This window comes from Acipenser ruthenus, chromosome 6, assembly GCF_902713425.1.
Source record: "Acipenser ruthenus chromosome 6, fAciRut3.2 maternal haplotype, whole genome shotgun sequence".
Taxonomy (NCBI): Eukaryota; Metazoa; Chordata; class Actinopteri; order Acipenseriformes; family Acipenseridae; genus Acipenser; species Acipenser ruthenus.
Genome location: NC_081194.1, coordinates 50,337,045 through 50,409,133, shown reverse-complemented (window position 1 = coordinate 50,409,133; position 72,089 = coordinate 50,337,045).

Here is a 72,089-nt window from a genome sequence, read left to right as displayed (position 1 = left end):
ATGTATGCCACAGCATACTCTCGATGCGGAAGTAACATCCTGTCCATCAATCTTTGGAAAGATGCAGGGGCACCATGAAGACCAAATGGCATAGTACAGAATTGGAAAAGACCTTCAGGGGTGATGAATGCCGTTTTTTTCCTTAGATTCCTAAGTCAGCGGGATCTGCCAGTATCCTTTCGTCAGGTCCAGGGTTGCGATGAAGCGAACCTGCCCCAGACGGTCCAAGAGTTCATCCACCTGGGGCATGGGGGGGTACGCATCAAACTTGGAGACAGCGTTTTCCCTCCTAAGTCAATTCACAGCCTCAAAGTGTCGTCAGGTTTCTTAACAGGCACAATTGGGCTGCACCATTCACTTCTAGAGGGCTCTATAACTCAAAGCCTGAGCATACTCTCCACCTCTGCCTGGACGGCTTCCCTCTGGCTTTCCAGGATCCGGTAGGCTTGGACTCTGACCCTGGTACCAGGTGGAGTGACAACAGCATGTTTAATCACGTGAGTTCTACCAGGCACATAAAACACAATATTCTCAATATTCTCGGAGGAAATAAAATGGACTTCCCGTTCTATCCAGGGTTTGAGTAAATTGATATGATAAATTTGGTTTTCTTTGTGGCGCCCAGGCTGCCGTATTTCATAATTAACTATCCCAATTGTACGAATTATCTCAAATGGGCCCTGCCATTTAGCAAACAGCTTTGATTCTGATGTGGTGAGCAATAACAACACCTTGTCTCCTGGCCGAAAGATCAGAATTCTTTCCTTTTTGTTATAGTGTTGCTCTTGCTTTTGCTGCGCCATTTTGAGCTTTTCTTGAGCCAATTGACCGATCAATTCTAGACGGTCTCGTAGTTGTAATACAAACTTTACTACATTTTTGGATGATTCTGAAGATTCTTCCCAACCTTCTCTTATTAAGTCGTGGATTCCCCACGGTCGACGGCCATACAGTAACTCAAACAGGGAAAACCCTGTTGAAGATTGGGGAACCTCTCGAACTGCAAAAAGGAGATCAGGAAGATGTTTAGCCCAATTATTTTTCTCCTGATCTACAAAGCGGCGCAGCATCTGCTTGAGGGTCTGATTAAATCGCTCTACTAGCCCATCCGTCTGTGGATGATAAATTGAGGTTCTAATGGAGCAAATTTTAAGCAATTTGCAGAGCTGCTGAACGCAGTCAAACATAAAACTGGTGCCCTGATCAGTGAGAATTTCTTTTGGGATTCCCACCCTCGAAAACATTTTTGCCAGTTCTTCCACTATTGTTCTAGAGTGCATCGTGCGTAAAGGACCACAAAGGGTGAAGCGAACAAAAACATTTGGAATAAAAAATAAAGGCATGCAAAAAATAATACATAAATAAAATGACAATAGAACATAACATTTTTATCAAGAAATAAAAACTGTGTCACATGATAAATCATCTTGGTAGGGTGGATCAAGAAAATGTACTTGAGGCCATGCGAAGTGTTAACATTTAGAATGTGGAAACCTAAAGTGTACCTATTCTTCAGTGACTACAAAGTAGCTTATCATGGTGAATTTACTGTATATATCTATCTGTACAAAACTCTGCGCACAGAATTAGGAATATTTTTTGGTGGTTGCTGCTGGAACATCTTTAGATGAATGGCTTTGAAGCAGATAATGTTTATGCTAAATGGAAACAGAACAAAAAACAAAGATGAGAAATCAAAGATGATTTTTAATATGGTGCTCTATATTACATTCAGTGCTGAATGAAAGAATTATTAATATGGGGCAGATTCCCCGATTACAGTGGTGCTTGATTGCGCTTTGTAGTACGAAAGTGGAACTGCTTCCTATCTATCTTGACATGTCTTTTTCAAGTATAACTTAACGGTAATTGGGAAAAACAAATTCAGTCTTCTTGGATGTCTAACGGTTTAAAGATGTATATTATAGTGCAATGTTGTTGAAGATTCAAAGCAATCTTATTACGCAGCTATGCATGTACGTACAAATATGTGTACTCCCGATGGTGCTGCAGTGTATTCTAATCCTGCACGGACATCTCATGACTACCACAGACCAATCATTAACACAAATACAAGTTGAAGAATGCTTAGTGGTTTGAGAAACACTGCAGTTTTTCAAAATTTTTGGCAAGGTTAGCTTTTGGAAAATGGCCACCAGAACAGCGTCCCAAATGGTTTAGATTAGTGAGAGTCTACAGTACATAAACAAACACAAAATGCACTGCCTGTTCTTGAATTATTAAAGAGTAAGTAGCAGGGTTCCAAAAATACAGCGTTACACGTCCCCACATGTTGCTACAACTGTTTAACTAACATACCTGTAAATTTTCTTTTCATTGTTAACATCCTCACAACTTTTTACACTTATAGCTTTACAGTCTGTTTCAAAGCTCTTTTCAAAATGGCCGTTCTAGTGCACTGGGGTTTGGGGTTTGCACTGGAGATCTGTCCTCTAAATCAGTGTTTCTCAAACTGGGGGTCGCAAGGCAATCATAGGGGGCTCGTGTGATCACAAAAAATGCTAACATAAGATCCTTAGCATTACATTACATCTTGAAACATTTCTAAAGGGGGGCCCAGCAAAAAAAGTTTGAGGACCCCTGCTCTAGATCACTGCTCTGGTTCTGGCTTTTCTGTTCCGTACCACGTCATGGATTGTTATTGCTGTGTTACCTGTTTACAATGTGGGCAATAATCCGGATGTTAACAATGAAAAGAAAAATTACAGGTACGTTATATAAACAGTTGTAGCAACACGTGGGGACGCGTAACGTTATATTTTTCAGAACCCCGCTACTTACTCTTCAAGGCTGAAAGGTTTAATACTGTATGAATACATGAGGACTGTGTCTTGAATACATGTTTGCTACAGTATGTGTGAATTCAGTAAGAACTGTTAAATTGAAAGGGACAGCATACAGGTTTTGATATTATATTAGATTAAAAAAACCATGACATCTCTAAAAATATCAGTTCCAAAGTTCTGGTTTAATACTGAAGCAGGGAGGCATGTCATTGTTGTCAGGAAGAAGTATAACTACAGACTTTGCAAAATATTTGGCTAAAAATCAAGGTGTCCAGGTGTGTTAAGTTGTTTCTTTTTAGTTGTCTGTTGGCTTGTTTTTATACCACAATGTAGCCACGTTTAGTTTATATTTGAAGTAAAAAATAAATAATGAAACTACCAACAATTAGTTGAAAACCCCTACAGAATATTGTACTTTATTGAAGGGGAATAAAACATGACAACAGCATCTCTCTTCTTGACTGTTTGTTTACATATAAGGTCTCTGCAGAGGTAGCATGGGAAGTATGACTGTAGGAAGCATCTGGTCACAAGAGTACTTCCTTTATCATCTGACAATGTATTTCCTTTGATGCCCACCGCCCAATTACAGTCAAAACCTTTAATTTAAAAATGGCATGTACCCTGAGTTCCTGAAGTATGAATATTTATTTTAGTACACTGGGGTAATTCTGAACATGCCCCAGGCAGTGGGGATTGTGTTAGTTAATTAAATAGCTTAGAGATATCTTGTCCGCCTCCAAATAGAAGAAAAAACAACAGGGATTTAGCATCCACAGTAATGTATTTAACAAAACTTGAAAAAAATACACCACCATTTATAGTGTAGTAAATTGTGAAAGAAAAATAGTCCCTAATCCATAACGGGCCTTATTCACAAAACTCTAATGAAATCAAGTGTGCAGGTGATGAAACCATTTTTAACCATTTTAGAAAAAGTTATAAGTTTATCCTGAGTTTACAAAGTGTTTAAACTAAAAAAAAAAGTTTATAAAAAAAAACTCACCCCAAAAAAACACTCCTTAAAAAAGCAGTCTTTAAAACTGTCCTTAAATAATGGTCCTATTCTAACTTATTCTAGGCTGTAGAAATGTTGGCTTCCGTATTCTGGCACACTATAAAGGCATATGTTTTGCTTGACTTGTGAATCTCCAAATTGATGTCTCCAAATTCTCCTACATCAAGGAGCCACACAAGTGATTTAGTGCAAGTTCCGGACAGTACTCAAGGGGTCAAATACTGTGAACCTAGCACACATTGTATAACGTTCACTATGTGCCTGTACAGGTCTTGCTGTACACGATCTTCAACACTGATAAAGCTGCCACAGAATACGTTTACTCACTGATACTGTCTACTGTTTTGCAGATGTGGTTGTCCATCTGAAAACCCACAAACTGATTTAACTTGTGACTTAATATGAAACAAAGCCTCTAGATTTGAAAGGCACTGCTACACTAGCTTCAAATTTTTGTTGTTGTTGTTTATTTTCTAAGTTTCTAAATGAATTAGTCAATGATCCCATCTTTCAAATTATCCTCTATATGTAGAGGGTTCTTGACATTCCTTTATTCACCCCCCCCCCCCCCTCCCATATATTTGACCTTTTTATGATGTTTGCAATAATTGTTGAGTTGTTTTGGCAAGAAGTTCACAGTAGACAGTAAGCGCCAGTGCCATCTAGTTCACAGCAGTAAAGGCTTTGCCCTCGGGGTGCGTTCCGTCATTTATCATCCGTCACCCGAAAATCCATTGCACACTAGATGCGTTAATATCATACTTCAGTGTGCTGATGTGCAGTGGAGGCTGTGTAGTAAATATACCTAGTTTCAGTCAATATAATTATATTGTTAATTCTCACATAACTTTGAACACAAAATGTTTTTAAATGTAGTATAAACGGAATGATCAGCAAACGCTGATCATAAACCACTGTATTCTTTAGTGCACTAAGATGGAAGTTAAAACTTTTCCTAATTGTTTCTAGTAATGTTTCTACTAGATCTGTAATAATGTTGTTACATAATACATAATATAAAAAAAAAAAAACATGTGATATTACACAACTGCACACAATTGTCATAGCATCAGAAACCATATGACCCATATTTTATCACTCGCACCTGTAATAAATATATCTAAAAGTTGGGAAGCTAGCAACGAGCTACTGAAAATACTTTACCATAATGACCTACTCTCTTTTGTGACTGTTAAGCCCTGACCGCTCTTGGTTGCTCCGTCACGCTTCTTTCTCTGATATGCGTCTCACGCCATTGTTTCTTTACTTCCTCAACACAATTTAAATAAAAAGTATATGCTTGTTATAACCTATACTGCACAAAATCCACGTTTATATATGCTATTAGTTCATAATTTCATGTTTTATAATACATATCATTCATTCCCAAGTCCACGGCAATGTCTTGCCATACGCTTTCTTTGTAATCTTTGTTGGATTTATCATAAAGTAATTTTTGTTTGGCGGCACACGCGATTCGTTTTTCCATTTTGTTCAGGGAACTGCAAGAATCTTCCCAGTTGTTTTCCATTGGTCAATGTAATTAACGCATGTCAAGTTGGATCAAACTTGACGCATCAGTGTTGTACGACAATTACTCTGTGTGCAAGGTGCATTAAGGAATGCACATGATAGTTTTTTTCTTCTTAGATGCACGTTAAAATCGGACGCATGATTGGATTCGGTGTGCAATGGCCTTAAGCCAGCAAAACTAAAGGAAACATTCTACTGGTTGATCATCAGATGGCGCTGACTCTTACTTTGTTTGATCTAGTCATGGTTACATATATCTATGGCAGGCAAGCAAAGAAAATGAAATTTGAAGCTACTTAAAAGTATGAAAACGTAGTTACGGAAAAGCCAGCTAGAAACTGTACCAGAGATCACAAATAATAACACTTCCATTACAAGAAACTATGGGCCAGATATTCAAAAGAGATGCAAGTTTCGCAAGGATTTGTTGCCCTCAATTCTGCCTAGAGAAAAAATTGTAACTGCAAGTGCAATGGGGTTGCAGGAGGAAAATATCTTCGCTAATTTTTTTAATTGCAAGTGTTTTTTCTGCGCAAAATCTTTGGATATCTGGCCCTTTAAGCTAGTTGTTTATTATTATAAACTGGGTAATCCATATTTTTCTTTGTAAACCATGCCTCCCTTGGTTTTCATTACAAAGTTTGGTTCACAGTACATTACGAATAGCTATATGGTTTAATTGCTAACAGTTTTTTTTTTCTTTAAAACACAGAACCCAGATACCTAATAGCAATGAGGTGATGCTTACTGCAACTTTTTGAAATGCGACACATTTGTGAAATATCTAATCACCTTATAATTTGAGTAAATGTCAAGAAGAGGTCAACAATCCTTGACCCTTACATGGCATGGAACACGGGCCATTAGTCAGGATGCATAACCAGAATGTTTCACAGGCCTAATTACAGCTTATTTTGAAAGGCTATAATTTGATTGGTGGAAAATGAAGGCAGCTTCTCAAGGGTCATTTTATCCTGCTTTAACAATAATTCTTAGCTTGATTAAAAATTGATCCAGAGTCTTAATGTGAATATATTATTGCTGCTATCTGTCACAGTTGACAGATAATTGGGGATACACAACTACATTTGCTTTGAAATATTCTATCGCTTGTTATTTGGACCGGGATGTTTCCATGATTTAAATTGATGATCTGCTAATGTGCTGTTTGTAGTCATGGCTTCCTTATCTGCTGAGCACTACCTGCCCGTCCCCTCCGCTCCTCCACCTCTGGCAGACTAGCTGTGCTCCCCCCGCCTCCAGAGCCCATTCCTTCTCCTTCCTTGCCCCTCAGTGGTGGAATGACCTACCCATGGATATCAGGGCTGCTCAGTCTCTGACCACCTTCAGGCGCCTCCTCAAGACACACCTGTTCAGACAGCATCTGTAAACATCACAACTCTCAACCATATTGGACTATATGGCACCCAATTGTACCAGTACTTGCATCAGTTTGTACTTGCACTGAACTGCTCCATACCTTGCCGCATTCAACTACTGCTCCTAACTATAACTACTTACCATATCTTGTATCTGATTTTACTCTTATAGGTAACCGTACTTCACATTTTTTGTAATTGCTCTTATCTGAAATCATTCTCATCCATGTATCATACTTTACTCATATAAGCAAATATTTACTATAAGTTTTAACTGCTCTTAGTCGAACTCACTCTTACTTATAATTTACTGTATTCTTTATTTTGTTTTTACTTGAATTTGATCTTATTGTACTTTCATAACTGGTCTTACCTGTATTATGATATTCTGTAATACTTTATAATGTGATAATTTTAGCTGCAACTCTACGCTCACTCCACTGGCTCCCGATCACAGCTCGCATCCAGTTCAAGACTCTTGTACTCGCCTACAGATGCCTTGACCAGACTGCACCCAGCTACCTCCAGACCCTCATCTCTCCTACACCCCCACTCGACCTCTCCACTCCTCCTGCACTAGAAGACTGGCTGTACCTCCTCTACGCTCCCCTGCCTCCGGAGCTCTTGCTCTTATCTACTCCCTATTTTACTGCATTTAATCCTGTACTTTAGAGTACTGTAATCTGTCACAAGTGTTATTTAATCTGTAGTATTTTGTGTTTAATTCTGATGTAACTATCACTGACACTGTTATCTGCTCCGTTATTGAATCGTATTTTGTCATATACTTGTACTTGCTAGAACCAAAGTCATTGTATTTTATCTTGCTGTTAATTGTATTAATACTTGTACTGTGATTCTTGAAATGTATTTTTGTTTACAACTGTAAGTCACCCTGGATAAGGGTGTCTGCTAAGAAAGAAATAATAATAATAATAATAATAATAATAATAATAATAATAATAATAATAATAATTTGCAATGTGATATTTTATAATGCGATACTTTGTACTGTGATACATTGTAACAATTGTAAGTCACCCTGTATAAGGGCATCTGCTAAGAAATAAATAAATAAATAAATAAATAAATAATAATAATAATAATAATAATAATAATAATAATAATAATAATAAGGTGAGGTTCCTTTAACATACACACCACCACAAACACACAGAAAGACTCTCATGCAGTGCTGTAATGTTAATAAGCCACCAGGCACTGTATGTGCTTTGTATCTTGCAATTATGTTACTTTAGGGAAATGTTATAAAAGAGAAAAAAAGGAAATGTGTGAAATAAGCAGTTTATTAATTATTTAAAATAAACACATGCAGGGCTTATAAATTTCAAGCAAATGCCCAGTGCTGCTATAATGAACATCCCGGTTATTAGTTTACACAATGCATCTGAAATCCTGTTTCACAAATATGTAAATTCTCCTTTTATAACATTAAGGAGAATGAAAATAGGAATATTTTAAGTCCCAATGATAGAAGCAGCAGCTGTATAAACATATTGGCCTTGGAGTATAGCATAGTGTCCACCAAGCAATAAAACAGCTCCTTTCACGGCAGGCTTATAATATTGCCATTTTCACGGCTTCTTGAAGTTATAAACCCCATAAAGAGATACAAAACATATAAAACATGATTTGACGTTCACTCTGTAAGCTCATGACAGGGATTTTTTTTTTTTTTTTTTTTTTATAGCAGCACTGGACATTAGCACTGGTATTTGTAAATTTTAGGGGGATAACACCTGTCTTCTCTGTTGGCGACCTTAATTTAAATGTGACTACTCCACATTTTCTTTTTCTGCTCAGACAGAACAGCTGGAGTGCATTGCACAACACTGACTGTTACACTCTTACCACCTTAAATGTGTTGATCTATGAGGATCCCAGTCACGAAGGTCACAGGCAACATGCACATCCCAAGCAAGCTTCTCAAAAAGCCAGGCTCATTGACTTCAGCAGTTTAAGATCTGTAACGGTGGTGCATCACACAACACTGCCTGTTACACGTGCACCGTCACTGATGTCTTCTATGCATTGAAGTCACATCTCCACCTCCTAGGACCTAGATAGAACTGTGCTTGAACTCACAATCATTTAAGCAGAGAGATCAACTCTCATATACAAGGTTATTCAGAAGAACCACGGAGCAATTGAAAGCCAACACATGCAATGAATTATTTTCCAATACCATGGACACTCTGCAATGTGTCCATGACAATTGGAATCAAATAATAAAAGACTGTTGGACTTAGGACATCTGTGCTAACACCAGGTTTTATTTGCCCCACTTTTGAATAAGCCTGTATTTTATTTGTAATAGTCAGCTTTAACACCAAAATGATGATCCCAGACCCCAAAAACAATCATTTGCAGATTAATATGTTTTAAGAAATTAAATATTTATTAAAGATCCCATTGCTAGCAATTAGGATGGCATATAATCTTTCAAGCACAGACGCAATCTGATTGCCTGGTTCTCTCATGTCTTTGAGTTGTGACAAAAGAGGCTGGAGACTGAAGGCGGTCCCATCTTAATTACAGCTATTCTGTGAGGGTAAGGAGTTGCAGTTGAACATAATTATGTCAGCCAGGATTGCAGGCTTATTGATTCATGTTTGACTATGAATTAAATCAGATGTACAGCAGTAATAATTATACTCGCACCAGTTTGATGCACAAGTTCATATTTAGTTGTATTAGTCAAGGGACCAGACAACTACCTGTTATCTCGGTCTGTACAGCACTGAAGGTTTGTGAAAATCCTATGTGGTACTTCCTTACTAAAGACATACTGTCTGACTTGTTAAACTTTTGTAACCCAAGGGCTGAAGAACCTTTCTCCCTCTGTATGGAGACCCTGCAGTCTGACTAGGAAAAATAGATAACAGTAATGTATGTAGCAGTTCTTAACAGCAATAGCAGTGTGGAGTAGTGGTTAGGGCTCTGGACTCTTGACCGGAGGGTTGTGGGTTCAATCCCAGGTGGGGGACGCTGCTGTACCCTTGAGCAAGGTAATTTACCTAGATTGCTCCAGTAAAAACCCAACTGAATAAAATAATGTGATATCTTGTAACAATTTGTAAGTCGCCTTGGATAAGGATGTCTGCTAAAAAATAAATAAATAAAAAATACAGAATCACACGACATTGTGTTTTTAAAATTTGATCCACTGTTTGGTTTTTCCATTAATGTGTATCTGTGTACTGTGTGTGTGTGTGTGTTAACTTAAACAGGTGCTACAATAGACAGCTCAGGGGGGGTTGAGGACCAGAGGTCAAACAATCAAAAGTGGCCATTTATTGCATAGCTCATCAAACAGAAAACCCATCAATGGACTCAGCAGAGCATGTGGGAAATTAATCAGCTCAAGACTCAGTGTTTAGCCATGCTGATTATACCCTAGAAAACTGAGCACAAGATGACAAGTCAGAGACAAATAATGTAATAGCAGTTCACTCCTGACAAAGGCGAGGGAGACAGATCAATTTGCAATATTCTGTTCGGCACCCATGCAACAAAGCAGAAACATGAAAGCACAACATTAAGGGACGCTCCCTATGAACTCGACAAATCAATAAACATCAGTGGTAGAGAAAAAAGTTTCTCATTCTGTTGAGTACCCCAGGGCCTTTAACGTTGCTCTGAAGTGGTGATGAGCAGCGCTGGCCTTTGTCACATTTCGTTTTCACCTGTTTGGTGTCATCCATCAAGACTGGCTGATCAAGGTGGGCTGTCTTCCGCGCTGCCAGCAAAAGAGAAATGTGCTTTTAAGGTGTTCTTATTACCTCTTGTTCTTTCTTTTATGGGTGAGCTATCATCATTGTGTGTTTTTTTGCTAGTTTTCATACAAGTTTTCTAATAGGTCCTGGATGTCTTAGGTTAACACATTGACTTGATTTACAAGTACATCCACTGTTCTTTACATGAAATAATGGTAAGCAAGTTGTCTTAAAATCAAGAGATTCTGAATATCAACTTTTTCCACTTTATTCTGATTGAACTGGCTTAAAGGTTCCAAATGAAAATTGTCAAAGTCATAACAAGGCTGGTATTTAGTTGTCCTTTCTTAAAGTAATATATTTATAAACTTCCAAACAAAAGACACAAAGTAGTACTAAAAGAAACAGAAATATAATTATATATTTATTTTTGTAATGGGATATTTATATCAATGGGCCAGATTCTCATAGCTATTTACTCCAAAATGTCATGAGCAATTTTTTTTGTTGAAGAAAAAACAAAACCCAAAGACTAATGGGGTATTTGGTTTGGCAACTTTATTGGGTGTTTTTTTTCTTTTTGTGCAAAAGACACAAAATACCTAGCACAAAATAAATTGACAAAGACTACATTAGTTTAATACTCTATTTATGACAGCCTGACCCTTAGGGTACTGTATATAAGCAGGTAATAACAAGCATTTTTTAGGTGTCACTGAAGTCTGATGTGATATTAAAGTATTAAAGTGTTAAATTGTTAAGATATGCATTGCCATTTTGCTTTACAGGATTTTGAAAACAGTTATGGGTGAATACATTATGTAACGTTACATATCACACCAAATTGATAAATATATACACAGAGAGGAAAGTGAGGAGAAGTTAAAAAAAAAGATGAAAAGTGGCAGGAATCTGGGATCCATTGCCGTGTTGGATTTTTTGTTCAGGAACCTAAATTGAATGAAGTTAAGATTCAGATTACACCTGAAATTAGAATGTATCCCAAATAATAAGTGAACTTTAACTGCTGGTTTCACAAAACCAGAGATGCCAATACTTGAGAGTGAACAAAACAGCACCTGCCAAGCAAACTTAGGTAAATGTTGTTTTTTTTTGTCAGGACGGTAAAATAGAGTCTGTGAAACTTGATGCAAGTATCCAGTCAAATAAAGTTGAGGTAAAATATATCGTTTCAAGTGAAATCTATTTTTTCTTACCTGTGCACAAGGGCTGAAATAAAAAAAAGCATATATTTTCTTTTAATGTTCTTGTTCCTTTGGATATCAAATGCAACTTGCATCAGAAATTAAATTGTTAAAAGTCAAAAAAGAACTATGTACACTTTCAATTGTTCTTGTTAATTTTTGTGGCACCTTTTTCCACCCTGTTTTTGAGCTTTAATAATAATAATAATAATAATAATAATAATAATAATAATAATAATAATAATAATCCTAAACATTGAACCTACAAAAGCCTCACAGAATACTTTCAGTGCTGGCATACACACTGCAAGAGCTCTTGAACTTGAGCTAATCAGCCACTCTTTTGGGCCTATTTCCAATACTAAGCATTTCATATTGTAAATGTTTATTTTAAGCAAAATGTTGACATTGTTTTATTCATTTTAAGTTACCATGGAAAAAAATGTACAAAAATATAGTGATAATAAAACACAATTGCTTATGTCATGTGAGTTTAATAATAATAATAAAAAATGTTTAAACTTAAAAAGGGTCTGTGTACAACTTTAGAAAAATCTTAACGTTCTGTTAAAGTTTAAAATTACCTCTTGATTTTTCACTCTGTCTTCTATGGGAATCAAATGTCTGGCAACTTCTTGTTTTTCAAAAGATGCTTGTTGAAACATGGGGCGTATTTTATAATTCACTGGATCACCATGTTTGTCTCCATTAACATCAGGTCACAAAGAAAATGCAGACGACAGGCTGTAGTTAGTGTGACGAGTATTTATTATGTCTACATGTTTCCTGCAGAGAATATAGCTTTCCAATGCTTGTACCCCTCTTGATCCATAATCAGGGGTTCACATAAGTGGTATGCAGGCGGACCAATGAAAAAATGCAGACTTAATTATTGTTGTATAAGACGCAAGTGTACCGTCAGTATATTTTTTAACAGGAAAGCATTTATAATAAAGGCAGAGACGGTGCTCACGGTTTGAAGGTGAGCTATACGTGCCTAATTTATGGATTGTCCCAGGAGAGTGGGGGTCTACAGGCTTTGTCAACAATGTCCGCTTTCAGCCCCCACCCCCGCTGGGTCACTAGCTCACTCACTCGCTCCACAAGTCAAACAGAAAATAAATATATATGTATCTTAATTTTTTGCCAGCACCTTCCTTCCATTCCATTATTTGTGCCATTTTCTGCAATGTGAACTGCAGAAGTGCACCATAACTGTTTAATTCACAGCGCAGGCCGTCCTCACACTTATGACACAATTGGTTCCTGAAAGTCATGTTGTAAGTCGAAGCACATTTTCCCATAGGAACAATATTATAAGGGGTTACGTTCCTGACTCTTGTAAAAAATGACCCGTAATATTGTACTCATGCAAATATTTATTTAATATAACTTATTGAAGATACATAACAAATCATTTCATTCCAATTAGAACACTGAAGGTTATTCAATTCTGAAAGAATGAAAAACTTACAAAAACATTGCAAATTAAAAAAATTGGCATCTTAGATGGACGGATCAGGGGTACCAGCTTCTCTCATGGAACTTGGATGCAGTTTTTTCAGCTCTCTTGAAGAAAATGTCCAAGGAAGTTTGAACGGCTGCTTTTTTCTTTTTTTTGTAAATTTCTCTGTAGCAACTGTGCACGTTCGATATCCCACGATTTACTGAAGCACTGCGCTCAAGGTTTGGATCATTCTCCTCAAACAGGGTCATGGCAATTTCCAAATGTTTGAATGCCTCCCACAGCACTTTGGTTGTCAAGACTTTACGTGGAGGAGCCTCTTCAACACAGTGCACCTTAGATTCATCATTACCTTTTTGCTGTTCCAATATGAGAAGGTCTTCATTGGACAATTCCTCAGAATGTGATGCCAGCAACTCATCAACATCCTCTGGTTCCACCTTTAAGTGGATTTTTCTACCCATATCTTCAACATTTTCAGTCACCTCCGAAACAGTTATGTAGAGCCTTGGAAGTCAGAAACAAAATCAGAGCACAGTTTTCTCCACACACCATTCAAATTTGATTGATTCACTTCATTCCAAGAGTCACCAATGTTTTTCACTGCATGGTAGATGTTGAAGCCTTTTCAGAATTCTTTAAGAGTTGGCCCACCTTCAACATCAGTTGCCCTGATGGCCTTGTTAGCAGGATTTCAAGCTGTATTACAGTTAAGATACAGAGGATTTAAAATAAAATCGACAAAAATCCCAGAAGAATGTGCCCGTGACCATGGGGATTTCATTGTGGAAGACAGCAAAGGAAAGAAGGTACAACTTAAGTGTGTAAGTACTGTCGAGATACTACTATACATATTTTGACAGAAAAAAAAATGCTCAAGCATTTTGAAAAGTAACCGAAAACACTAATTTCATACAGTATATCAAAAACGAAAGCCCCGAAAAAAACGATTTACATAAAACTCAAAAATAGCTAAAAATAAGCACAGAAAAATAGACGCCCTAAATGGGCAGCAGTGTGGAGTAGTGGTTAGGGCTCTGGACACTTGACCGGAGGATCGTGGGTTCAATCCCAGGTGGGGGACACTGCTGCTGTACCCTTGAGAAATGTACTTTACCTAGATTGCTCCAGTAAAAACCCAACTGTATAAATGGGTAATTGTATGTAAAAATAATGTGATATCTTGTAACAATTGTAAGTCGCCCTGGATAAGCGCGTCTGCTAAGAAATAAATAATAAAATAATAATAATAAATAACAGAACAGTTTATTTCGAATGTTGTATTCTTAGCACAAAATGGTATTGTAATAGAGCAAAAGGCTTTATTAATTTCCTGTTTCATTTTACATTCTCACAGGTTTTATATCTCTACTTATTTATTTGTGTTTCCTAAAATATGTTTTACCATGTATTATTTTTATGACACGCTATTTGAGGAATAAAACAAATGCTACATGTATTGTGAGGAATCCATTTTCACCATGTCCAACTGTGACAGAGATTGAATGATTCTTGGTGTTAGATCTCTCTCCCGACCCGTGAGGGCACTGTGTATAGGGAACAGAGTACCCTGGACTAAATGGCATGACAATTTATTCCTTGGGTTAGGTGGAAGTCGGCCATCTAGAAAAGGGGTGGAGCTATGGTACCCGAACTCAATGACCCGGACGGGAAACGTAGTGGCATCCGCTTGTTAACCTAGGAGTCATGGGAGAGGGTATAAAGGAGTAGTAGTGTAAGTAATCTGTTCCTTTGTAAATGGTTTGATAGACATAAAAGGAGACCCCTGTGATTCCAGAAACCGTGAGTGTTTTGTTTGTGTTTGTCTGTGTTAGTAATTTGTTTGTCTGTTGTTGTAGACTACAACTAACACCCTCCGGAGCTGTAGTGCAAGCCAGCATGAACCCGGACATCAGCACATTCACCCTTCGTTCACGGAGGACTGTCTTGCACCACTAGCACTAATTTCACTCACTAAAAACTGTGTTTGTGTTTTGTGTTTAGTGTGGGTGTTTTAAAAGACTGGACTTTTGGTTGCGGGTCAAACCCAGGGATTTAGAAATACAAAGTGATACACACCGCTGTATCACTTCATCATTCATTATTTACAGGTGTTCGTCATAAGGCTCTGGACTTGTAATCACCAATAAACACCCTTGCACCTGGATATCATTGACTGTCTGTTCCGCACTGTATTGCATTCACCTGTGTTCACTCACCACTCTGTCACACAAACCCATAGACTATTCACTGTTATTATAAGTTTGTAAAAATCAAAAAATAATGTGTGTGTGTGTGTGTGTGTATATATATATATATATATATAAATTGTAAATCTCATTTTGAATAAAACCTCAAGTTGGAAAAAAAGTTATGACCAAGAGGTTTCATATACTTTTTTTTATCCCTATTGTGGTAATATGCATGCATATTTATTTGGGGGTTATAATCAATTAAAAGATGAATCGAATAATTGCACGTCAGCATAATTAATTAAATACAATTAAGCAAACAACTAAATACAAAGATGAAGGTCAGCTAAACACTGCAAACCATTTAAAAGCTTATGATTGCATTCCCTGAAAAGCTATGTTTGCATTATAATGAAAAATACATGGTACCACTGTATAACTTATTAAACACAAAAAAAACTACGTTTTACATGACAGTAAGAGCTGACAATTCCAAAAAAGCGCAAAATTGTCAGGTAAGGCCACCACTGCGCCCTTACCTGACCCATGTTCTGACAAGGCTTTCCAGCACACACTGCTTAACTGGTACAGTAGGTGGGTTCACTTCAGGCAACATGTGTAGTCACCAGTGGGCAGATGAGGTGAGGTCTAAAACCAGAGAAGCCATGGTTGTTTCCATGTTGTCATAGAATTGTATGTGAATAGGAAAAGCTAATTAGAATAGTAAGAATATTAACACATCTGGAGTGAGACAAATTATATATTGTGTACTTTTCCAATTATACAAATATTTGCAACAGTCAAAACCATTTCAGCTTTTTTTGTTCTTTTTTTTATTTTGTTTTTGTTTATGAAGGACACATGTGTTTGATATTCTGGAAAATAAATGTGATGTATGTGTGGCATAGTAATGTTCGGAACCCCTAAAGGTACATGGTGTAAAAATTAAAATGGGAGGCTACTATGTCGTTCACAACTTAATATCTTGTGCGCAGGACTTACTACAATATGTGTGCACTTCCCCATTGGAGATTGCGCTGTCAATCATGGTCCTGCACCCAGGGTTTAGACTCTGCTACCTCCACCCTCTTCTACTCCCTCACCTCCTCCCTCGACTCCCTCTGTCCCCTCACCTCCTGACCTGCTCGCCCCTCCCCTCCCCAACCCTGGCTCTCCTCTGCGCTCCGCTCAGCAAGAATCACACTACGATCTGCTGAAAAGAAATGGAAGAGAACCAAACTCCCTGCTGCCCTAGACCTTTGCCGCACTCTCCTCTCCTCTCCTCTCTCCTATGCTAAATGTACTTATTTTACAATCTGTAATCCAAGCCTCCACTAACAACCCACGTAAACTATTCTCTACCTTCTCCTCCCTCCTAAACCCTCCCCCCTCCTCCTCCCTCCTGTATCTCCCCTGATGACTTTGCCTCCTTCTTCTCTTCTAAAATCTCAGATATCCGCAAATTCTTTAACACCTCTACCTCCCCCGCACCCCCTCCTGCTCCAACCCCTACACCCACTGCATCCCCTACTAACTCATCCTCCTTCTCCACCTTCTCGCCCCTCTCAGACTGTGACCTCTCCTCCCTACTCCAGGGTCACAAACCCACCACGTGTGCCCTGGACCACCTCCCCACTCACCTCTTTCAAGTTGCTGCTCCTGCTCTACTTCCCTTCATCTCCTCCCTTCTCAACACCTCTTTCCTTTCTGGTCTATTTCCCTCTGCCTTCAAAACAGCCTCTATCACTCCCCTCCTCAAAAAACCTACCCTGGACCCCACCTCCCTCCAGAGCTACCGTCCTGTCTCCCTCCTACCCTTCCTCTCTAAAACCCTCGAGCGGACTGTACACCGCCAGCTCTCTGCTTTCCTGTCCAACCACTCTCTGCTCGACCCTCTCCAATCTGGCTTCCGCTCTGCTCACTCCACTGAAACCGCCCTCCTGTCTGTCACCAACTCACTTAAGTCTGCCCGAGCTGCCTCTCTCTCCTCTGTCCTAATTCTCCTCGACCTCTCTGCTGCCTTTGACACTGTTGATCACTCTATTCTACTATCATCTCTCGCTGAACTGGGGATCTCTGGCACTGCTCTGGCCTGGTTCCCCTCCTACCTCTCCAACTGCACTTACCAGGTAACCTGGCGTGGAGCAACCTCCACACCTCACCCTCTCTCAACAGGAGTCCCCCAAGGGTCAGTCTTGGGTCCTCTCCTGTTCTCTCTCTACACCCGCTCATCGCATCCTATGGTTTCTCATACCATTTCTATGCAGATGATGCTCAGATTTTCCTCTCCTTCCCCACCTCTGACTCCACCATCTCCTCCCGTATCTCTACCTGTCTGTCTGCTATTTCCTCCTGGATGCACTCGCATCACCTCAAACTCAACCTCTCTAAATCTGACCTCCTTTTCTTTCCCTCCCCCTCCTCTGATCTCTCTATCTCTGTTCCTCTGAAATCTACCACACTCTCTCCCTCTTCCTCCGCTAAGAACCTTGGAGTCACCCTGAACCCCTGCCTCTCTTATTCCCAGCATATCTCCACTCTGGCACGCACTTGCCGATTCTTCCTGAGCAACATCCGAAGAATCCGACCCTTCCTCACCAACTACACCACCCAGCTCCTGGTCCAGCCTTGGTACTCTCCCGCCTAGACTACTGCAACTCCCTCCTGGCTGGCCTCCCTGCGTCCGCCACCCGTCCGCTCCAGCTCATCCAGAACTCCGCTGCCCGCCTGGTGTTCTCTCTGCCTCACTTCTCCCACGCAACTCCACTACTCCGCTCACTCCACTGGCTCCCGATCACAGCTCGCATCCAGTTCAAGACTCTTGTACTAGCCTACAGATGCCTTGACCAGACTGCACCCAGCTACCTCCAGACCCTCATCTCTCCCTACACCCCGACTCGACCTCTCCGCTCCGCCTGCACTAGAAGACTGGCTCTACCTCCTTTACGCTCCCCTGCCTCCAGAGCCCGCTCCTTCTCCACCCTCGCTCCGCAGTGGTGGAATGACCTTCCTACAGATGTCAGGACTGCCCAGTCCCTGACCACATTCCGGCACCTCCTTAAGACTCACCTCTTCAGACAGCACCTGTAGAACTCCTCTGTTTTTCCCCTGGGACACTTATCACCCTTGCTTAAATGTGCTTTATTTGCTCTTATCTGCCCCCTATTTTACTGCATTTAATCCTGTACTTCAGAGTACTGTAATCTGCCAAGTGTTTAATCTGTAGTATTTTGTATTTAATCATATCCTGATGTAACTATCACTGACACTGTTATCTGCTGTATTATTGAATTGTATTTTGTCACACTTGTACTTGCTTGAACCAAAGTCATTGTATTTATCTTGCTTTTATTATTATTATTATTATTATTATTATTTATTTCTTAGCAGACGCCCTTATCCAGGGCGACTTACAATTGCTACAAGATATTACATTATTTTTACATACAATTACCCATTTATACAGTTGGGTTTTTACTGGAGCAATCTAGGTAAAGTACCTTGCTCAAGGGCACAGCAGCAGTGTCCCCTACCTGGGATTGAACCCACGACCCTCCGGTCAAGAGTCCAGAGCCCTACCCACTACTCCACACTGCTGCCCATTGTAATTTAATTGTATTATTACTTGTACTGTAATACTTGAAATGTATTTGCTTACGATTGTAAGTCGCCCTGGTAAGGGTGTCTGCTAAGAAATAAATAATAATAATAATAATGTAAAAAATGAAATGGATAAAGTCAGAATCCACAAGAACCACAAGACATAAGTGACCTAAAGAACTCAAATTAAGTTACCCACAGAGGATTATAAAACTGACGAACACCCGCTAACTTACTCTTGGTGGTGGAGCCCGACTGCGCATGCATAAGTTATGAGTTAGCAAAAATAAACCATGTATGCGAGAAGAAAAATTAAAATAACTTGCTAAATACTAGCCAATGAGTGCTAGCTGCCTGCCCGATATGTTTAAATGCGCAGCAGTTTTTGAGTTATTTTAGTGCAATTTTTGTTTTCACAATTCTGATATATATATATATATATATATATATATATATATATATATATATATATATATATATATATATATATATATCCCATTTGTTATAAACTATTTTTTATTTGTGACATAATAAATCTCCTTTCTAAATAATCACTGCTATATATTTCCAGGTTGTTTTTACTGAGCCTATGGCATGGAGCTCATGAAGGAGCCAGATTAAGAATTGTGCTCTGGGAGAAAAAAAGGCCCACAGTCAGACATTTAACAGTCCTTAGTAATTATGGGAATCTCATTCCTTCCCTGGCAGGCAGTTTTTCATGCTGCGTCCTCTGAAATCTGATAGAAGTCCTTTTATCCCCTGAAGTTACAGTACAAATCATCATTGGTTTTATCTCAGCTGGGGTTGTCTATTTTCTAAATGAGCTTACTCTCTTCAGCTGCCCATCAGGCAGATTTTCCCTCTTTTCTCCACTCCGGAGCTATTGCTGGGTTTAGGGCTTTTCTTCTGTCCTTTGTTCACTCAGGGGAGCGGAGTAAACAGCGGGATTGATCTTACATTGCTCTTTGGTATTGTTCCAGCCCCTTGTCAATAGACCTGGGCTGGGAATGCACTGACTGGAAAAGAAGGGCAAGATTGAAATTCACATTTTGTTCTCTGTGCCTTTTAGTGTGCAGTGGAATGTTCCTAATCTGAAAGCTTCTACACTGGCTGCCCACTATCGACATGCAAATTAATCACCAAGACCCATATTAGTGTTAAGTAAAAGTCTTTTTAAGGTATCATAGAAGTGAAATAGAGGTCGCCCTTACAATAGACATATATTTTGTGCTTGCAGTTCATTTGTATATAGTTTATTTTGTTTAGTAAGACCGTGTGTTTAGCAGGTTGTTATTGCTTTTCATGGTCTAATGTACTTGGATAGTAAAAAAGATGTAACACAAAGGAAATGTTATGTTCCTTTATCTTGCAGTTAACAACAGTTGTTCTAGTTTAAACAGTTTGCTACATTTTTACTGACATTATAGAAATATTATATCTTTATTTTTCTGTTCAATGATATGTCAAACTGATGAAAAAAAGTGATATAATTACTGCCGCTACAATGAAAAGATAATCATTATTTATGATCTACTGGATGAACTTCCATAGTAATAATATACATGCTCTATTCTATAGTAATGTTGTCTGCAATATCAGGGGTGCAAATTTGAACAGTGGGGGGAGGGGGTCTTGATGAGGCAGGGATTGATAATTTAGCATCAGTTGGCTCTCTGGTGCTAAACTTTCAAAACAGTTTAACAGCAATTTTCAAAATGATTTGCACCCCTGAATATGCAATCTCTTACCTATTATGTGTATACTGTTCTTATCCAATTTGGTATTAACACTATATCATGATTTTTCTTTTCTAAAGCAGTAATAAAAATAAAACGATTCCAGTGTGCAAGATAACCACAACTTTGTAGGATAAAATGCATTGCATCTTATTGCTAAGTAACAGAAAAGTCAAATCTAAAAGCAATGGCTCTCCGATCACCAAACATGAAATTAACAAAAGTGTAATTTTTGTTTATGCTTTGCAAAGAGCGTCATTATTTATTTACTTATTTATTGCAAATTGATGCTTTTCTTTGTAGTCTCTTAAGTATTGTTTTTTTATAACCTTGCTTATAAAACAACTAAACTATGAAACACTATTATTTCAGTCACCTGCAATTGGCAATCATTTGAAACGTTGAATAAATGGTGTCACATACAAAAAAAACTGAATGAAGAGGTCTCTAAACCTTAGTACTGTATGCTTATGTTTTCTATTTGATCAAAGAAGATTGCCAGGATTGCTTTCAGCAGATCTCAGTTGCTAATAAAGACTAGCTTTAATAGTAGAAAGCTGCACAAGATTACCGGTACGTCACAAATGGGATCTTCACGCTAAAATCTTGCAAACATATGGTAAGGCTTTTGAACTTGTTTTCATGCAAAAAAAAAAAAAAAAAAAAACCTTTTTTGGTCAATCAGCTCTGCTTTTTAGCATGAGAAGGCGGCTGTGCATTTCCTAGAGAGTGAGGAATGTGCTTGATACGTCACATTCTCACGACATTGGAGAGAACATTTTGAGTTTTGAAACTGCATGTAATTATGTTTCACTCTTAGCAAATCATTTACTATGGCTATAAGCTTTGTTGTACTCTCATATCTTTGTTCTACATTTAAAAATACATGTTAAAAAATGTAACGCTTTGAAGTAAAAAAAAATATATTCACTGTCTTCATAACTGTAAATTAGTAACGTGAAAATAATAGTTTGAAGCATGTTTTATTTTCTACTTTTTATTTCATTGCAATGCGTTTTGAAAAGAAAATGAAACTGAATTAATAAAATGTTCAATACATCAAATATTACAAATTATCTATTCAGTCTCAAACTGCCCTTACTTCTAAAACGAGCTCAATTAATTCCAAGAAATGCATAAACAATAATCCTGCTTTGTATTATTTTTCACATTGCATCGTGATTTTCTATATTTTAATTGAAACACATTTTTACTAAATAAAAGAAAAATAATTAAGCCAACGGAATTAGGTAGTATTAGCAGTGTGGAGTAGTGGTTAGGCCTCTGGACTCTTGACCGGAGGGTCGTGGGTTCAATCCCAGGTGGGGGACACTGCTGCTGTACCCTTGAGCAAGGTACTTTACCTAGATTGCTCCAGTAAAAACCCAACTGTATAAATGGATAATTGTATGTAAAAATAATGTGATATCTTGTAACAACTGTAAGTTGCCCTGAGTAAGGGCGTCTGCTAAGAAATAAATAATAATAATAAATAATAGGTAGCACACGGAATGGTGATACGTGAGGGTCAGGTTTGGGGTTGGGATTTATCTAAAGACCATATTTCACATTTTCAGAACATGTGTTTAGGGAGTTTACAATAAACATTAATAATTACAGTGTTGCTCGAATCACCATTACATTGAATGGTGATACAAGCAGAACGGTAAGATGTCTCATGGAAACAAAATGTCAAAACCTATTTTTTTTTTTTTTGTTTGTTTAGTAACGCCTCCGTCTGTACTTTTATAAATCTAATTTCTAAGGTTCCAAGTATTTTAAAAAGGGTAAATGGAGACTGAACCAGTACTGGCTAGCTTTTAATTTAGCATCATTTTTACTTATGTTACCTTAAAACATGGTATTACCAAGGGACACAAATCGTTTAAAAAATTGACGCTAAACTGTTTTGAAAGATAAGCACCAGAGAGCCGGCTGGTGCTAAATTATCAAATCCAGCCTTAAACTGTTTGTCAGGTTGAGGTCCTCCTGTCAAAGTCCCGCCCTCCTTAATGTGGGTCAAAGCATATTGCTAGCATTCTATTGGTGTATAGCACATGAATGGCATCACCCATTTGAAGTTCTTGACCTATTAAATTCCAGGATACATCGCTAGCCTATTATATTCCAGTACTGGATCCACCTATGATAACATTGACAGGCTGGGCATTGTAATTGTCTCAGATTATAATCTAATTTTCACACACTGTAAATGATTGTCCTGGGCAGGAGAGTTTTCTTTTTGAGAGGGAGAGCTGGAGATTAGTTCAGAATGTGATATTCTCCCGCTGAATGCACACACTCCCTCAGGCACTCGCCCACACTTTTATTTAAAAAAGTACACTATGCCTAATAAATCTTCTCAGGCATAGTATGCCCAGTAAATCTTCATAAAGAAAAGCAAAATAAAACTGGACATCCTATTAATATTAAAAATACATGGGGATTTTTTTTTTTTTTTTTTTTAATTTTCAATTATCTTCACACTATAATGTCAATCTCATTACACAGCCCCACCTTCGTGCCATTAACTATTGTGATCACAGCAGGCAAGATACGTGAATGTCTCATACTAGCGGTGCAGCAATATCCATTAGAAAATGATTCAGTATCAGCAGCCAATCAGGTTCCAGCTATAACAGGCATTAGTGCACAGTAGATGCCTGTTGGAATGTCACTGTATCACCCCTGAATCAAATTTAAAATCAATCCAAGACACGGACAGTTCAGTAATATTGCTTCATTCAGATATCTGGAACTGTTCAGATAAACTATAAGCAGCTCTAACAAGTAAAAAAGTTATTTGTTTAATAAAGTAAAAAAAATAAAAAAAGGGAGTATTTTCCTTAAACTTCTAAGCGAAAGGGTACCCGATGAATCATTACAAGTTGAAGGTAAATGTAGGTTTCAAAGCGTTTTGTTTTGACGAATTGAATAATGTACAGTTATATAAAAGCTAAAAAAATAGCCACCACTATATATGGAGATATTCAATAGAAAACATGTATTTTTATAAGGGACTGTCATAATCAGTAATTTATACAATATGTTACATTCCTGTTTAAACGAAACCATGAGACACACCAATAAGGAAATAAGTTTCATGGTTTATAATTTCCAAGAATAATTACCTTGGTATTGGTAATTCACACATCACAAATCTCCAGGAGCTGTATGAGTAGCATGAGTGGATATAAATCCTAACTGACATTGATACAAACTGCTACACTTATAATGTAACCACATAGCTGGTGGTATGGTCTTAAAACCAAAATAAACGGCGAACCAACGGGACAATCAAAAACCTGAACAAAACCGTTGAACCGTGAGCTTACACTCCATCAAGAGCACTCTGAACGGTCTGGCTACTCAAATTTACAAAATCGAGGGCGCTGTCTCTGAGCAAGAGAATCGTATCTCCCACTTAGTAGCAAAGCATTATGAATGAGTATATTCAGCTGAAGAAAAAATTTGATGATTTGGAGAACAGATCCAGAAGAAATAATATAAGAGTGACTGGAATTCCCGAGGGTGAGGAGAGAGGCCGTCTAGTGGAGTTTGTGGAAAAACGTTTATGTGATATACTAGGCCCTGATCTTACAGAGTCGGTTATGATTGACCAGGCTCACAGATCACCGGCAGCTCGGCCTGCACCGGGAGCTAAGCCTCAACCTCTCATAGTACGTCTACACTACTACAGAGCGAAGGAACAAATTCAACAGCTGGCCAGGCAAAAGTCGCCTCTGAAATACAATGGACGCTCGATGCATACATATTTCCAGATCTGAGCACCGAAGTGATAAAACAGCAGCAGTGCTTTAACTCAATCAAGGAGAAGCTTTGTGGAGCAAATGTGAGTTACACAATGCTGTTTCTAGCCCGCCTGAGGATTACTTACAACTCAGAAACACGCATTTTTGACTCTCCTTTACTAACTGAAGAATTCTGTAAGAACAAACTTACCATTGATCACAGGGGAGACGGCGATTGAAGTCTGTGTGTCAGTTAGTACTTGGGAGCAGAACTGGACTTTCCTCTTTTTTCTTTTTTTTCTTGCTGTTTCTTCTCCTCGGGGATTAACACAAGGTGCCTGCTATTGTCCAGATATGGCTCTGACAAACGGAATGCAGATATATATATATTATATCACTGTTATTGTTACTATTATTAATTCAATTTTTCTTGCAAGTCTACTGTTGTCTTTACCATTACTGTTACGCTATCGTATATTGTGGTCTTCTTTTAATATAATATTTTATTATTATTATTTTCTTGGGGAATGTTTAGTGGCAATTTGTAGACATTTAGACAGGAGTTGCTTGGCTTAAGCAACAGTTAAGTAAGGATTTCCGGCGCTGAAACAATCTGTTTAAGTAACGGCGTCTGAAGGGTTTTTTTTTTCTAGGTCTTGCTGTGTTGATTGGGAATACAGCTAGACAATGTGGTGTTTTTACTTGATTAAGTGGGAGCTAGCACGTGTCACGTGGCAAGAGGGGCAGCTATATTAATACGTAAGGGTATTCCTTTCCAATAGAAGAACTCAATTGCAGACTTGGAAGATATTTGGAAGATATTTAATTGTAATAGGCAAGATACACTCAACCCCAGTGACGCTACTTAATTTTTATGGCCCTAACATGGATGATCCACTTTTCTATAAGAATGTGCTGGCTTTGGTGCCAGACATGTCTAAAACTAACTTAATAATTGGTGGAGATTTCAACTGCATACTTGATCCATACTTACATAGATCTCCTCTTACAGCACCAGTTTCTAAATCTGCAGAGTTATTAAATGCATTCATTAAGAACTAAGATGTATTTGATGTGTGGAGAATCACAAATCTAACAGGACATGACTACTCATATTACTCACCTGTGCACAATGTATATACTCAAATGGATTACTTTTTACTTGACGCTAAACTAATTCTATTAACATAACTATTTCGGATCATGCCCCCCTAACATTTTCTATTAAAATGAACAATAACATAAAGACTAATAATATGTTGCGTTGAACCCATTTATGCTGACAGACCCTGTGTTTTGTGAATATATTAAAGAAAAAATACAATTATTTTTTGATACTAATGAAAACCAAGAAACTTCCCCATCATTACTCTGGGAAACACTAAAAGCTGTGTTGAGAGGACATGTCATTTCACTTGAAGCCCATAAAAACAAACTAAATAAAATGAGAATGATGGAACTTGAACAACAAATAATTAAATGAGATGAAGAAAATGCTCAACAACCATCTAATAGTAATCAACAGAAAATCAAGCTCCTGAAATACGAATATGACACAGACAAGATCATTACACTCCTTCTAATACAAAAAAAAAACTACTTTGAATTTGGCGATAAACCACACAACTTACTTGCAAAACAATTAGGCAAAATTCAAAATGATCGCATGATACATAATAAATCAAACACTGGAGAGATGCTTACAATGCCTAAAGAAATAAATGACAGATTTCAAGAGTTTTATAAGAATCTGTACACATCTAAAGCTAAGGCTGAGCTGCCTACAATTAATGGTTTTTTGGAAAGTCTAAATGTCCCTAAGTTGGATAGCCCAGTTCTTGAATTCCTGAACTCAGAAATCACCGTGGAATAAATTAAAAATACAATTAAAACACTTCAATTTGGTGAAACATCAGACCCAAATGGACCTCCTTCTGAACTCTATAAAAAAGTAACACTACTCTATCCCCTTATTTACAAAAAATGTTCTTGCTTGCATTTCAAACTCAACACCTCCCGCAATCAATGACAGAAGCCATTATTACAGTAATAGATAAAGAAAATAAAGACCCCAATGAAGTTGCCCCCTATCGGCCAATATCCCTATTGAACACTGATACAAAAATTTTAGCCAAAACGTTAGCAAACCGACTAAACACTTTAATTGGAAAACATATTCATCCAGACCAAACTGGATTTATTCCCAATAGAAATTCCTTCTTTAACCTGAGACACCTCTTCAATATTCTATACTCAAAACGTCTGTCTCACAAAGACCTTATAATTGCTTCATTAGACGCTGAGAAGGCATTCGATCAGGTGGAATGGAATTACCTGTTTACAGTACTTAATAAATTTAATCTGCGAAAGATTTTCATTTCATCAATCAATGAAGCACAGCCTTTTTTTAAGTTACTACTGACACATTGGCAGGAAACAGTGCTATAAAGCACCACCTCGGGATTCTACTGTACAACCTAATCGTCCTTACGCTGCGATCAAAAAGTTGGAACCAAAATGATTGAACTAAATGCACTCGACTGATTTTAATTAAAAAAATATGCAGAACCTGGATTGATCATTTATAGCCTTAAATGAAAACACACCTTTACACAAGAGAAAATTATCCAGGAGATTAACACCCTATAAAGCCTTTAAAATGAATCAGAAGAACAACATGATAATTAGCAAGGGTCATTCTTTCAGCTATGAACAGTGTTGAACAAAGAAATTAAATTTAAACTGTGCCCTACATTATTTTATATTCATGGTTCTGCAAATATGTAGTTTGCCAATAAAAGTATAGACTTTCTCTATTAATGCTTATACTAGATTTCACTGTAGTATTTTGCACATGTTTTAAAGAGATCCTGCAGTCTGTATTTAGCTTAGAAAGGAGAGAGACCAGAAAAAACATTTTCTTTAAGACAACTTCATGGCTGTAGCAATGGTTTACATGCCTAAAGCAGCTAAAGTGCATACAATCTACTGGTACCGTATAGAATATGACACTTTAATTAAAAACGAATCCTTGTCTTGAAGTTTAAGTATGGCGATTCTATCCTTATAGCAAAAGTATGAAATAACAACAAGTAACAAATGAGATAAAGATAACTAATATGTGTTGGTGTTTCATGCAGTGTTAGCATTAATTAATTTCACACAGTTATCATAGTTTTTTTTGTTTATAAGAAATATGTATATAATTGAGTTATATGGTACATGTAGGTGAATTCTGGAAATGCAGATAAAAAGCAAAATGTCATAAATACAACTGCTTACCTAACACTGCTATGTTAACATATTATTTCACTTCTTTTTGTTGTAGTTGGCAGAATAAGTTGTCTTAGGAACACTCAGGATGGATGCAGAAAATTCCCTGACTCGGTATTTGGGTTTCACCTTTGGGAACCTGTCTAACAGAAAGCCTGAGACACAATGGGCCCCGTTTTGCAACAGGCACAATTCACTAACAAAGGTGGGCGATATACTGGCACCATGTTACAATTACATAAGTAAAATACATAAAAAATGTGTATTGTATGTAGAAAAATATAAAATATAAATTTACAAGATTTCCTTTTTCTTACAAAACTGACAACTTACAAAATGCATCAGCCTACCTGTTGAATTGAGATAAATTACAAATATTCTAATGTAAAATACTAAGCGTAATATACCTTTGCAATTGACATGTTCAACTCAATGTCAACAAGGAAATACCTCACGTCAGGGAGACAAGAACAAACCTGTACTGTACTTCATTTCTGAAAAACACTTCCAGTGGAAGACTTGCACTTTAAACTTTCTCATCCATCACCCCTTTGCATGCCCATGGCAACTGGAAAACCATTTTTTAATTAAAGGGACAGTGCTCAATTTCGACAAACCAGTAAACCCTAAACGTATCCTCATTGAAAAACAAACATCCATGAATGTGTCATTTCATGCCACTATTACAGGCTACACATGTACAAGGACGCTCTGTGAAAACATTATGTAACTACCATAGTTAATACAGTGTAACACACACCGGTTTATGTTTTTACACAAGTACAGTGATAGCCAAATTCTGTCAGTAATCCTTCCTTTTTCCTTAATAGGCCCACTGGGCCTATCACTAGGCAGACTGCAGTCCTGCTGTTGCGCCTAAAATTTTCTAAAATTTAAGTAATGAACCTTACTAAATTGTATTTCCTTAATAACTCCCATCGTACAAATAAAAAATTGATCCACGTCTCAATTATTTCAAGTCTGGACTTGTAGTTCACTGTTTTTCATCTCTTTTACAGAAAATTGTTCTTGGTCCAGTAATTTCCAAATGAGCTTCAAGTCTGAGAGCGCTCTCAAACAGTATGACCACATGCCCCCTGTGCTGAAATCTCTTGCCTGGCTTCCAATTTTGAATAAGCAATTAGATGTCTGCTTCTTTTAATATAATTTAAAGTTTTTAAAGTATTCAGTATTTCATATTTAATTTAACCTACTGAAGTACAGACTCCCGCATGGTAATTTTAGTGGAAATTTCAAAATATTCTTGGTTATTTTAAAAATATGGCTATAATATATTATAATAGGCACAATATAGCAATATAAGCACTTAGATGGTCTGCACTGTAAGATAGACCAGGTCAGTAGAAAAACTAAGCTAACTTAGTTAAATAAAGCAATTAATTAAATAAAGGAGGTTGTGAATTATGCTTGGTTCAGTCCCAAAACATTCTTATCACCCATCCTGCTGAAATAACATACTTTTATTCACAAAAACTTTTCCCTTTAAAATTAGTTTCAACCAAGTATCCAATTGTAGCTAAATGCATTTGCACCTACCATTCTAATTTTCTCCTTGTAAAATATACCACATCATAGCAGCTTCCTCATCACAAGTGAAAGCTCTCATAATTGAACAGCAATAATGTCCTAAATAAGTCACCTTCAAGGAAATATTAGAAAGTTATTAAGCATTCAAGTAATTTCAACCCTTTCCATTTCCGGCACGTGGCAAAGTTGTTTGTGGCTGCATTCACAGTTGTAATGCGGTGAATGTGATTTTATTAGAATGCCAGATTTTGTTAGAAACGTAATGAAAATTCTTAATGGCGTGTAAAAGTAAACCCCACACTGCAAGTAAATATAGACTTAAACCCACCCTCTTAAACAGTGAGCAAGGTTTAATACAAGGTCATAACAATAAATATATAAAAATGATGATAGTTCTGAGGAGGAATTCTTATCCTTTTCTAACATTTTAATCAGTTCCTCAAGATGTGTATAGTTGTTGTCTGTATTTTTTTCTTACACAGCAGACTTTATATAACTCACAGGTATTATTATTTCTGATGTTTAGAAATAGCAGGAACAGTGTCAAGTCATGACAAAGCTATATGTCTTGGTAATTAAAGCCCAAACCAATGATGCAAGTTTCCTTCAGCATGATTTTGTCTGATTATGAGGCTGCTTCATTAAGAGCACTCAGACTAACGAGGTGTAGCTGTAATAAAGTAATTTTCTGTCTCGTGCAGTGATAAAGAGTTCCTCTAGCTAAAAAGGGATTGAAAATATAATTATAATTGGAAATGGTTGAGTAAAGTTATTACAGGGTTGCTGAAGGGTGCTATGTTCGGTACTTTTTGCAGTGGCAAATCCCAAAATTAGCTTATCAGAAATGACAAAGTGTGTTGATAGTAATTAGCCAGATTGCTAGCCCTGATGTAATTGTTAAAGAAATTAGGTTTCGGAATAGAATAAAACACAGGCTTTCCCACGTCTGCACATATTCATTAAGGAAAATGCCAAAAGCCCCTGCTTGTCATTAACTAGCTATTTCTCTTGTGAAATAAATCAAAGATGTTTTTTTACATCATTGCTTCATGCAGTTTCATACTGTACTTGATACCTATATTTTCACTTGTCTACAAATTGTTAAGAGCAAATTACAAGTTATTTAAAGAATTACCTTTTAAAGTCTGCTTTGAGTTGATATGCTTGAAACAGTTCATTGGTTTCTTTAACAGTTACATTTTGATGAATACTAGGGATGAGTCGATATTTGTATTTTCCAAGTAATTCTCTTTAAGTTTGTCGGCAGGTATTAAATGAAACCAAACAAGGCAATAATGAATGTGCTAATTTCACAACAGCTTGCGATCCTTCAAGTTTACAATTGAGTACCAACCAATGGCATTAACGTCTGCATTGGATAATTTAAAAGCTGATTAAAAGCAAATTTTTCCTTTCACCTGGGGCACCAACCTTTTTATTGCCGTATCGAGACCATAAATTGAAAAAATAAATGCCACAAACTAGAAATTACAACTGATTCGTCACATACACCTGACATCTCCTTAGACCAAACTTAAAGAGTAAATAGCGGGGTTCCAAAAAATATAGTGTTACACATCCTTTAAAGTCTGTAACTTTTAATGTCTGTTTCTGTTTCAAAATGCCCGCTCTAGTGCATTGATAATGTAAGGGTTATTGCCCACATTGTCAAACAGGCAACACAGCAATAACGATCTATGATGTGGTATGGAACAGAAAAGCTAGAGCACTTGTTATGTTTTTTTTTTTTTTTTTAAATCTATCTTCGTACAGCGATTTAGAGGACAGATCTCAAACCCCAGTGCACTACAGCGGACATTTTGAAAAGAGCTTTGAAACAGACTTTAAGGTTATATGTGTAAAAAGTTGTCAGGATGTTAACTATGAAAATAAAAATGACAGGTACGTTATTTAAACATGTGAGGACGTATAATGCTAGATTATTCGGAACCCTGCTACTTACTCTTTAAGAGCTACCTCTGTGCAAACTGGGATATGCATTTCATCGAGTTTATTCAGAAATTACATTGTGCCAATTCCATAATTCACTACAGATATGCCCCATTTCGAAGGAAACAAACAAAGTGAAATAAAATGATTTTATATCAGCATATAAAAGAAAGGAAGGACAGATTATCAAAAATAATATATATATATATATATATATATATATATATATATATATATATATATATATATATATATATATATATATATGTGATTTTAGTTAGTTTGATCAAGTCAGGTTCTATATTAAATCACACTGCCTGATTATTACTGACTGGTACTCTATAATTGTGTAAACAAGAAATGGAACAATTTGTTTTGTGTTGAACAATTAACACATTTTATTCTATTTAATAAATACCTTATAACTTAAAACTTCTTAAAGGGAATGACTCTGAAAATATGAGTATCTGCACACCCCTAATAAATACAAAATGTTATTTAGTCCACTTTTAAATGAATATCTGATACCAATGGGGATACGTAATTATATATATATATATATATATATATATATATATATATATATATATATATATAGTAAATATGGACAGGAGAGGAGGGCTATAGTAGAAAATTATTACTATTGTTACCGACTGGGAGCTATAATGCCCGAAGCCACAGGAGGTAACCCTGGAGGTAACAATGGTCTCCCTGAGGGGCATTTCATTTTCCACTATGGCTGAGTCTGCAGTACACATTTAATATATGAATCAGTCAAGAAAATAAATGAGGCAAAGTTGGATAGTAAATATGACTTTGTATATTTTGTTTAAATATAGCTGATACAGTATACGTAAATAAATATTGACTTATATATGTTGTTTAACACTAAAACCGCCACGGCAGTCATTTTGACGGTTTGAGGTTTTCAAATTGAAATTACTCTGTGTGTCTAAAATATTGCGATTGTCCGTTTATGACTTTTCCTAAATACATGTATTAAATACCCTGACAGCGTTTGAAAGGCAGGATCGTGAAAATAAGGAAGTTATAATCCCGCCCACCTAGAACCACCAAAGCAGTCATTTTGACTGTGTAGCAGGGCGATTGCCCTGCACGTGTATTTAGTGTGGATATAATTTGTATGGGGAAATGGGTTTATTGTGTGTCGTTTTGGAGTTGATTTGTTTAATTGAATTATTGTTTTACAGACGGGCGCTCGATTGAGACTTGCTGCCTGCTAGGCTTGGTTGAGGGGAAGGGCAGCAAGTGATTGGCTGTGCTGGACCTCAGTCGGCAGGTGGGCGGGTCTTGATTGAGTGTCCGTCAGTTCAAAAGCATCCGCGGGAGATGGTTCGAGGCGACTGTAACGCCATGCCAGAGGGGAGCGGCGTATACACGGGAGGAGAGGGTCCGCGCTGCAGGAACGACAGCTACGCAACCCTGAGACTGCAAGCGGTGCTTGTGAAGGCAATGCCCAGCCAAGGCCGTATGAAGCAGCAGGAGTCGTATGAATACCGGCTCATGAGTAGGTTAGTTTGGGGATTGTGATCCCATGTGATGTATAGCGAGGGTTACGTAGTGTAGCCGGTTCCTGGAGCGGGACGCCTCGTTTTAAGGCTAGCGCTCGCCCTCTGGGGCACCTTTTATTTGTAGTTATTGTACTGTGTTTTATTTTGCCTTTTGTACAGCTTGCAGTATTTGTCCTCTGTGCGTTACCATGGCTGGTAACGTCACATGACCACCTTTACTTTCATTTCTGTTTGTGTTAATAAATCCTGCGCGCCTGTGCCGGCGTTTCAAATCCAACCCCCAGTTGTCTCTCTGTTTTGCTAAACACAGCGGCTATCCACGCAAGTGACGTAACACCCGGTCACAGACTGCCTTTTACAATACATGTTTTTATTTTGAATATAACTTACAGTATTCTATTTTTTTATATATAAGCCTGTTGTTATCTCTACCCCTACTGAGCTTACCTCTGCAGTGCCAGCTGCTTTGCCTGTATCATCTCCTGCAGCAGCTGCAGGCATGCCAGCCATGCCAACCGCTTCACCTGCAGCAGTACCAAAGATAACGACTCCAGCTACATCACCAGCACGAACAGGCATTCAGGAGACTGGGAAGAATGGCACTATTTGGGAAGTTATAAATCCCGGTGTTGACGATGTGGGAAGACGGGCTGCACAAAATGTTTTGACTGAAACCTCAGGTCCCACGGCGTATGCAAAACGCAACATCGATAGCACTCAGTGCTTTTCAGTTGTTGATCGATCTGCGAAAGCTAAACCACATTCAACGCTGCACTGTAGCAGAGGCACATAGGATACAAAATGATGATTGGCAAAAGTGAACAAAGCAAGAAGAGAGCTTCCACCATCTGCGCAACGTCAGCTGTACTCCAGTACAATTTTGAAACACAATGACTGTGCTACGTTAACTGTTTACAAGTGCAAGCCAAGAAAGAATGTAATTATTCTCAGCTCCCTTCTTACGTCAGTTGCCATCGGGAGTGTTGACAAGAAAAAACTGGAGACTGTGGATTTCTACAAAGACACAAAGTACGGAGTGGACATTTTAGACCAGATGGCACGTCAGTACTCAGTGAAAGTCGGTTCTCGTCGGTGGCCAGTTGCTGTATTTTACAATGTACTGGACCAGGCAGCCATCAATTCCTTTGTTTTGTTTCATTTTGAAGTTAGCCACAGAGCTTCGGCAGAAACATTTTGATCAGAAAACTGCAAAACAGCAGGCAAATGCAGCTCAACCTGGAGTCAGTGCCCTACCCAGTAACACAATCAAGAGAAAACAATTCAATAAAAATAAAACTTCTGATATCTGTGCCCAATGTGAAAGATAAGTATGTGGTAAATGCAGAGGAAAAGTTGATGAAGTTGAGTTTGTGTGGACTGCCGTTTCCCTGAAAGCACATTCACGTTACATAATGGAAATTATGTTCTTTTCTTTTTTATGTTCATAATGACTGTCGCTGGTGGATTTAGGTATGAGCAGAACCACGGCAGTTCTAATGTTAAATATAGCTGATACAGCATAACTAAATAAATAAATAACATACATAAATAACATTAAACCGTATCGTTAGCAAAGTTTGTCTCTGCCTCCGTCTGGTTTGCCGACTACTACATAATCCAGTTTATGTCGAGTTGAATTTGTTTGAATTTCAGAAAGTCAGAAAATAGTGGCAGTGAGGTTTTACTTACCATTTTAGTGTTTGGAGCATCTTTCTTTTGTAATATGTTTTGTAATTAATTTTCTGTTAACTCATAGAACTGGTGTTCAGCCATTTTCTCTTATGAAGAGTACAGGGGAGAAGAGACTGACAGTGATGTGAACCAATCACATGACAGATGGAGACTATTGACCAGTGGTGTAAGGATGTTAGGGCAATACTTAAATCTAGTTTTTCTCCTGTGATGAGGTTTTAACCAATCACAGACCAGGACTTCCAATCACTGATTTGCATATATAATAAAAAAAAATATATATATATATATATATGAGATAACCCCTGCTAGTATCATTTTGGAGATTTTTTGGTTTAATAAACGCATAAAGTGACAAAAAAGAAGAAAATATGCTGATTGTCAGACTGGGTATTATATTGTACCCATAGTACCATCTTAAAGGGCCATTTGCATCCCTGTCCACTTGATTATACAAAAGTGTGTTATTAGGTCCTTTAATTAAAAGTGATATGTTTGCCATTTGAACTAGGTAATTTGCATATGCTGTGATCAGTTATAACATTAGGGGACCTTTCAAAGTAAATTCTTTAACAGGAGTGGATTCCCTAATGAAAACGTGCAGCTTTTGAAACAATGCTGATAAAATGAGCTGATTTCTTCTTATTGGTTCATTGAAAATGTTAGCTGTGATTAGTTACACAATCCTACATTAACCTGTAAATTAAAATTCCTTGGTGCAATTTGATGGGTGATTTAATTTTGTCCTTTTCTTTTTGCTGCAAGCTAATTCCATTATAAATTCTTTATATAGCCTTTTCCCTTAATGATTAGCAGCTTCTGCTCAAGCCCTGATTACTATTGTACACTTATCACTACATAAAGCAAGGGATTAATATTCCCCAGAAGAATTGTTGCTATGGATCTCCTCTTTCTCTTCCAAGAGATGATTCTGCAGCTTCAATTGTCCATAAATTATGTTCTCCAGTGAATTATCAGTGAGACTGAACTGAGCTTAACAAGCTGAAGAGAGCACTCTAGCCCTAGTCAGAAAGGAAAGTGAAATACTCAATTATTAATTAAATGGATGCTGATAATGTAAGACTAGTGATATTTACCCTTAGCTTTTATTCATGTAAAAGTAAAGGGACCTCAGGCATGTAGCAGGAAAGGATGAGGTCAGTGCACAGGAATCGGCCAAACATGAAATCTAAGTGATCAATACCCAAGTGCACTACTAGCCTGGAATCATTTTACTAGGGATATCTGCAGGGCTCTTTACAGTCTACATGTATATGTAGTACATTATACTACACATGTCTTTTATTTATTTGAATGTACACCACTGGGGTTTTACGATAACCTAGATAACCTATTTCTTTTATCAGACAGAAAACCTGGCTCTTGAAAGAAACTAATACTGCTGTCTGTGTCACTATTCAAATAAAAGAACCCCTGCATAGTATAGAGGGGTTGTGGTATAGCAGATGATTACTGTATTGCAGAAAACCGGGACATCTTATTATCTAAGGGGGCACATGCAATCTTATTATTAGCATGTAGCGACGTACCTACTGAACAATAAGAGTTAATAAGAAAAAATAGTTGTCTGTGTAATAATAATAATAAAAAGCTGAGTGATGTGTTAAACATAAAATGTACTCTCATTTATGTAAAACTGTCTGTAAAAAGGCATAATTCTGAGGAGTTATTTTTTTGATGTGCAATTATAAGCACTTATAAGCATGATATTCAATGTTTTGTCAACTTGTTATTTACTTCAGTAGTTAAAATGTGTATCCTTTAGTGTTGTTATTAACAATATATCTGTTCTTTTGCTGTCTGCTCTTGGCAAGTGTTTGATTTGTTTTGTTTTGATAGGGGAATTTCACTTGTGACAAGAGAGTGCAGTTTTGAGTACATGCTGAGATACAGTAAGAAAAGCCTGTTGAAAACACTTTCAACATAATATAAAAACTGACATCCCTTATTTTATGTTACATTAATGTATTTTTGATACAGTAGTATACATTGATGAAATGACAAAAAAACACAAAAATAATGCAGTAGTATTGTAAGGCAGGCTATTAAAAATGTAACTGTACCAGTAGTTTGTGTAAACTACAGCAAACTTTTGGCTGCTGAAGGTTGTCCAAAATCTGCCTAGGTTTTACCCTTACAGTAGATGACAACATTAGCTACAGTGTAGGAGTCAAATCTGTTTGTTCTCATCGTTTTGTCCCACTATTTTGGTAGTACCTTTTGCATAATTTGGGTTTACGTGTAGTTTTATTTTAGGGAGAGAAATTATCCTTCAAAATTCAAATGCCCTAATTAATATTATAATATGGGAAGGTATATGTAAATATTGATGTCAATGTTCCAATTTGGCCTTGTGTGGTGACTGATATCACACATCTTTCTTAACTGGGTTTCCACTAAGTTTTTAGTTGTGTTGAAGAACCGCAGGTGCAGCTTGCCTTATTTGGCCACCAAAAAAATAAAATAAAAAAGCGAGGGAAACGACGACACCACGTTAAACAAATGCCAAAATAAACACACACACACACATACACACACACACACACACACACACACACACACACACACACACACACACACAGTATATATACTAACATTCCATAAGAGAGAGGGATCAGCTCTCCGATCACCAAACATGACAATAACAAAAGCATAAAGCATAAAAATATATCTTTCTATGCGTTGCAAAAGGGTTTATTATTATTATTATTATTATTATTATTATTATTATTATTATTATTATTATTATTATTTTGCAATGGCTGCCTTTTTTACTTTGTAGTAGCTTCAGTAATTTTTTAGAACGTTGCTTATAAACAACTAAATTATAAAGCACCATTGTTTTAGGAGTCACCTGCAAACGGCAATAATTTGAAATATTAAATAAATGGTATCACATTAAAAAGAAAACTGAATGAAGTGCTCTCTAAACTATTTGGTCAAAGAAGCTTGCCAGGGCTACTTTCAGTAGATCTCAGTTGGGAAGGGCTTTAGTTATAGTTGAAAGTCGTGTAAGGTCAGGTCACAAACGGCACCATCACTGCCGAAGTCTTATGAACATATTGCATAAACTCGCCCTTTGAAGTCATAGCATGTTTTGGCAGGGCACTTCCTACAGCGGGAGGAATGTACATGATATGTGCGTGCTACATCACATCCTCACGACAATGGAGATCAAATTTGGAGTTTCTAAACAGCATGTAAACCCCACTATTCCTTATAACTGATGATGAGAAAACAAAATGGCCTGTTTTCCTGATATGTACAGACCCAGTTTCCATTCAACCCCTAATTCTGAAGCACATAAAACTAAAGTATGTCCATAAAAGAAGCATTGGATTGTATACCAAGGTTTATGAGTTAATGGCCTTTTCTAATTTGTTTTAGGTTTGACTGTGAATGAGTTCATTGGGTTTTTTTTTATGTCTGTTGATAAAGCATATTCGAATATCTTCTGAATGTATGTCAAGTTTTTCTTTCTTTTTTCTATTGAAATAAGCCAAGGATGCCTGAGAACCATCATTAAAAAAACAAAAGTACATCTCTGCTATTGAACCCTTGTTTTAAAGATAATACATCCCAATGCTAGTTTGAATGTGGCTTTAAAAGTCTAACAAAGAGAAGACGGAAGTCATGTTGCTTTGTCTAAAACAAAGTGTAATACACTGTGAAAAGTACACCCCCAAGGAGGTTCACAGCCTTTGTCTCGTACATGAAAAAGTGAAATATTATTATGCATATTAAAACTGAAAGGTTTTCAGTTCATCATGTTTTCTTCAGATATAAACCATGGTTGCCTGGTCTTTTTTTATTTTATTTTTTGTAAAGTGATTGCTACGCATTATTAGTTTTGAATAAAATGTGCTCTCCATATGAAAGGTTGCAGTGTCATCCCCCAAAAGATACCACAGAGGTAAAAATGATAATTACATTTTTTCTCCAGTGTATTTCTAAGATTATATAGCTCTATTCCCTGGCAGGGTGGGTTTGAAATGGTGGTGAGCTGTCAGTTTATCTCCAGTGTATTGCTTTAAAAGAAAAGCACGAAAACATGGTTTTGTAGTCCAATTATTTTTTATGCTGGAGCTTGAATCAAATCCCATGCTTTCAAATCTTGTCTTGGGCCTTTGTTTTTATTAACATTCAGATACACTAAAGCTACTCTCAATCAAACAACATTTTTAGTTCAAATAACTAAATAAAACAAGGCTGGTAATTCCTTTTTTTATTGACTTTATTTGGATGAGACCTTAATAGTGGCTTAGTTTGCCAGTCCTGGCTAGCATGAAAAGCACCTACAGAGCATTAAAAATCAATCAGTCAATTTGAAATGGGAGCGCAAGTGTACCGTGAGTAATGGAAAGAGGAATGTGAAATAGAGAGGCTAAAAAATACAGATTTAATATTATAATCAGTGAATCACTGATAAGTTATATTAAACAAAGACAGAACCTTTTGAGCTTTAAATGCTTCAAAATAAACACAAATGAGCCTGTGGATAATGGTTGATTATTATTATTATTATTATTTATTTCTTAGCAGACGCCCTTATCCAGGGCGACTTACAATCGTAAGCAAAAACATTTCAAGCGTTACAATACAAGTAATACAGCAATATGGTTTGTAGACTGATGTAATCCAAACCCTGCCAGTCCCAAACTGAACAAAATGCAAAAAACTTAATAACATAATTTAATGACGAGTGAGGAAAACTTACAGATTTCTCTGTACTTTTTATTTAAAAGGTTTTTACTGATTACCGATGAAATATAAATATTCAAGGCATCTTACAATGAAACAGTCACTGATCTGAACAGTCTGGCCCCAACTGGTGCCAGTTAGCAAGAATCTAAAGCATACATTTATGCTCATGTACAGTACATTAAGTTACCTATCTGAACAAAACACACCCCTGCATGTCTATCATTTTCTGTATGGAGAGCCACAATGGATCTAGAGCATAACTTAATGAAGCTTTTGCATGTCAGCTGGTGAAAAACTTGATAAAATGGATTCAAACCCATCAGACTTTAGCACACATGCAGTATAAGAGTAACAATGCTGGACTAACTATTTAAAATGAACTTTTCAGATTCATTATTGCCAAACAAAATGCCTAACTACAGTGGTTTCTGTAACTGTAATGACAATGTCTCTTTGACTGTATTTTTATGTGCTGTAGGAGAAATTTGCATGAACTGCTTTGTAAAGGGCTGCAGAAGAATACAAACAGCAGCCTTGTTGTCCTGGTTTAAAGGAAGAAGAAACAGAAAAGTTGGATGAATTTGAATTGAGTACTGGAGTCAACCTGATATTTCACAACTGTTTACATTTAATATTTTGTTTGAATGCAATAAAATAAATGAACGATGCATGCAGTTGTTTTGGTTCAGTATGGATGTAATCTCTCATCTTGGCTATAGAACATATATATTTACACTAAACCGGTTATTTTCAGAAGGTAAATGGGTTACATATTCATTTTCAGTTTTTTGGTTTGTAGACTGATGTAATCCAAACCCTGCCAGTCCCGAACTGAACAAAATGCAAAAAACTTAATAACATAATTTAATGACGAGTGAGGAAAACTTACAGATTTCTCTGTACTTTTTATTTAAAAGGTTTTTACTGATTATCGATGAAATATAAATATTCAAGGCATCTTACAATGAAACAGTCACTGATCTGAACAGCCTGGCCCCAACTGGTGCCAGTTAGCAAGAATCTAAAGCATACATTTATGCTCATGTACAGTACATTAAGTTACCTATCTGAACAAAACACACCCCTGCATGTCTATCATTTTCTGTATGGAGAGCCACAATGGATCTAGAGCATAACTTAATGAAGCTTTTGCATGTCAGCTGGTGAAAAACTTGACAGCTATGCAGTTGTAATGAAAGATGATATAAGATAACAAGGAAAATCTCAATGAACTTAATGGAGGGACTTACTCTGAAATGTTGTCCAGAAAGTATTGTGCAACTTCTATAGTGGTAGTGTGCCTGTATCTCAGTGAAGTATTATCATCTCTGACTGTTTTTGGCCTAAGCACTACCTGAAAAATTGCTGACCAGCCCATTCATCCAGTTCAGAACATTACATGATTTACTTGGAGTAAGTGATACAAATACCGAACAAAATATCCAAAGGGTTTGGCCATTTGAACTTTAATAGCTTTTACTTCTAAATGAATCTAATTAAACACCACATATGACACATTTAAGATCGTCTCTACAATTATCACATTCATGATTAGATGATATGGACAGAAATGAACTCTGTCTAATTTAAAATAAATACAGCATTTTTATTATACAGTACTGCGTTTGTTTGGAAAACTAGGATGACATTAAATTATTAAAATTCTTAGAATGCTGTTTTTGTGTCAAGCTTTTGCAGTGGAAGTGTCTTTTGTTATGCGCTGACAGAATGACTTCTTTGTTCACCTGCTGAGTGTGAATCTTAATGCAACTATACAGTAACAATAACAATGTTTGAATCTGTTGTTTTGAAATGGGCAGCTTTACCTATAAATATTTTAAAATGAAAGAATTATTATGGCTGACGCCTTTGTCACACATCTCTATTGTGCACAGTCGTTTGAATAGGTTGACAGTTTGTAATGCCCCATCCCCCTCCCCGACCTCCCCCATCCCCATTCTTTTAAACCGGCATGATGAATGACTTCAAGTCAGTGTCAAATCCTAGTGCTGACAAGAATCAAAACAATGAAATAAGCCCTAGATCAGAAAACAGGTTTTAAAAAGCAACTGATATACAGTATGTCAAATTACTTATGAAAACCCTTACTGTAAACACAGACAGTTAAAAGGTCAAAAGGATATGAAGGAAACAACTTTGACCTTTGGGAACCTGGTCTTCAAATGAAGGAAATAATATGGGGTTGCAGAACCATGTGTAGCATTTACAAGAAGTCATTACTGTACCTTTGCTGCATCCTGTGTTGTAGCATTCAACCTCAGAAAGAGGATGTGTATCCAGATAATGCTCCTTCCCTCAATGAGGCTGGTGCACCGAATAAAATAAATGGGCAATGTGAGGGCAGAAGACCAGTAGTTTTGCTGTAGGAGGGAGCATGCTCTGGACTACTTTAGGTAGTCTGAGATTAGCGCTAATTGGGATCTGTGAAACCAGCTGCCATTGTCGAAACTCTCCCAAGTAAAACTTGAGTAATGTTTTCAGTTTTATTCCCCTGCTGATTTATGATGTGTGAATACAAATATGTTGATTAGACCACAACTGTTTTCTTAAATTCCTATTGATCCTGGCATAGTATAAGTTGTTATGATAATAATGTAGCTGAAAACCAATTCCAATACTACAAGATAAATTATATCAACTGTCTTACTCTTTCATCGTAATTTCAGTAGCATTGAAACATTTTTAAGTATTGTACACCACAAAAAAAGATGTAGGATTTTAAAATGATTATAATAACTCAACACTGTTAGTGTTCTAAACATAGTATCTTTCTACCTAATTTTAATAACATATAATTATCAAAGATAGAAGATCCAATGAAGCAGACATTACTGGCTGGCATTTGCCCCCTTCAGGCACTTAGCATACTAAGATGGGAATTACCAGATGGTTGCGCATACTACAAAGAGTCTTACTGGTATTGTGACCTGTTTTATGTCTAATTTTGAAAAAAAGGAAAGCTGTTTTTGTTTTATTTTACCATTATACTGTTCCCATGAAACACACATTTGCCATCTCTACCATCAGGTAATGTGTGCTGAATAAGAAATCTGATTCCCTTTACAATGGTTTCCTGAAGACCAAAAATGACCTAGATAACACTGAAAGACATTTTTATCAGCTGCATTGCAATCAATATCTACTGTATGTCTTCCACAGTGTTAGACTTACTGGCGAATGGATTCAAAGATTCTTGATTTAACAAATGTTTTTGATACTTAAACAGGTACAATCTAGTGGAACAAGGTTCTTTCTCCAGACAGCCAGAAAAAAGCCTCATTAAATCTCTATTCTGCTTCACAATATTTACAGTATTTACAGAAACCTCATGGTCTGAAAAAGAAAATGTGTTTTTAGTTGAAAATGAATTGTCTGTGGTGACATATATTTACCAACTGTGCATGGTCTGGCAATGGTTAACCATGGTAAATGATCCAATACAATCATATCATGTTAATAGTTCATGGTTTAAACCACATATAACACATGTCTTAAATAAGATTCAAATATCTGGGAGTTAACTGTAAGTAAAAGACTAATGTTCTGTAGGACTAGGCTTAGCATTCAGAAACTGTGTCACTGGCTTCTACTACACTGGAGTCTAACAGAACAGAATGCCCAGATCTTTGTTAATATTTTATTGAATAAGTGAATAAAATAACAAACCATCTATGAAGAAAATAACAAGCTGACAACATAGTTATTCCAAGCCATTCCAGTCAGAACTAGCAATTGCCATTCGTCGTGTACAATACATTCATGCAGTCGTTCAAAGTGGACATTTTCTTTGCAGAAGTGGAAAGAAGTCCAAAATAACTTCTCCTTGGTTATGCTCACTGAAGCATGCAGTATGGATACAGTAAATCCAGACTGGAAATGCTTCAAGTTAGAGACCAGTAATTCAACTTGCGCTTTTAGGTCCAATGAAATACCCCAGATCCCTAAATGTTGAACAAATATGGGCCAACATGCCTTTGCATAACAGGCATCTTATTTTTGGAATGCTTTCATTTGTAATGTTGATCCTCATTAGCATTATTGCTGTTTCTTATTGGTTGTAATGTTTAAGTTTATTAGTATTGTAGAGTCTTGTGCGTATGGACTTTTCAACATAGGACTTGGTTGTTAGGTTTGGTTGGTGAAGGAATACATCAACCAGCCTGAGAGCGCACGGTCATGTCTGACCACGGCTGAAGACACCACCACCACCCCCAATGCTACAGTATATGGTATGCTTTTGGGTACTTGTTTGCTGGGGCTCGCTTGAAAATTTGATAAATACAGAAGAAAAATATTTGGAATGAGAAAAATAAAATATGCAAAACACAGAATATACATACTTTATAAATAACACTGCAACATATTGAACAATTGTGTCATCTAGCAAGAGCCATTCATTAAATGCATCTCCATCTGTCTTGGTACATATTTCAGTAGGTTTTTAACTGAAACATGTACTACACCACATTTTAATATACAGTACATTAAATTAGAATTTCCGCTTAGGAAACTTAACAAATCTGTTTGCTGAAGACACCTTTAATGATTTGACATTGTTGCTTAAGTAATAGAACCTGATGAAGAGGGCTTTGCCATCTGTAAGGCCCACCTCGTGCTGTTTATGTAACGAGAATGTCCTTACCAGACCATAAAGTCCTCTTAGGAGGGTTATATTGCTATTAGAAAATGGCTGTGTTAAAAAAAATGCCATTTAAAATGTTTCTCTTAGTTTTTTCATGATTTTATGCTAACAAATACAAGTGTTTTCCCCAATATTCCATGAGTAATACGGTTTGCTCCATGTGTGGTCTGGTAGCCTTCAGGCTTCAATATCCCAGTTGAAATGGTCAATTCTGAGGTTTTTACAATATTAAAATTGACTTCCTTGGTATTTTTTCCATTTTTTTTTCTTCTTGAGATTGTTAATGTCAGGGTAAGCTGACATTAACAGATGTAAGCTATATCTTTAAATTACCAGCAGTAGATGATGTCACATAATGGGTATTTGCAATAGACTAAATAATAAATCAATACTGTGACAGGATAGCGTCATAGCCCGAGCTGTTACCAGCAGGAAGAGAGACAGAAGCACTGTTGAGCACATTTATTAAACAAAAAAACAATCAAAACATGGGAACACATAAACAGGCACAAGGGCCAAAACAAAAAGGTTAAACAAAACACAGAAATGCACACAAAAACTGCTGCCATGCTGGGCATTCGCCTTCACTGAACACACTCCAAAACACAGTACAAAAACACAGGTCCAAACTCCCTTCTCTCAAACACCAACTGCTTTTATATACGCGACCTCTCCCCAATTAGAACTAATTACCTAACTTGGTAATGGCCACACCTGTGATTGCTGGCAGGGACAGATTTAGCCCCATCCCTGCTAACCTTACTCCCTTTCCTCCTGATTGTGCTATTTGTTCAGTAACTTGTAACTTGTTCACAGTGTGTTCACAAATTTTATTCAATGCCGTCTAGCTTTGTTGGAGTAGAGAGCACAGTACTTATGTTGTTATTGGGAAAGTAATCAGTCTACATCCAGTTGTTTGATTTCTACAGCTGTCATTCAAACCTATGACTATTTGATGTTGCTGTTGTGGTTACTGTATTGCCATTGGCAGCAAACACTATTCTCGATTTTTCTTAAACTTTATTTACTTTAAATAGATAGATTGAACGTATAGCACAGGAAGCAGGCTTGGTCTACATTGACAGACAACATTCAGAGGGTGTGTACTAGAACAGAGATTTTCTTTCACCAAGCAGAAAAAAACGTAAAATAAGTAAATAGATACTGTATTTATGTATCTTTCGGCAGATTGATTTGGAGTGGAGATTAAACATAGTTTGAACAATAACATTCAAGGTAATTTACTAGAGATTAAAGACCTCATATTCACCAATCAGGTTAAAAGAAATCACCGATACATTTTCTAATTTTATTTAAAAGTGCCATCCAATAACATTGATCATTAATAAACTTAAAAATAAGTAAAATGCTGTAATTCAATTTTCATCAGGTGTTGCCTCTGATTAATCTTCTTAGTTGTAAGTCTCTGAATTAGGGGGCCTACAGGTTTCTTTCTGAAGTTGTCTGGTATGAGGTCTCTTGTGGGCTGCTAAGCTCAGAAACAGTATGATTGCATTTTTACGGTCTTCAGATATTTAATAGCTTCTTCCTGTCATTTTCTGAATGAGTGAATAAGGCTTAGCCCTCTGGGAGCTGGCACTACTTTGCAAAGTGTGGAGAACGGCTAATATCGGTGTACTTGACTGATCGCCTTAGTCTTAATTGTTCTCTTAATTAGCTGCAGCACTGGGTGCAGCATGGGAGAGATTGCAGTATTGGTAAACAGCTCCACCTTGGAGCATTGTTTAATGCCTTTTGGATACATGACAATAAGCTTCTAACACACTTGGGTCTCTGTTCTTCTCCTCTCAACATCTGTCACTTCATCCCACAAGGAGCAGGGTTCCAGTAGGTTGTTCTTATAGGTATACAGTCCGATTGTAAGTGAGGTATTTGCAAATTAAATACCTCATTTTAACAAAGCCCCCAATAAAGGAACTCCAATTACAGTAATCTTACTCAATAAAAAGGTTTTCTTCCCCTCGTATGTATGTATCCACCTCTTTATTCATAAAAACAGACTATGAAAAAACACTTAAATAATTCATGCAGTAAAGATTTGTGAGAAAGGCTCTGCTTATTATTTTTTGGTAGCAAGAGCCCTTATTTTCTGGTGCTCTTCCATTCTTTCAGTGGTCTACTAGAAACAATAAACAGTCCTGAGGTAACTGCAAAAAGTCATGTTAAATACAGCAGCAGCAGTGTGGAGTAGTGGTTAGGGTTCTGGACTCTTGACCGGAGGGTCGTGGGTTCAATCCCCATGGAGGACACTGCTGCTGTACCCTTGAGCTAGGTACTTTACCCAGATTGCTCCAGTAAAAACCCAGCTGTATAAATGGGTAATTGTATGTAAAAATAATGTGTAAAAAATAATGTAATTGAATGTAAAAAAAAATAATAATAATTTGATATCTTGTAACAATTGTAAGTCGCCCTGGATAAGGGCGTCTGCTAAGAAATAAATAATAATATTGAACCTTTTTGCTTAAAAGAATATTGAATGAACGAGACAGCGGAATATGCATTCTCAGTTTTAAACTAGGAAGTGCTCTGCAGAGTTTTGTATAGTGTGGGAACAATAACAAATGTTGTGGTTCATATTTTTTTTTTATATGAAATTAAAGTACATGCAGTTACTGTACAGAAGCAATATGGCTCCCTACAGCAGCCCAACTGTAACACTGTAATAATTATTAAATGATTCATAACAGAATGCTTAAGATCTGCAAGGTCATGGCACGTTTTTGAAATTACCAGTTTCATTTTTTACTTTCCAACATTAACAAAATAAACAGCAACCCCCCCCCCCAAAATCAAGATGTCACCTGTGAATGGGAAGCTCTTGACCAGTTTGTGCTTTAAGAGATCAGGTACCACTTTAAAAAAACATGGGTGTTGTGACTAAATTTGTGGGTTAATTCATATTTTTGGTTACATATAAGTAAAGATAATGGCTGTTAAAATGCTAATCCATATTATGTAGTTATAGACACTAAGGCCCAGATTTATAAAAGGATTGTGCATGTTTTACGACTGTAAAACAGGCGCTGAGGGTTCTGAATTCTTGGATGGGATTTATAAAACACACACAATGGCATAAACATGCAATTAAGACGTGATTTGCGGGCGCAATGTCTCTGTGCGTTTTAGCCCTTGATGGATATGTAATTCGGTATATGCATATGTAATTCTGGGGCGTTTCTGAACGAAACTGCTAAAATTGGGAGGGGATTTTGCAAATGAAGTCTATTAAATATTCTGTCTAATTTATTAAAGCTGCCGGTAATTGCGGGCCTCGTATTTGTTTGATTATTTTAAGAACTCTGAAAAGCAGGTGTTAATTTGCTGCAGTCAGACAGTAGGCTGTATAAAAGGCAAGGTGCTGTTGGAGACTTGTCTGCAGCAAGAAGGAGACATCGTTTTCAAGGACAAAGAAACATTTAATAACATTTTGCAAAAAGCTAATTTTTTAACCCTTCTGATCAAGTCAGTTTGTAAATTCCAATTTTCAAACTCCAATATTCAATACACGTTTCATAGCTTACATGACAAAAAAGAAAGTCTGCAAATAGAGAATATAGAATCCATGTAAAAAAAAGGTTCTTAGAAGCACCTAAAAAGGTCTCCCCACAGTGGCAAAGCAAGGTTCTAATGAGAGCCTTTACTTCTGGAGTGTAGGCATTATTATAAGAGCGGTGGAAAAGATTAAGAAATGATGGAACAATATTTTAGTAATGCCTACAGAATTTATGTTTTGTAATATGGCATTCTGGTATTTAACAACACTGGTTCAGGCAGTATTGTTAAATTCGATGGAGTTATTGTTGTTGAACATATTGCTGTACAATGGAAGGATTTTCCACCCATTCGACTGCCATGGATATAAGTAAATAAAACATATTGTTTCTGAAGTTTGAAAAGTATATACGCCTGGAATTATTCTATATGAAATAAGAAGTTGAACTAATATGCGAAGCACAGTAACTGGATGATGGGCGTAATGTATAAGCAACCTAGACTACAAACTCTGAAGTGGTACATTTGTTTAGTAAGAAGCCACCACACATTCCATATTTTATTCATTTGTCCTGGTCATGTATTTCGAGCTTGTAACACATCTTCATGTGTTACAAGTACTGCTTGTACCAAAATCTCCACTTCCATATTGGTAAATTTCAGTTTTCGCTTCCGAGCATCCTCATCACCATGGCTAGTACCAGGCTGAGGTCTTTGTGTGCCATTCATTTTCTTTTGGAATGTGTAGCCTACACACGCAGGGTTGACCCAAACCCGCTATTTATTGTGAGAGGTGTGTAATTCTCCAGCGCTAATTGCGGTGAGGGGTATTTAAATTGTTTGATTGCGGAATCGCCTGCTTCACCTAATTAGCCTTATAAAATATGTCGTTATCGTTGTCGTTGAGTGCGGCCGTACTGAACACGCACATTACGTGGCTTTTTGCGGTCGGTTTTTCCCCTTTATAAATTTGGGCTTCAGTGTTAACTACTATTATGCTATTATGGTTACAATATTATGCTTAAAACATTGTTGTTATGGTTATTATATATATATATATATATATATATATATATATATATATATATATATATATATATATATAATATTGTAACCTAATTTGCAGCCTAAACTTAATTTACTTGTTTTTTCCCTATGATTTATGCCCTGTGTTACTGCAGGATAAACCAGACCTCGTTTGTCTTATAATAGGAATTTATTTTTAAATACTTTGTTCCCTGGTAACACGTCTCCTGCAACCTTGGCTCACTTTCACTGCACATATTTGTGTGTTACACACGTCTCAGATGAAGGACTGAAACAGTTAAACTCTCATACAAATCACTGCTTTTTATACTGCTTAGCCTGTACTTTTTTTTTTTTTTTACTGTACTAAAATTGTCAATTTTGCCAATTACAGATTTGTAATAACATTACACTGTTACTAATGCACAATGTTTTGTATCTGTTTCTTGTCAGAACACTGCCAGTGAAATCAAGTTACCACAACTCAACATAATTTGCCATGTTTCTTTTACAATGAAATAAATAGTATAATTATATAGAACATACTGGAGTTATAAGGGAGATTGGTCCACCCTTGCGGTATGATATAATTCTGCCATATTTACATCAAGATAAAACAGAGATACATTTAGCTTTTCACTTGTTTTAGTGCAGAAACAGATTCAGTGCTGAAACAGAGATCAACATCGACACCACAGCTCAGCCTTACAGACTACTGATGGGAAGGCTGTTCTTATCTTTCTTGCCAAGCAATACCGTACATATTATCATTTTCTTAAATTATAGAAAAAAAAATATCTTGAAATTAAAACACAATGCACCTTGATCAGCTAAATCCAACTGATGGATTTATTACACCCAGTATGAACACTCCCTTTCAGCCTAATTATTTAGGCACCATTTTAAGTTAATTGTTGTCATTAAGCATTATGTGTTCTAGGTGAGTGCACAATTTTGAACAAGCACAGATGAGCTTTCAAATGAGCAGATCATTTGGTTTTAGAAAACGTCTGAAAACAGCAGGGAAACAGCCAAAAAGGGAATAATTATTTTAATGATTATTTGACAAATGCATATGCTGCCAATTATATTTAGCTCATAGCTCCCCTACTGGTTGCTGTGTGAAGACTCTAAAAGCTGTTAAGTTATGCACACCATTTAAAAACCGTTTAGCAAGCTCACATCCTACAGCTTGTGAGAGGAAAATTACTCCAAGGGATTGATATTGATGAGTGTGTGGAGGAAGAATCCTTTTAGGTGGTTGTTTAAAGTCTAATTTTCTTTAGCAATGTCTTACTTTCAAATAAAAATACTTGTCCTGTTGACATTTCTCATCGTTTACAAAGCTTTTGTTTTAAAGCTGTAAGCAAAATAAAAAGATCTTGCCTTTCACTACTCTTGTGTGACACCTAGATTGTGAATAAAGTTTGTTTCACTGTCCCTTTGCACTAAAGGCCTTGAATTGCATCTAAAATAGATTATTATATATAGAAGGGATCCACCACCACATGTTTCATATATTACACATTTAAACAAATTATTTGGAAACTATGAGATATTGGTTAAAGGGATAACATGTTTAAGTCCCACTTGACTTATATTTACTACAATATATCATTGTAAATCTGTAGCAATCTGTAGAGCATATAGTGAAAGCATGGTAAAGTGCATGTAACTGGTGCATAAGGTAAGCAAAAAACATGGTGAAACTTTTGGAATGATGTAAAAGGAAGTTTAAAATAACCTAAGGAATTACTCGTTATAAGTAATTATATTCAGTTAACATGCATATACAACTGCATGACTTGTGGTTATATGTTTGATTTCATGATTTATTTGTCATTTTAATATATGTTAGTTATTTGTTTAAGAACAGAAAGCCTGTTACTTACGATTAACCTAATTTCATGACTACAAGCAAAATGTCACAATGAATCTCATAAATTCGTTTTTTTTCCCCCAACCTTACGCGTACCCCATTAAAGACTTTTTGCACGTCACTTTTTGCAAGAGAACAATATAAACATACTAATTGTACAACACGGAATTAAAGACCTCAAGGGAAGTCCTTTTATGTGAGGTAGAGTAGCGTGAGGAAAAGCTTGTTAAAATCCTAATAGTAGCTATCAAAAGGTATTGATTGTCTTTCCTGCCCTGTTGCTGTGACAAACTGAGCATTAATCTCACGCTTCTGCACATGGGCTCTAAAGATGCATTTTCACCGGGATTAAGACTTCCTGAAGGCTCAAAATGTGTAAAGTATACAGACGTATGAGCTGTCCCATGGCTAACCCTGTATCAAATAATCCACTTTAGTAGTATGGATCAATAGCCTGGAGGAAGCACCAGCTCACACACACACAGTATCTCAGTGACTCGTACAAAGCCAAAGGCAGGCTTCATAGAGTTATCACCCATGATTTTCATAAAGACAACACAAAAGGTTAATTCAAGGACTCAGAGGCGTCTACATTGTTTGTGTTTAGTCATGTAAAACGTATTTTTTATTTTTATTTAACAAAGAAATGGTAAAAATGGTATTTCGGTATAAATCTGACCTTTCCAATATTGCAACTGAAACTAACAGACTATTAAAGACTGATGCCATTATTATTGTTAAGTTCTGGGCAGAAAACTATTTTAGGTAAAAAATGGTCGAAGGTAAATAAAAAATAAAAAATAAAATTTTTGGAAATACAGAACTAGATTTCTAATTAACAACATGCAATAAATAGTGAAGCCATTCTGCTTTAGCCAAACACAAAAAAGATTTACAGATAATGCCACACTCACTTATCACACAGTGATTATCATTGGCATGCAATAGCTGATAATAAAGTGGTTGCAGCTGACACTGCATGTGCATGTTTACTTCCTAATAAAGTTTGAGTCCGTGGGGACTCGCTTGTCTTTGTATTGACATTTTGAAATCAAATTACCTGCAAGTGGTTATCCGTTGATGTCCTTGAGTAGTGCTGTTAGAAACTAGCCAGCCAGCAGCATCCCCTTCTTATGACTTCTCATGACATTGCATGGATATGTTTCATGCACTAGAAATAAAGACTGTGTTTCCTTTAAACTAAAAATAAATCTCATTTATCTAACTTAACTTCAATAGAAGCATGTGTATACATTTACAAGCTTAACACAATTTAAAAAATAACACACATCATTAAGTGTTACTTTGTAACCTGGGATTTCTTACTAATCATATTACAAACGTGCCTTCAAGGCAGGTAGTGTAATAATTTGCCTAACACGCCTGAGTTTGGATTTACATTTGGGTTTAGGCTTGATTAATTCTACACTTTCCTTAGGAAATGTTATATAAGAAGAAAAAGGTAAGAACAATGAAAGAATAGACAATAAGTTGGCTAATAAAAATAAACCTCTGAGGCCCAGATTTATAAAAGGATTGCGCATGTTTTACAACCATAAAACGGGTGTTGAGAGTTCTGAATTATTGGATGGGATTTATAAAACATAAGCAATGGCATAAACATGCAATTAAGACGTGATTTGCGGGGGGCAATGTCTCTGTACGCTTTAGCTCTTGATGCATATGTAATTCGGTATATGCATATGTAATTTGGGGGCGTTTCTGAACGAAACCACTAAAATTGGGAGGGGATTTTGCAAATGAGGTCTATTAAATATTCTGTCTAATTTATTAAAACTGCCAGTAATTGCGGGCCTCGTATTTGCTTGATTATTTTAAGAACTCTGAAAAGCAGGCGTTAATTTGCCAGTCAGACAGTAGGCTGTATAAAAGGCAAGGTGATGTGGGAGACTTGTCTGCAGCAAGGCGACATCGTTTTCAAGGACAAAGAAACATTTAATAACATTTTGCAAAGAGCTAATTTTTTAACCCTTCTGATCAAGTCAGTTTGTAAATTGTGGTTTATAATACAGTATTGTTTTGCAAACTCCAATTTTCAATACATGTTTCATAGTTTACATGACAAAAACGAAAGTCTGCAAATAGAGAATAAATAGAGAATATAGAATCCATGTAAAAAAGGCTCTAGAAGCACCTAAAAAGCTCTCCCCACAGTGGCAAAGCAAGGTTCTAATGAGAGCCTTTACTTCTTAGAATGTAGGCATTATTAAAAGAATGGTGGAGGAGATTATGAAAAGATTGAACAATATTCCAAGGCGCACTAAAGAAAAAGTCTCATATAATACAATGACTCATCCACCATTACTTTAGTAATGCCTACAGAATTTATTTTTTGTAATATGGCATTCTGGTATTTAACAACACTGGTTCAGACAGTATTGTTAAATTTGAGTTTGAAAGAAAAGGGTAAAAAAAAAAAGGACAGAGGGATAGATGACCCAGTTAGTTTGTAGCTAGAGCAAATACAGTTTTTAGAGTCTATATGGTCTAAAAACTGTATTTATAGACCATACAGATATGCTTTAACATCATACAGAGTCAGAAATACAGACATACATACGAAATAGGAGAGTTGTAACTGCATAAGAATTTAAGAAGATATAAGTTGTAGTTAAACTGAAGACTGTTCATATGAAGCTGCATGGAGTTATTGTTGTTGAACATATTGCTGTACAATGGAAGGATTTTCCACCCGTTTGACTGCCATGGATGTAAGTAAATAAAACTTATTGTTTCTGAAGTTTGAAAAGTCTGTATGCCTGGAATTATTCTATATGAAATAAGAAGTTGAACTAATATGTGAAGCACAGTAACTGGATGATGAGCGTAATGTATAAGCAACCTAGACTACAAACTCTGAAGTAGTACATTTGTTTATTAAGAAGCCACCACACATTCCATATTTTATTCCTTTGTCCTGGTCATGTATTTTGAGCTTGTAACACATCTTCATGTGTTACAAGTACTGCTTGTACCAAAATCTCCACTTCCATATTGGTAAATTTCAGTTTTCGCTTCCGAGCATCCTCATCACCATGGCTAGTACCAGGCTGAGGTCTTTGTGTGCCATTCATTTTCTTTTGGAATGTGTAGCCTACACACGCAGGGTTGACCCAAACCCGCTATTTATTGTGAGAGGTGTGTAATTTTCCATCGCTAATTGCAGAGAGGGGTATTTAAATTGTTTGATCGCGGAATCGCCTCCTTCACCAAATTAGTCTTATAAAATAGGTCGTTATTTTGATGCTGAGTGCGGCCGTACTGAACACGCACATGACATGGCTTTTTGCAGTCGTTTTTTCCCCTTTATAAATTTGGGCCTGAGTACACAAGCCAAACCCTGGATCATTCTGAAGTTTGGGGTATTCAGAATGAGGATTTGAGGATTTGTGTCCCTTTTATTTAACTTTAATGTTAGTAAAGTAGAGAAACCAGATTACGGTAAAGTTAATTGAACAAAGATGCTTCTGTAGTGGAACACAGAGCATTCAGAAAACCACATGGCTAATTTGTATAGAAGAAGACATTAAGCACACACCAACTGCCACTTTTACTTTCATATAACATTCTACAAATCTACGGGTAACTTACACAAACAAACTAAGAATACACAGAAAATTAAACACTATTTTGGCAATAAAACTGCTTTTGTGTTTTTACAGTATTAGTAGTGAAGTCTGTGGACGTTAGTGTAAGATGGGGTAACTGTATATTCATAACAGACTCGGCACATGATCAAGCTGATGGCAAAAGTGCTGTAGGAGGATATTTCAGGCTCTCTCTGTCTGTTTTCTGAGGCTATGTGTACCAGATGCTTCCTAAAACATAAAGCTGCAAAAAGGAAGGCCAGAATCCAAGGTGCCTTATGATACAAAACATGTGTCCCATTTGATCTGTTTCCAAATCACCTTTGCAGTTTAATACAAACAACTTTAATGCCCACAAAGAATACCCAGAGCTTAGTAACGGTGTTCCCCTTGTTAACAGAAAAAAAAAAAAAAAAAATGTTACATGCAATGATCAAAAGTATGACGATATTAAAATGTGTTCCCCTCTAGACTGAAATAGTTAACCAACTGGTTTAGCATTGTCAAATCTCTTTTTTTCCCATAAAATTAACAGCAGTGTGAACTGATCCTGTATTTCCCTCTCTGCGCTCACACATACGAGCGCCGCCATCAAATGATGGTAACACTTTTCAATGTTGCCGCCTGAGTTTCTATCACCTTGCCACGTCATTTTGAGATCGAAATGCATATTTTGTATGTTTATAATGAATCCTTCAAAGCCCTAATGAGACTGCCCCTTTAATACACAACACATCAAACATCACATTTCTTAAAAACACTTTTATCAAACTTCTGTTTAAAAATATTTAGTCTGAGTGATGTGACAATTTAAATGAGCTTCTGACAAGATCAATGTCTATAAATTATTTAAAAGCAGTTCTACTTTTGTAGAATTATTTAAAGTATCATAATTGCAGTTCAGCTTCCCAGACTTCATTTTCAAGCCAGGAATTCTGTAGGGAGCTATCATAATCACTGAACAGTATAATGTTACAGCCTAGGTATAAAAATATCTCCTTAATGACTGGCAAATTGGTGAAAGGCATTGACCTGAATCTAGACCAAACAGAAGGCAATATGTTTCAAAGGAGAAAGAAAACTCACTAAATTGTCACCATATTGCTATTCCTTTTTTATTCTCTGGTGTACACAAATAAGAGATAATTGGATGTGATTTAATGGTTCTGTTATGTCTTGGCTGTTCCTTCACTTTCATTTGTTTTCACTATCCCGAATGTGTAAATGTTTTTTATAAGAAAAACAATGTTTCCTGATAAGTATGCTTTCTGCACTGTTTATAAGGATCTTTATTTTTTAGGGAAGGAATGTGCCTTTAAATGTTCGGTATATATCCCTCAGTTACCACAGACCATAGTCTTTTTTTGTTTGTTTTATAGATTTTTGCTGTAGCGCAGACTTAAGTTCAGTTTGGCCTACAACAGCAGAGACCATCAAGTGTGCCAGTAACCATAAGCAATGTTAAACTGGCTTTTGTAAAAAAGTTACCTACCCCATTACAGCCAATTTTTTTTTTGTCTCATCTAATTTAAGAAGAGTTCACCACAGTGGCTGCATTTTACTGTATTGTATTTTATTTAATGTTAATAAGTTGGTCAATTAATAACCTGTAGGATTAAAATAGTGTTAAAGAGCTGTGGTATTAAAAACCACCATTGTTTAGATCATTATAATTGATTACAATAACATATATATATTTAACATCTGGTCCCCTTTTTGGTATGAATAATGAAAAAAGTACAAAGCTGATAGAATTAGTTTCACAAAGCCCAAAGCAATTTTAAATGACAAGTGATCGATTATCACATATACATGTTAAGACCTTCTTCTAGTCAATTAAATGTTTAACAAAGACACTACCTACTCTTGTAAGATGAGAATGGTACGTGTCATTATTTGGGTTTTATTTTATTTTAAGTGTTATATATTAGATATATCCAGCTCCTGTGGGTGGCTTTTTCAGTGTGTGGTGAAAAGGCACAGACTGTGATAAATCACTTCTGGCACAGTTATCGTTTCAGGTACATATATTTGTCTGCAGTAGATGCCAGACAGCTAAGTAGTGGAGACAGGAAGTCACTGGTGGAGATTGTTCAGGTAGACTGAAGTGTACTGTAGTGTAGTGAGTTGGAACCCCATTACTTAGGTCTGCACACTGAAAAGACATGTGACAGAATCTGTATTGACAGAAATAAATACAAAAGCAAAAACATGTTCATTGAAACCAGCATGGATGTTTGGAATACGTGTGGGATCTATTGAAAAAAAAAAAAAACAGATGTGAAACTTTTTTAAATAGTGTCATTGTAAAAAGAAATTGTGCATGTTGTTTAGATACAAACATCATTTTTTAAACAGCATATAAAGCATGTTTTAAATGTGTTGAATAAAGTACTATAGTTATTTGTGATGTTATATTTTTTTGCACAACTTTGAATTTATCTTATTACATGTTAGAAATATTAAACACCTCACCTCAACTTCAATATTACTTGGAATGGTGCTTTCCCCGGTATTACTAAAATGAATAAATACTGTACAATGTAATGTTTTTTAAATATATATATATATATATATATATATATATATATATATATATATATATATATATATATATATATTTAAATTGATGAAATTAAACTATATTTATATTTTACATTTTGCTTTACACAGCATCATTAATCAAAGATAACTGTTTTAGAGTTTACTCTGTCAGGTAGGACATATTGAATGTATTCATGTTGGGACTTCAGCATATCTTTAAGTGCCAATGTTTTGTCATTTTGTGCTTCTCATCAGTTTTTGCACCACGCATGCTCGCCACTGTTTTACGCAGTCACCACTGTTTTACATCTCTTCTTCCACTTACTGTGCAGTATCAGAAAAAAGCTCACTACTTAAATCATTTAAATGTATTAGTATTAAGTAAGTGTAAATGGATACAATTATTACTGTTGACTATTTTTCCAACATTGGTACTGCTACCTTCCTAAGATTATTCAACTTAAATGAAAATATGTAGTATGAATGGTATTTCATCTTCCCTGTTTCTAAAACATGGGCAATGTGTATTCCTAATTGTAAAGTAATGTTTTTTGCTGTTTTTACACTTTTGTAAAGTAACTATTTAAAAGACTAGTAACTGTGTGGCCGAGCTGTTGCTGCGATGACGTCACGGACGAGGAAGGAACGACACATAATCAATGAATGGGCGGGTGAAGCTGAACGCAACGGCGCTCAGCGTTTTATTAAATAATAAGACAAAAAAAAGGTTTAAACAAACAAAAAACAAAAAGGCACAAGGGCCAAACAAATAAACAAATAAGGTTTAGCAGTTGTTTTTAAGTTTTGTTTTCTCTCTCCTCTCCCACTCCTAATACACTCTCCCCAGGGTAGAGAGCTGCAGGTTTATATACAGTGACCATCTCCCGATTAGCAACAATTAATCAATGAATTAACTAGGGAGATGGTCACCATCTGGAGCTTAATAAGCTAGTTAAATAAATCACAAGCTGATCAGTCACGCATCCTCACAAGGTTTTTAAAAAACAAAACAATAACAAATACGCGGTGCTTTGCTCTGCGCCGCAAACAAGAATACAAATAATAATACAAATATATATAGGGGCGGAACACTCTGCCACAAACTGATACTGATACTGTCTTTTTTCATTGTTTAAACAAGGGTAGCAGTTTCTGACACCACAATACGACCCATCAGAAAGTATTACTATCTTTTTCCCCCATTGTAAAAAAAAAAACAGGGGTAGCAATTTCTGATGGGAAGGCATATTATGATATCTATAGCTGTCAGATTTTGCTACCGGTAGCAAATTCTGATGGGGAGGCATATTGTGATGATACACTGGCACTAGGACTTACTGGGCCCTGGTGTAAGACTGTGATGTAGACCTCCCCTGCCAAATAAATAAATAAATAAATAAATAAAACACACAGCGTTGCTCCAACACAACCTAAATAAAACCTTTTGAAAATAAACACATTAGCAGCAAAATTTTCATCGGTCAAAAACGTTTTGTTTTTATTTCCAGCAAAACATATTCTTTTTATATATTAGTTTTTGTAAGCTGACTGTGAACAAGACAGTAATCAATCAAGTAACATTATATCCCAACACAATAAATCAATTATGTAACAAGATTAATCAATGGTTAATAACTCAATTTAGTTAATATTGAAACATATTGTAGCGAGCACGGGAGTAATAGACGCACACACCAAAGCTCTTTATTGCAATGCGTTTTTTATTGGCCGCTAACAACAGCTAGCACCACCCACACACTCACTAACACACACACAGCAATCACTTCCCAACCCCAACAAACAGGCATCGTACAACAGGTAATTAACTATGAACAATAAATGAACACATCTTTATAAACTAGGACATAAGGGTAACACATTCAACATCACACAAAACTGTACAACAATTAATTAACAAGACGAGAACACTTTTCCCCAAAACATTTCCCAATCCCAGCGTCCTCTGTACCTTATTTGCATGCCAGCCCCCCTTCCAGGAGAGGCTGACTCTGGGCACGGCGGCAGCAGCGAGTCAGTCCTGCTACACTGCCCCCATCAAATGCCGACACAATAAAGTCTGAGAGTCCCGGAGGCAACCGACGGGAATGCTGTCTGCCGGCAGGCAGGTGTTGTGGGCTGGGGGTTGGCAGTGGCCGGGGCGCTCTGGCCTGGACCCCCAGCTAGTGATTCCGGTGACTGTGGTGAGGGAGCTCTTCCCTTACTTCCCGGACCGGCCTCCGTGCCGGCCGAGGAGGCAAACAAGTTTGCTCCAGAGTGGTATGAGGCCATGCGGTCTTGAGGGAGCACAACCGCTCTGCCTGGGGTCTGCAGCCACATCGAGAGCTCTTGATGACAGCATAAGGGCCCTCCCAGTGACTGGCCATCTTGGGACATTCCCGCCGCCGGGGGCAGTAAACTCAGACTTGATCCCCTGGCTGGAATCCACAGCCCCGGCAGCGAGGTGTTCCTAAATGAAAGCATGGGTGATGTCCAGCCGGTCCTGCAGCTGCTGGAGGTACTCCGGTCAAGTCAGTTCTGAGGTGTGGAGCTGGGGCGACCTGCCAAACAAGAGATCCACCGGGGTGCATTGCTCTCTCCAAAAAATAAGAGCCGCCGGCATGCACTCTGTGGACTCTTGGACTGCAGTCCAGTAGGCCATTAGGACCAGGGGCAAGTACTGATCCCAGTTGCCTTGGTGCTGGGAGGTCCACATAGCGAGCTGTGTGGCAAACATCCTGTTAAACAGCTCCACCAATCTGTCACTCTGTAGGTGGAGAGGTGTTGTCCGGGTTTTCTTTATACCCAACCACCTGCACACCTCCGGAAACACTTGTGCTTCAAAGTTGCGCCCCAGGTCACTGTGCAGCTCCTCTGCCTCGGGCCATTTAGTGAAATAATCCATGGCCATGAGGACGTACCGGTAACCCCCCTCCGTCCGTGGAAAGGTCCCAAAATATCAGCCGCGACACGTTCCAGTGGTGCCCCCACCTGATTCTGTTGGAGCGGAGCGTGGGAGCAGTTCAAGGGGCCCTTCCGCCCCCAGTAGAACTGCTCCCGGAGCCGGCACAGGGTCTTGGTGACGCCGAAATGTCCAGTGACCGGTCTGCCATGCACAGCCCACAGCACGGTCTCCCGGAAAGCTTTGGGGATCCCTGCTTGCAGTCGTTTCTGTCCTGTCACAGGGTCTGTCCATGCTACAATGCAGCACACTTCCCCGGAGGCTCAAACAGTCCCATTGCGCCAACAGCGCTTTTACTTCCGTGAGAATTACAGTTTTATAAAGGGAGCAGTTTTTAGCCACCTATTGTACTTTGGGATGTTTAAATGTAATTCCGTCTATGGCTATGGATTGGTTATAAACAATCTATAATACTTTATTCACACTCTATAACATAGTTATTAAGCATCTATTATATATTTATAAAACATTAATAAGCAGCACCTTAATATAACATGTTACCGATATATCTATATGGCCAAAGCTAAGAAATTCATCAAGTTTCATTGAAAAGGGTTAATGTGATTTTGAATGTGTTATAATTCAAGTCCATGTGAAATAAGTTCACAAACAAAAGGGGGATGATATGGTGCATATTTCCTGAATATGATATTAATACCTGAACATGTACTAGAAATGTAGCTAGACTAATTAATGAAATCTCTGTGTCTTGAAGAAAAAGGGCCTTTCATGCAGACATACTGAACTGGGTGACCAGGGCTAGGTGACTGGATTAGGCTGAAAGGACAGTTGAATTATGTACAGATAATTCACAACTGCAACAACAAGAGGTTTAACGCAAAGAAAACAAAGCATTTATGTCCTGCGCGGAAAAGGACATTACACATCAAAGGACTGGGCGTTTAAAGAGGCAAGATACACAAATGACCTAATGCGAATAGCTACTTTACAGAGTGAAAAGACTATAAATATACAAGCAAAACTAAATATTTTGCACTCCACATCAATTGCTAAACAAGGTGCTGTCAGGACTCTGCCTGATAACAGGACCCAAGAAGAGAAAGAAAGTTAAAAGCAAGTCAACGACCAAATGCAATGAGACGAAGGCCCAGCTGGAGGACTGCCATAAAACTTACGGAGACTGTTATCAGACAAACCAGTCTAGGTCTGCTGTACACCTAAAGCCACAATATCCAAAAGAAACTGTGCCCTGCTACCTGTGTAGCTAAAGATTCAGTGAAGAGGACAGAATGGACAGGTACTGTTGTGGATCCTATCGGGACTGAAGACTTTGTTGCAGCTGTTTGTTGATCCTACCAGGGATTGAAGACTTTGTTGCCGAGTTTGTTAATTCTATTGAGGATTGAAGACTTTTTACTGAGAGGAGAGCCTTTTATACTGGACACTTCAACAGATTCAGTTTTCAACCAGCCGACCAAAAGTCTAAGCTTCAAAGAACCGTTGAGTATAATTCCAGTTGCATTTTCCTTTCATGGAACTAAATTAATGAACTGTAACACATTCACATAGAATTGAACTATTACTTATTTAGTTTGCACACCTTGCGTGTGAAACAACTTTCAGTGAAAATTGATGAAGGAACTAAAATAATCTACCTCATATTGTTGTTATATTTGTAATCTATATACCATTAGTAAACTTTATGTAATATATTCTAAGATTGTCTGCACCATTTTAGTTTAGGCTGTGTGTGGGTGCATGTGTCTTAGCAAGTTTCTAGATACATCACAGCCTGCGTGCTGCTGTGTGTATGTGTAAGGATAAGCAGTATCATATTTCACTGGCCCTGCTAGCTGCTTCAATGCAGGGTGAGAGCTTTGACTTGTGTTTTTGTACTAAGAACTAAGAGATTTACTTTATGACTTTTCTGATTTCTGTTTAATATTTGTGTACTTAATAAAATACTACTCTTTATTAAACATTCCTTGTGTCTAGCATGTGTATGTGTGTTCATAGTAAATCCTCAATCTTATAACACATCAATTGCATTTTTTATTAGAGAACTAGAGATACGTACTTAATTAACTAGTTTAGTTACTATTTTTGGGTTTCAGTTGTATGCGAGCTTACTGATAATTATGTGATTTGATTTAGGTTCAAGGGCCCTATTCAAAAGTTGAGATTTTTGTTGACACTTTTTGGTAAGAAGCTGTTCACATCCAATAGACTTCTTACCAAAAAGTGATTCACTTCCATTAATTTCCTTAATTCAAGCATATTATTATCTTTTGAACCAGGTGCATAACAGCATTTAATAAAACTGTGATAGCAATGATTATGTTTAAAACTCAATTTAAAAAAAAATGTTGTTTTTTTTTTGCTGAAGATCTGAGTGTTGAAAAGTGAGGAAATACATCTTAACTTGTTGTTTATGTGATTCGTGTCTGTTAGTAAAATGAGCCCACACAAGATACTGCCTACAAAGGAAAACAAAATTTGGAATAATTTAGTGATAAAGCAACCATTGTTCCAGTATAGTAAGCAGCCACTTTTGTTTACACAGGCAATGCACTGTTAATACAGCTGTGTTTGTCATTGATCCAAGGTTATTTTAAATTGTAACTGAATTAACAGTTATACAAAATATACCTGCAGGAGCATGTATTTGTCTCACTGACAATATATTAATATGTCTACTGTGTTCTGTAATTTATAGAAGTACCGGTAATGTCTTATAATGTGGTCTTTTCGAGTTCTATATCTTATTGTGTTATCGTTGACACCACTACCAGGTGATTCATTGCTCATAACTGAAATGCAGTTTTAGCCTTCACAGCTGTCAACAGTTTGATCACGTATGCAAATTCAAGTTTTGTAGAAAAAGGAAGAGTACAGTTAAATTCAATGAATTAAGTAGAGTAAAAAAAGTAAGTTGTTAGTAGGTGGAGGCAAGGTACTTTTATTTGGACAACAACAGGAAGTAGTGGGGATGCTGTAAAAGTCACAGAAATGCCTATTTTGAAGCAAAATCAAAATGATCTTCAAGGAATTGAACAATAAAGTTCAATATACAGGGTTAGATAATTAGGATGTTTTCTGTTAAATAATGCGGCCACATGACTATTTGCACAACACATCAAAATGATATGAATTATTTGTTCTTTGTTTAAAGACATTTCACATCTGAAATACATATAGAAACAATCAATATTAACAATTGAGTCTTTGGTGTCTGACTTATGACATGTCCTTGTAGTTTACCTCAGTGCTAAAATAAAGTGTAATAAAAATGTAATAAAAAAGAAACAATAAAATATATGAGATAAAACAAATAATGTAACTGTATAAAACCAACAAGACACAACTTGCATGAAGAACAAGTTAAAATATTTTCTAAGTCACGTCCCCATTGGAACCTATTAGCAGCAACCAGAGTTGTAATGACACAAGTCAGTAACTCGAGACGCAATTTTCGGTGACTCGACTCGACTCGACTCAAGTCATTTTCATCAAATGACTCCACTCGATTCGAGTCCCTGCAAGAAAAGACTCGACTCAACTCGAGTCCCAGCCAAAAGGTCTCCACTCGATTCGAGTCATAGTCTTTATGATGTTTATGAAACAGCAGCTACAATACCAGTCTTTTACGATAGTAGGGTTATTCAAAATACAACTGAGCTGTTAGCATTACTGTACATTTGTGCATTTCAACTACATTGATGATTTTATTTAGACAAACAACTGGGACTTTATTGTGCTAAGTATCGGTGGTTAAAGGGTTTATGGAGCAATGTGTTTTGTGTGAAATATTTTAGCTATTTTTTAAAACGTATTAGTGAACAACCCTTTTTTTATCTGAAAATAACTAAAATGACTTATTTTGTAACATGCATTAATAGCCGTTCAAGATACATTTCTTTCTGTAATATTAAGCAAATTTGGTTGAGTTGATTGATTTTGAACTGGAGCATATATGTTCGAGTATGCAATGGTTTTAAAACTCTGATTTCACCTCAGTTGCATTACTTGGACTGTTTTCCTTTGCAGCTGCTGTGTTTTAAGGCCTAGAAGCAAGAACTCTATATCAAATATAAAATTAAATGCCATAAAATTTCCTTTCATATGGTTAAGGTATCTGAAAAAACTATCAGGGAGTTTCAATGTAGATAAAAAACACTCAGGCTGCCATCAGTGAAATTGTAAATAAATGGTTAAATGCATTCTTTTGTTTTGTGGTATCCATTACTGTACATCCAACCCAACTGAGCATAGGTAAAAGGGCCTCTGTATGGTCAATAACAAAATATGCTTATAAATAAGCCAAGGAATCGGGAATTCACTGAAATAGAGACAAAACACAAGGCAGAAACCGTTGACCTTTAATGGTGAACATCAGTGGGGCAAGTATGACCACATTATTGTACATCTCAATTTTGTATTTTTAATTGAAATGTTCTTTTCTTTTTACTTGTAGAGTGCTAATTTCTGTAAAATGAATCTGATTAAATCAAACTGTCTCGAACTGTCAGAAGTAATGACTCAAATTCACTCGAGCCAGATAGGTGACTCGAGCAAACTCTGTGACTCGACTCGAATCTTACCCCCTGTGACTCGACTTGACTTGAGTCCCAATTTTTGTGACTCGATTACAACACTGGCAACAACTACACATAATTTCCCTGAGAGTGTAGATCTCACACTGAAAATATTAATGGCAAAACATTCGAAATGTTTAAACACAACAGTTTCTATGTAAACAGATTAATTGCACTAATACCAGCTTTTCGTCTGCTTTTTATTTATTATTATTATTATTATTATTATTAGTTTATTTAGCAGACGCCTTTATCCAAGGCGACTTACAGAGACTAGGGTGTGTGAACTACATATCAGCTGCAGAGTCACTTACAATTACGTCTCACCCGAAAGACGGAGCACAAGGAGGTTAAGTGACTTGCTCAGGGTCATACAATGAGTCAGTGGCTGACGTGGGATTTGAACCGGGGACCTCCTGGTTACAATCCCTTTTCTTTAACCACTGGACCACACAGCCTTTAGGTTTAATGACTTATAATATGTTTGTAAGTGTTCGGTGGCTACCTTTACTCAAGTTGAGAGTATACTTTCTCTTGCACTTTTTGTATGACGGATCCAACTCGCTTCACTCAAGGTCCTGACACAGCAGGGTGCGCAAGAAATACACTCTCAACTTAATTAGAGGTAGCCACCGAACACTGATAAACATATTCATTGCAAAAACTGTGTTAAAGTAACGTTAAGGTTACTCAAACAAAACCCTTAAAAGTGAGGAAATTGCGAGTTAATATTGACATGCAACCTTAACTCTGGTCCATTATGTGTATCATATATGACATCAGCAATGACATCACTGGTGACATAACTAATCACATGACAAATGCTCCCTGAAGACTGGCCATAGTAACATAACCTGGGTGGGTCTGCTAAAATGCATGTTAAAAAAAAAATGTGGAGGGGGGCTCCATCTTTGTGCTACTACTCAGTGAAGAAATATAACCATGGTTGAAATACAATGTACAGACATTTAATTTCTGTCTCCCATAAGTAACAGAAGGTACAATACTGTAGTCACTTTAATGATATATATTTGTATTTATCATTTTTTATTTACAAATTTTACATTAAAAAGTCTGTTAAATTCACCGGTGTGTCACCGCTGAAGCAGCGGATTCACCGGGGTTGAGAGTAGGTGAACTACAGCAAAACCAAAATTGCTGCTCCATTTTTAAGCTCCTGCTAAAATAAAATGGAAATTAATTAATTTCATAGAAATTAAATAATAACTAAAGCAAGTGTAGTGGTAAAAAAAACAAATACAGCTTGCAGGGAGAAGTAGTTCAATAGTTGTTTGGAGGTTCTTGTATACAGTACAGTTATATATAATGCTAACAAGAAACTCCAAAGAACAGTTCCACGGTATGGAACCAACTCCCCAGTAATGTTGTTGAAGCTGACACCCTTCAAGAAGCTGCTTGATGAGATTCTGGGATCAATAAGCTACTAACAACCAGACGAGCAAGATGGGCTGAATGGCCTCCTCTCGTTTGTAAACTTTCTTATGTTCTTATTTTCTTATATGCTACATAACAGAGCCCACATTGTTCAGTTCAATCGTTAAAGCAAATTAAAAACATTTATAAAAGAAGCAAAGGACTATGCAAAACAACACAAAACAACTGCAGAAGCTACAGTGTGAAGAGCTGGAAGTATCTGCTTAATTAATTTAATTTCCCCTAGATTCCTTATTTGGCAAGGTTATTATTTATGTTACAGATTCAAGTACACCACTGCCTTGTGCAGTCACACATGAGTGGGTGCTGATGAACTACCCGTGGAGTTAGAACACGTTATGGTATGAAGCTTGCTAATCACAGAATTAATTAGATAGTGACCCAGAAATTCTTGGAAGAATGATTTTTCAGCTTCATCCTCCTCCTGCTGCCTCTGGGGGTATGTAACCCTACCTCTGGCTCCTCGGTGACTGAGATACAGAAAATGAATAACTGGAGGAGTGGCCAAGGGACATTTTTGAGAGAACAGACCACAGCTGCCTACACTTCATGTCAGAAAACATAATCAATCAGCTACATTATAAAGACATAACAACAGAATCTAAAAGTAAACCAAAATCTTGAAGAGGTTAAATAAAACTAAAGTACCCATGTCTTTTTATATATACATTTTTTACAGTAGGGCCTATGTTTATCAATGCTTAAATAGGTTAACTGGTTCTACAGTATGTTCATACTGAAATGCATTTTGAAAGGGGTTTGTGTTTGCATTTTAGCATAATGTGGTGTGTCTGTTTACACAATGATTCAATATACATATCAATCTAGCGTTTTACATTTGGGTAAACAAAACCATTTAATTGTTTACAGTATACTGTATGTATCAAATATCATTGTCTGGGCTTAAGCACAAGTTATTTGAAGGCCCCTTTCCTTCATGTTACAAGGAAAACAGAACTGTGGCAGCATCATGACCTCGGGACAAATTGTTATATGTACAGATCACCACCGCAGAGCCAGAGCTTTTGTTTCAAGCTTTTCAAGGTTAAAAACATTTCTAAGCGCGATTCAGCTGGGAATGTAGTGAACTGCAGGCACTACTAGGCCCCAGTTGATTGATTAGAGAAGTTAATTTGGTTGTGCACTTGGTATTATGGTTCCCATGCAAAGCAACTTCCCTAATCACCAAGCACAAGTCAAGTCACATGCCCCATATTGTTCATTCAGGACAGAATGACATACAAGATATTCCTACTTACTACTGTTTGCTTAACATGTACAGTATATATGTGCTAATAATACAAAACATCCCTGTATCCCAGCATTATTAGATCAGGTGTTGAACATTTGAATTGTTCTTAGCTATACTTAAGTGATGTTGAATTGTTTAGAAAAACTGTTGGTATTAAACTATTCAACATGCTAAGTACAATTTTGAAAGTGGACCCTATTAATAAAACTTTTTTATAAATTAAATAAAGTTTGTTAGTCAGAACTGAAGACAACCAAATCTTAAAAATAGTAATATTTAAGGACTGTAGCTTTAAATTAAAAGCAAAACTTCAAACAGACTGTCATGTTGTTTCATTCTGGTGCTCTGTTGTACATGCCCAGTCATAACATTAGTCAGGTCCAATTATCTATCCTTAAACATGTCTACAAATATTAGAACATGCTGACACCTTTTGACCTTGTGTTTTCTCATTGTCTTGATGGCATCATTCCACAACACGTTCACACATTTTGAACTGTTTTGTTTTGTGACAAGTTGTTAAGTTCCCCAGCTTGTTTGGGTGTGTTTGAAGTGCAATAACAAATATTTCATAAATGCTAAGTAATGTATTTTTGGGACCGTGCTACAATCAATATATCTTTGAATTTAGCTTTCTTCTAAAATCAAATGTAATCAAAAAATGAATACTTCTCAGTGAACTATAGCAATCTACAAGCCGTCCATGAACATAAATACACACAGAAACTTAATTCCTTCTTTTCTCCTATTTTTATTAGATAAACAATAGGTTAATTTCCATTAATGGTTTGCTTTTTCTCAAGACGTTTCTCCACATTTTATTTTGAGAGTGAGTTAAACAACGTTTGTGTTGTGTTGTATCATGCTGCTTCAGCCTTTTCCCTTATGGATATTGACACCCGAGTCTCTTCATCGCTCCAACAGACGTACGTGGAGGGTGGACACGAGTTTTGCTCAGACATAACCTGGAGAAATTGTATGGGAGTATAATTATACACATTTAAACATAGTACTTAGTAGTACTTTCCAATAAAGTCATTTTGACTGTTGTTTGGAAAGCTATTTGCAAGTATATTCTTGTACAGTACCTGTAACCACCTGAATTCACAAGCCCACGATGCAGTTCATCAAACATTTTTAGTAATAGTTTTAAACAGAAACTTAGTAAATACAATCTGCATGATACTTTACAAACGCATTTAGATCCATGCATGATAAGGAAAATACAGCAAACAAAAAATACATTTTCCTGCTGCCATCTTTGGACCATGGTAACTTGTATTCCCATGTGGCTTTAGCTAAAACACATGGGTGAGCGAATTAACATTGTCACGAGAAACTCGTGTTTCCGTGTGTAAGTGGGCGTTGATTCACAAGCATTTCCTTTATTCTCACGGGTAAATGAAACTTTCCTGTTAAAATAGTGCAACTGTTTTTTTGGGGCTTTTCACAAGCTTTCCCTGCCAACATGGATGCAGTTTGTCAAATCGCATGAGACAAACTACTCATGTAAACTGGCCCAATGTTACTTTTGATTGTGACCTTAGAAATACATTATTTGGGAGTATAGCAGGATATCGTCAGGAATGAGAGACTGAGAAACAAGGAGTTGCAATTTAAGAGCTGTTGGCGCACATATATTAAATACAATAAAAAAACAAACAGGGCACGAGGGACAAAATAAAAGGTTAAACAAAACTAAGCACTGGTAGGCTGGGCATTCGCCTTCACTACACAGTTTCCACAAAAACACAGCCCCCCCGTCCCCCCCGTGATTGTTGGTAGGGACAGATTTAACCCCATCCCTGCCAACCTTACATTCCCCCACACACTATTCACAGCAGCAGGGCTTTTGCCCTGCCACAGGGAGGTTCGCGATGTTGACCTAAAACATATAGACATTCTGTTTTGGGTATTTTTAAGGTATGATAAAATTATATGCATTTATCCTTTTTACAGTAGTAAAAAAAATAGAAAACCTGAGAGAATGTTCACTGAATCAAAAGCCTAATAAATGTGTCCCGCAGTGTTGATCTCAGTGATCTGCATGTGTTAAAATTGAAGACATGAGGATAATGTGAAGAAAGAATAACTGCTATTCCACATCAGGTAGAAAGCTTTATCAATTTGTTCTTGTTGTAGAATAGATGTGACTGGCAACACAGGTGGAGGATCTGTCTAAAACCTAAACCATGAAGACTTTCTTTTTTCTCACACCTTCTTGAAAACGGTTGTGAAATGAACACTATGGGGTAAAACAAGGTGTGAATTGAAAAGGTCTCTGTCAGTATTGTCTGAGAGCTTATTTAATTGGAAAAGCAAAAAATGCACTGCCTTTGCATTAGAGGCAGTGACACTGCCTGTCCTATGCTTTTCTTCACATAAGATTTATTTTTAACATAGATTTTTGGGGACTTTGCTTCTGAAAGGCTCCATTGTCTGCTGGGTACCATAAAGGATGAGCTATTGAGCCTCTTGTCTTCATGGTCTGCTAAGCAAAGGGAAACCTATACTCCTATTACCTGAGGACATTCAAGAAGGCAAGTGCAATTAGTCAGCAGATAATTAAGCTGTGCATAATTGGAATACTTACAGACAAATCACCTTTAGTACAGGTTGCACTGGGGCATGCAAAGCATTCCTTTTGAGGGCCGCAGTTTCTAAAAGAATACACTGTTTCACCAAAACCTTGGATTAGCTCATTGTTGAAATATTCCATGAGGTATGCAGATACATTCAGCAGATTTGTAAGAAAATATTCTGTCATTTTTAAGTTATTTTTTACGCTTTGGCCAAATTATTTTAGTTGTGTTGTTTGAATAAAAATGGCAGCAAAATATTTCATCTGTGTAAGTCACCTCTGAAAAAATACTTTCAAACTGTATATGTTTAAAAATGCATTTGTGTTTTTTGGCTGCAAATGGTCCCATCTGGCTCTCGTTATATCATATTTGACTGAAATCTACAACAGTATTGGAAATAATCATGGAAACACCCAAACAAATGGCATTCATGCAAATCACTCACTTTACAGTCAAAGTCCTTTACATCATTTTCTTTGAACTGTCACACTCCTGTTTAAAACTGAACAATGTAATCTTGGCAGTTGTCAATGTGTCAACACTTTTCACAAAATCGCCAACCCCAGAGATGCTGCCCAAAATCCGACAGACCCTTGTAGTACGTTGCTTTTCATATCTGCGGACCATATTCAATTCACCAACTATTAACTATTTTACTATAAATAAATTCAACTTTGACCCACTCAGTGATTAGCATCATGATATATTGCATTCTGTTTCTTTTTCCAGGTGATTCTAGTTGCTCATTTTAATTGCAGTAATTACACATTTGGTACTTTGTAATTATATAACACTTACTAACAATGTATAGTTAATAATAATAATAATAATAATAACCCCCTTAATACAGTCATTTTGTTGTACTGGTGCTTCAAAAAATAACTAAACTCAGCAGTTTGGTTTGCATGGTCAAGCCCTGCAGGGATTTTGTTGCGCATTCTGAAGAGGCTTTTACAGTTTGCTTGCATGCACTCACATTAAATTGCCACTGCAACTATACAAGTCCATATTGTTCTGTTTAACTGTTCATTTTTAAAAGCAATTTATTTAGGAGTCATTGATTTAATTCCTTTTTTTAAAAAATGTTAAAATTTTTGCCAATATATATATATATATATATATATATATATATATATATATATATATATATATATATATTCTTATATTGCATGTGAACAAAACTGACAGATTTTTAATTTACCATGTTTTTATCATTTTAGCTACATTTTGGTTTTCAGTATTAAATATTTTATTATGCTTTTACTGTACAGCAGTACACTTTTTAAGTGTAAGGAACAGGAATAAAAACTGTCACGCGTGTCTACGTGTCTGAAACTGGAACTGTGCCTCAAGATGTTATGGTACAGCTGTTGAGCTCTAAATGTTTAGATGGAATAGCTGAACATTATTGGTTTATTAGGATTAGTCAATCAATGTGAATAACGATTTCTAAGGTGTTTTACGAGACCCCCAAGTGACAAGCATGCTGTATATGGTACCTGTTTTTCAATATGCCGGTAGTTTCAAATACAATTAAGGCTTGGACAGAAAAACTTGAATTGAGACCAGTCCCAATAGTCCCAATATACTGTAAAGGGACTGGGTTACAACACATGTAGAGAGGGCATAGCTATGTCCATGGAAATTGCTTAAAAAACCCTCAAACCATGCAAGTGCTAAAAAGTTTAAGGAATAATCTGCTTTGAAATTCGGCCTCCCGACACGAGGAGGTGGTGAACCAGCAGTGAGTTCTCCTTCACTGGGATCTGCAGGACCATAATGCCTGTCACTTTTAGAGGCCGTCATCTTGGTGAGGGAAGGCAGCATAAGTAATCAGGGCTGCGTTCAATTGGCAGAGCGCCCTGCCGTGGCGCTACGTAACATAAGAGCTCTTATTGAACAGTGTGTTACGAAGAGATAACTTTCAAGATGGTGGAAAACACAGGACTAGCTGTGCTTTTGGATGAATTTATGGAAGATTGTGCAGAAAATCTGCTGTTTAATGCCTCTATTGCACTTGCATCGAGAGCCGACACCATAGCTTTAGTGGCCATTATTTCCAAAAATAGAACAATTTATTTTTTCAACAATTATTCAACCCAGTAATATTTTTATACAGCAATAAAATAAAAAGTAAAATCTTTCCAAAGAAATTATTTCTTCAAAGATTCTTTGAATACATCTGTGAATGATTTTAGCAGTTAGTTTTTTGTTTTGCAAGCTTCTGCATTTCCATGAGCTCCTGCATCTGCCTTTTCTGTACCTCTGCAGTCTTACTATTGAAGTACTGCTGTTTGCTTGTTTTTTCTCTTCAATATGATTTAAATCTTATACTACATATTTCATTAATTTTAGTAAAGTTCTCTTATTCTAACGTCCCCTTTATGCCATGAAAGAAAAGGGTTTGAGGTTTTTTGTTGTAGCATTTACTGTTGTGCTTTTTCAGCCGAGATACTCTGTGAAGCCTAATCTTGCAGAAATAGCAAAACTATATTTAAAAAAGCGTTACATACAGTTCACCTTTAACACAGCGCAATTTGTCCATTATTTTTCTTTTTAAATGCAGTTAAGAAAATATTCCTTAATGTAAGGCTGACCAAACAAACAATAACAAGCTGAGCATTTTGAATGTTGCATGCAATGCTGCAGATTCACTGCGTTTAAAAGGAAAAATAGTCAAATAATTTATTTAATTACATTTTTTTTTTTTTTACAAAAAAGAATGCATACAGATATGTTGGTCAATAAGTCTAATATTATTATTATTTATTTCTTAGCAGATGCCCTTATCCAGGGGGACTTACAATTGTTACAAGATATCACATTATTTTTAAATACAATTACCCATATACAGTTGGGTTTTTACTGGAGCAATCTAGGTAAATTACCTTGCTCAAGGGTACAG